This window comes from Xyrauchen texanus, chromosome 29 (genome assembly GCF_025860055.1).
Source record: "Xyrauchen texanus isolate HMW12.3.18 chromosome 29, RBS_HiC_50CHRs, whole genome shotgun sequence".
Taxonomy (NCBI): Eukaryota; Metazoa; Chordata; class Actinopteri; order Cypriniformes; family Catostomidae; genus Xyrauchen; species Xyrauchen texanus.
Window position 1 is genome coordinate 21,727,197 of NC_068304.1, and position 71,734 is coordinate 21,798,930.

Genomic DNA, 71,734 nt, shown 5'->3' on the forward strand with positions numbered 1-71,734 from the left:
TCTGGACTGTTTGACCATGCAGGGACCATTCCCCTGGGGAAATATTGTCTCTGGACAGTCTGTCTGGGCCGTCGTTCAGGTGGCCTGGCACGTGCGTCGCCCTCAGCGAGCGCAGGTGGCACTGGGACCAACTTAGTATGCGTTTTGTCAGATGGAAGAGGTTCCTGGATCTGACACCGCCCTGACGGTTTAGATAGGATACCACCGATCTGTTGTCCGAACGGACCAGGACGTGGTGACCCTGAATGACCGGGAGGAAGCGCACAAGCGCGTACTCGACCGCTATCATTTCCAGACAATTTATGTGAAGGAGCTTTTCCTGAACTGACCATAGGCCAAAAACCGGAGAGCCCTCGCAGACCGCGCCCCAACCCGTGTTGGACGCGTCTGTCGAGATAACTTTTCGATGAGATACAGCTCCCATAGTCACTCCCCACTGATACCATTGTAGGCCATGTAACCTAGCATTCTCTGAAATCTCAAGAATGGCCTGTGACGGGGATTTATCTGAATCTGAAAATAGGCATCTTTCAGATCGAGAGAAATAAACCAGTCCCCCTGGCGCACATGCGCGAGGAGTTTCCTGATTGTAAGCATTTTGAACGGTCTTTTTGCGAGCACCTTGTTCAAAACCCTGAGATCTAATATTGGTCTGAGGCCGCCGTCTTTCTTGGGGACAAGAAAATAACGGCTGTAAAACCCTGACTCGCTCAGAGAAGGTGGCACTCTCTCTATGGCCCTTTTGCACAGAAGGTTTGCTATTTCTGAATGAAGCATGCAGGCTGCTTCCGTGTTCACAGTAGTTTCGAGCCGGGCTCTGAAGCGGGGAGGGCGGCGATCGAACTGTAGCAAATAGCCCTGTTTTATTGTGCTTAACACCCATTTGGATATCCCTGGGATAGCTTTCCACGCTTTGAAGCGTAACGCTAGAGGGTGAATGGCCAAGTCGCCCTGATTGCCGCACACAGCGAGCTGAACAGAATGTGTGAGCGCGCTTAATGTGCTTATGCATGACTGCTCGCAGACAGCAGGGACAGGCTGTTCTGTGAGTGACTTCCCGATTGAGGTAAATGGGGAAAGAGTCACATCTGTGAAGTGATATGCGAGCATAGTCACGGGCATGGGACTTACATACAGAGAGGTGTTTGCTGGCCGTGTGACAGAGCGGGCAGAGAAGGGGCGCGCGCACGGATTCGTGGGCGCGTTTATTGACTCTAACACTCGAGCTGGCTGTGCCTGCTTTATGTGAGTGGGCTCTGATAGGGACACGGGAAGTGTAATGCTTGTGTGTAGGGGTGAACAATGGATTGTGGGCACATTTTCTACACATAAGACATGTTTGCTTTTCACAAAATTTATTTTGTTCGCCGTGAAAACGGCATTTGAGTGCAGGCAAGCGGGCAGTATCACCTGCTTGTTGGCTGCTGAATCCACCACTGCAGTAGCCTGAGAGAAGGGGACTGACAGGGGGCGAAGCTTTGACGGTGGTCCGGCCGCGGCGGGACTGAGCCGTCGTTTCCTTAACAAAGCTAGGAGGAATTCGGTTGCTCAGGTTTCAGCGCAATCTTAGGCCGAGGCCCGCGGGGGGACGGCGGTCTGCGGCAGCTGTCTGAGCGCGTTCTAGGGCGGCCGCCCTGTCGACGCTGAGAAGTCTGGCTTTGCTGAGCTGGGCGCTGTGACGAGGCTCGTGCAGGAGGCTGGTCACGTGGGCGGCCTGCAGAGGAGCTAGCACGACGAGGCAGGAAGAGATTCATGGCTTGGGTGGCTTTCTGGACTTCCGAGAAATGGTCAACAATGCCACTCACCGCGGAACCGAAGAGACCGGACGGAGAGAGCGGCGCGTTGAGGAACGTGGAGTGCTCAGCTTCTCCCATATCGGCTAGCGTTAGCCATAGGTGTCTCTCGGTCACAGTCAGCGCGGCCATGCACTTCCCTAGGGCTTGGGCTGCAGCTTTGGTGGCGCGAAGGCCGAGATCCGTCGCGTTCCTTAGATCTGAAAAAGCCTCTGGGTGCCTGCCTTTCTCATCCCATTCTTGGAGAAGGTCCGCTTGGAGGATCTGTAAAACGGCCATGGAATGCAGAGCAGATGCGGCTTGGCCGGCGGCGGCATAGGCGCGGCCAACACAGGCGGAAGTAGTTCTGCAGGCCTTAGACGGGAGCACTGGCTTAGACCGCCATCTCGCGGAGGGCGGGCAAAGGTGTGCTGCTACCGAATCCTCGACCGGGGGGATGGAAGTGTAGCCCCTCTCGGTGGCGCCGTCCACCGAAGCAAGAGAGGTGGAGACATGGGATCGGTTCCTGGCCGAGAGAGGCGCGTTCCACGATTTAGAGAGCTCGGCGTGGAGTTCCGGCAGGAAGGGAGCGGCCCGGGCCGCGGGCGCCGCGCGGCGACGGCTCTGAAGAAAGCAGCCGTCGATTCTGTTGGGAGCCTGCTCAGAGGGCGGTGACCACTCGAGCCCGAGGCGGTCGACGGCCTGTGTGAGGAGGCGCGTTAGTTCTTCCTCGACTCCGGCGCGGGTCCTGCTGGATTCCCGGGCCGAGGAGGACGCTTGGGAGCCTGACCACTCCTCGCTGTCCGAAGCCATGATGGAACAGCAGCCCTTATCCTCCGCCTCTTGCCGAGATGGCAACAGTGCGGCCGCTCGGCGGCAACTGCGCATCCCGGGGGGGCGGGGAGGGTGAAAGCGAGGCTCGAGGGAGAGGCTCTGGCGAGGTAGTCGCTTCTAACACCGGTTCCGGCAGCCTTTGGGAGCGGCGCTTCTTTCTGCGCGGCGAAACGAAAGGCGGCGCGGCGGCTTCGGTTTTGAGTGCTTCAAGTCGAGCCCGCAGGGTCGACATCGGAAGCTCTTCGCAGAGGTCGCATCCGCCGTCAGCGAGGGCGAGCTCTGCATGTTCCAGTCCCAGGCAGAGAGCGCATATGAGGTGGCGGTCTCCGGCGCTGAGAGGGGCGCGGCATGAGGCGCAGGTGGTGCGAGGCATCTTTAAAAAGACGCTCGTTGCTCTTTTTGTGAAGTTCGCTGAGGAACTAGCTTGCTCTAAAAAGGATACGTCGCCGGATGGCGTAGCTCACAGGACTGCTGAAGGTGGCGAAGATGGCCGGCTTCTTCGAGCGCTGTCCAAGCTTGCTAGATGCCCCTCGAACGGCGACACGGCTTCTGCAGTTCAGAGATGCGAAGAGCTTCGCATCTATAATAATAAATATAATAATAATAAATAGACTAAATTTGATCAAACAGCCAAGACATGCAACACATTAATAAAATGGGTAAAGGCGGCTGTTGATTCTGTCAGCGATCTATATTATTTTACTTATTTACAGTAACAACAATAGGTAGATATCTACCCGATTCATATTACTTTGGATATAGGCTAATGATTAAACACACTCTGTTGTTCTCTGAAGGCAGAGAGAATATATACTGCATATATAATCTTTTTCTTTTTGATTTATTATTTAATACTTCTAGACTACAGATGTTTTTTCTTCAGACTTGCAGTTAAAATTAGGTCGTTTGATTATGTGTTTGCATAATCAATTTACCGTTGGTAAATGTCCTTTGCCCATATGATTATGAAATTATTTTCCTGATGAAACTTGCTGTTAGGTGAAGGATCCAATTTATTTTCCAGATTTTTTCAAATTCAAGTTCTGGTGATATAAAAATGACGCCATAGTAGACCTTTTTCACAGACTGTGATCACGGGTTTCAGCATATTAGCAGCGTAAATTTAGCAAATTGTTTTATATGATCATTTAAAAAAAATATTAAAAGTACATTTATAACATTATTCTGTGTGATATATTAAACTGGAATTAGTAAAAAAAAAAAAAAAGGAATTACCACAGTTGAGCAGGGGGTGGGCAGGGTGTGTTAGTTGTTGTTTTCTGCATATTCTGCGCCGTTTTGTGGTCCGTTCTGCATAATGCAGCGACTTCGGCATTCGGCAGATTTCGCGGCCATCCACCGGCCCACTCGGTTCTCTCGATGGTCCTTCCACCTCTGATTGGCCTAAAAGTGCGGGACCGGGACAATGCTCGGTATGCCAGATTACCAGTCTAGCCCTGTATATTTATATATAAAACCGGATGGTATTGAAACGGATTGGAAGAGTATCTCCTGACTGTCAAAGATACAAAGCAGAGACAGATCCTGAGCGAGTACAGGCTCAGTGAGCACAGTCTCGCCATCGAGAGAAGACAGAAAAACATGGTTACCCAGAGAAGAAAGGGTGTGTGCTCACTGTACGACAGGTGAGGTTGAGACAGAGGTGCACTTTCTCCTTTACTGCCCAAAATTGAAAGATACAAGGGACATTTAGATAACTTAACAAACAGCATAGACAAATTTATAACCATGACAGAACAAGAACAAATGAATATAATACTTGGAGAGGGACACACAGCAGCACTGGCTGCAAGATACGTTTTAACGTGTCAACGCCTGAGAGACAGTGGGTGAATCCCCCTGTGTTTTACCCCAATGTTCACCACAGTGACCCTCAGTGTATATGTGTGTATTAATTTACGTGTAAGTATATGTCAGTTCTCTTCAGCTATTTAAACACTGTGGTCTTCAGCAGTTCTGATCTTGTTTTTGTATTTATTTGTATAATTAATTTTTATATTTGTTAAATTTGTTAAACTAAATTTAATTATAGATTAAGGTGTAGTTCTGTTTTTACGCAACCTCTGCTTTGTCAATATTGTATTGTTTACATTCATACCAATAAAGCCCCTTTGAATTGAATTGAATTGAATTGGTCTCATAAGCATATTAGATATGTTGTATACAGGGTTGGGGAGTAACGGAATACATGTAACAGGATTACAAAATTTAAAATACAAAATACAAGTAACTGTATTCCACTACAGTTACAATTTAAATCATTGGTAATTAGAATACAGTTACATTCAAAAAGTATTTTGATTACTGAAGAGATTACTTTGCATTTTATTGTCATTTGTTTCATTTAATATTTAGTCCTTTCAGATGGAAAACATTTATAAATATAAATGATGTGATCTAAAGTGCATTTGAACAGCGGTGAAACACTTTCATATGATGTGTTACATTCATACGAGCAGACAGAGAAGTAAGTTTGGAACACAAGAAATAGAATTCAAATCTTGAGTAAATTGTCATCTTTACGCTAAGCTAAAATGCTAGCCATGAGTTCCAAATTTCTAAAGAAAATTCACGTTGGATCATACTTCCTTTTTTCTAGTAAGACCTTTGATATGTGTGAAAAAAATAATATTCTTGATAATAATCTTTGTATTGTTTTCCTGTAAAAATATAAGAAGTAATCCAAAGTATTTAGAATATGTTACTGACCTTGAGTAATCTAACGGAATATGTTACAAATGAAATTTTACAGCATGTATTCTGTAATCTGTAGTGGAATACATTTCAAAAGTAACCCTCCCAATCAGAGGGGTCACTAGACCCCTTTTACTAGGGCACGTGCCCCAGTATAAGTCTGCTGTGACCCAGTAAAATCTCAAGTTTGAGTTTTAACAATTAACTTTATTTTTCAGTGCATTAATTTAGATTGATAATCCCAGAAACAATAACTGGATATATCTAAATGCAACGCAGTATCCACCCAAACAACGCTTGTAATAGCAACGCAGTTTAACTGAAAACACAAATCTGATGCATGCACGCAGAAATCCATGTCCATGAGACACGTGCCTTTGCGCTTGCTATAACCAAAGCCACTGTAGCACGTAAAGCTGCACACACAAGGCCATTAAAGAACGTAACCCTACGTATAAACTAAATATTTACGGAAGCCTCCGACCAGGAGTAAAGGTTGGAATAAAAAAGCAGACTCATTTAATGAGCAGACAAGGTTTGAACATCAACCGTAGTGAGATAACATTTTAATTCACTGCTTTTTAACAGTTCTGTGTACAAATTTGAAGGCTGATTATTGGATCAATACAGGCAAACGTCATTATGCGTCTACGCATCACTTTATGGAGAGTTTACGACCTTCTAGTTAAGTCTTGCCTTAAGAACAGTTGGTGCAACCAAATTAAGCACCGACTTTGTTACAAACTAACTAGTAAGCCCTTAGTGTGAACTTTACGTCCTAACTTGAGAACTTACGCACAGCTGTTGCAACCCTACCCAGGAGTCAGCACGCATCAGAATTGAGGTAGGCTACAATAAATAATATTATAATAATATAATAAACTAAAATACGTTTCTAAATAATACTGATGATCTTATTTGGACTCACATTATTGGCTCCTGTAGATAGACATCAGAAGATTCTTTGGATGAAGCAGGGACGGGAAAGCAGAAAGGAGAGATGAGTTTCAGGGGGGGGTAAGACTTGATAAACAAATTACATCCACAGCCATCAGAGTCAGGTTTCAGACATCAGATGAAAAAGCATCAAGTCTCAGGAAAACCTTTGTCAAGTCTATGGAACTGCAGAGAAAATAAACAAATTTTTGTGTTCTGTAGTACTGTATTTGATTGTGTATGATAACAATGAAACAATCTTTTGGATATGTTAATTATTTATTCGTTAGCGCTAGTTTAGGACACTACATAAACTGTTGGTAGAAACTGTGACTGCAGTGTGCTAATTACCTAGTGACTAAAAAGGACTAGCTTGGCTTGTTTTGAGTTGTTGTTGCAAGTAAACTTAATGAGTTTCAAACATCCATTTATTTCTAAAGCATTTCGCCTGAGGCCATTTTGCCTGATGTTGGATAATGCAATTCCACAGACTTACTTGACAGAGGTTTTCCTGATGTGTAATGTGTAATAAAGAAGAATGCAAATGTGCAAGAAAGTTTTCTCCGGTTTTGTTATTTGTTACATATACAGTGTATGCCTTTTTTTTTTTTTTTTTTGTTGGGCTGTAAAACATGTTAAGAATGTCCATGAATGTCCAAGAATGTATGTTGAAGATACTTAAATATTTTCATAAAGATTAATATCTCTACATGTTTGCCTTTCAAAGTAGTTGTTGCAGTGTAGGAATAGTGGGTTAAGCAAGGGAAGTTTGTATAGTGCATTGTGATGCACCCTTCTTGCATGCAGCAGGCTTTCAAGAAAGAAAAAAAGCGATATGAGTAATGGGGGGTCTGTGCCCCAGTAGAGCTTTATGTCGAGCAACGCCCCTGCTCCCAACCCTGGTTGTACATGTAATGCTAAACAAATGATAGCTGTACAAAGCATTAATAGTAATGTGCACTGTTTAGTACAGTCGTGGCTGCGGGTTGAAATGAAGGGGACGTGACTATTTTGTCCAATCAGAGAAAAGAATGGGTGTGTTCAGTTGACGTGAGGTCAAACCCCTTCGAATCAAACAAACTGCGCACGATTAAACGCATCTGCTACAGTGTATTCTTAACAGTCGTGTGGACAGTTACATTCAGCCACTACGGTTTCGTTTTGGCATATTAAATCTGGGTTGATACATTTGTTTAAACAGTTGTAAAATTGCATAGACAGCCTGCAACTCAGTTTATTTACTGCACATTTCGCTTATTTACAGTAATACCAGTAACCTGCAGCAAAGATGAAGACTAAATTCATCAATGGCGTGTCTTCATCGTCGTCAGTGTCTCTGGGTTTATTGGTAAATGAGAATGTCCTTGAAGTCCAGCCAGATAGTGGGACCGACTGCAAAGACATTGTCCGCCCGGATGAGCCCGACCATCAGACGAAGCATAAGGCGTATCAGTGGTGTAAAGAATTTCTACACGGGGGCTGGAAATCCATAGATGAGGATGATTTCCAAATCTCTATCATCAGGTATTCTGCTTTGCTACGTGAGGAGTAGGCGTGTAACTGAGCCAAGAATGTTACTTGTGTCGCAGATGGCACCTAGAATAAAATATGTTAGGATTTAGCTGCTGTTTTCTTTATTGAGAGGAGACCATTGTTTACAATGTACAGTAAGTTGTGCTCATATTGGGAATGAGATAATAAAGGATTACTCAACATTATTGTAATGTGCCTGAGTTTTCACGAACCTGGTTTTGTCTCAAAACCAAGTGAGCTGCCTACCTAAGCAGCATTGGGCATCATAGGTGCTCAGGGCCGTGGGAAGTAGGGGTGCTGCATGTGCTGCAGGAAAATGTAGACATTACAGCACTCTCTGACAGATGCAAAAAATAAATAAATAAACATATTAAAAAATATTTTAAATGCTCCTGGTTGTTATTAACCTAAGAAGTTTTAAGCATGAGGAAGTTTTGAGGAAGTTTTGAGCAAAACTAAACAATTATTAATAATTAAAATAACGCAAAGCATCATTGTCAATGTCAACAGACGTCACGTTGCAACCGTTGCAACAGTGAAGGTATCTAGAGAAGAGACTCACACACTTGTCCCTAATGAATGTCCACACAGACATTTTGAACGCTTTGGACATCCATTCCCTCATGAGAGACTTTATATACTCAACTCCTGAGCGCCAAGCCACATTTGGAGTAATGTAACGGGCTCCCTGCTCAAGTAAAGCGTTTGGTTTATTATGAGCTTACGATGAGCAGTTTAACGTCACATAAATTACGCATTAATTTCACACTGATAATTTTGCTGCAAAAATGTATTTGGTTATATTATTGTGTGCTGTGCAAATTCGGCTTTTGAAAAAGTGAAAATGTGCCTATATTTGGATATTTTCGTGTGCGCTTTCAGCCTGTGGACAGTTTTAATTATGCATAGGCTGAATTATTCTCATTAGCTGTGTTCTGTGAGTGTGTGTCTGCGCACTGACAGAGAGGAAGTTTAAATAATATATATGTGCTGTTAAAAATATAAATATCTGCTTTTGTTGTGAATATGTTCTTGTCCGCTGCCTGTCAGCTGCCTGTGCGCAACAACCTTTTGGACATGTTTAACTGTCTTGGCTATTTGTATGTGTCTGGCTGTGTGCAACGGAGTCTGGTTACAAGATAAATATGTTTGGTTCTTATTGGTGTGAGTTTACTTTATTATTAGACTATTATTAAGAGGTGTCCACCTGACGCAAAAAAAATGCACCTCCCACTACAGCACCCCCAACTTAAAACCTCTTCCCACGGCCATGTAGGTGCTAACATGACCCCCACAATGCTGTCTATGCAGGCAGCTAACTAGGTTTTGAGACAATATTATAAATCATATATTTATTCGAACTGCTACAATAGTACACAATTATTGGATAAAATAAAACATGTTCTTGGATTGTGAGAAATAATGCAGTGATTTTCTTTTCTTTGTTTCTTTTTTATTTCAACCTGTATGTTTTGCTTTCAGGGGAGGTCTCAGTAACAAACTGTTCCTCTGCGCTTTGCCAGAGAAGCAACCAAGCCTTGGAGAAGAACCACGGAATGTGCTCCTTCGCCTTTACGGAGAAATTCTGCAGGTGTTTTGTTAGTTGTTTACTTTGTGAAACATGACAAAAATTTAGTGCCATATTGCATAGTCAAGTCCAATCAGATACAAAGTACCTGTAGCATGCTTAATATAGTATTTTCTGCTTTCCTGAGTCATTAGTTGTTAGATCTGCACCTTCATCCATTAGAAACCTTTCAAAAACCTTAAAACCTCCAGATTATACACACAATATATGTTCAGTGATAAACATATAGGTCAGGTTTTTGTGTTGATACCTAAGAAGCAATGTCAGGAGAATATAATATAGTACATACCTCATGCCAAATGTTGAACTTTGCCAGTTAGAAACTACTGATCTGATGTGTCTTAAGTATTGCATATCTGGCGTATGAGAGAGAGAACATAGGTGTTCACCCTCTAAATGTAAAGAGGCAGTTTTTGTTGAGTGATGTACCTCCATGGCTGTACATGCATGTCTTCTTTGCCGTAGGCTTGCCAAAGGAGCGTGCCTTGAGCACTCTTGTTTCCAGGTGATCCCAGCATACGACTCACGGTACAGTATGCGATCCCTGAAGCCACAGCATTGTCTTCAACCACGTATATGCGCATCTCATTCTTGGAGAATTACGCTCACGCCGTGCATTGCTCTGTCTAAAGTATTCTCTGCCTCGTTCTGCTTACTCTCAATGCTTTAAACCTTGAAAATTATTTTGATGTCGGTCTCATTAGCAAAGGAAAGGAGTGAAACATAATGTCATTCCACTATTGATTGATAGTTTATTTATTATGCCATCACAGTAGCATTATAGGCTAGTAATGGCAGCATTACATGTAAATGTGTGCCTTGTGATAATGGTTCATTCACATAAATAATAGTTTTAGCAAATGAAACACATTTTTGACAATGTGTTTTTTGTTTTCTATCTTTAAAAATAATCGTAACATATTCTAACTGATGTTTCATTTATAATATATATATATCAAATATATACTATATTAGTTAATGTATAATATGATAGATATGCTCATACAGATACTGTATACAGTTGATAAACATGGCTCCAGTATTGAGTGATGGAATGTTCTTCTTGGTTTTTGCCTTTAGTTTTTTTGGTGATTAGTGTTTTGATAAGTTGCTTTTAAGCACTGAATGTTTTGGAAATGTATTTATAGAAAAGGTGGTGACAATGCCTCTGATGTCATAAGTGATGAGGTGTCATAAGGTCCACAGTCCAATCCTATGAAGTCAGTTGTTTATAAATGGAAACTTTAGATAAAGCATTAGTTGAAGCCATATTACAATTTCCAGAGTGTGTGGACTTTGCTTCACAGTGATCCACATATACAACTCTCATTAAAAATTAAACAAAGTTAATTAAGCCATTTAATAAAGTTGATTTACAAACCGTGCACTGATAGAAACCGACATTGAACGTTATTTAACTAGACACGTTTTATCGCTGTCTCTAGCATTCCTGTTTCTCATGATATTTACACAGTGTTCATTACCATGGACACCAAACCCTCTAGACTGAGAAATCTGTTAATTCTATGGAGGATAGCTTTGAGTACTAAATATTTATGCTTGGTCTCAATGGAACTGGGTTTTGATAATTGCTGTTATAAAAGAGTTCGATTTTTTAATTCTCACCTTTGGGCATACAAATAACATTGAGGGTCAGCATCCAGTAGAGTCAAGCCTCTTGTGCAACAGGCCATACATTCCTAGCTCTCTAATGGTTGTTAACTCCTGTTATATCTTGATTATAAAGAAAATGCATTTGTTTTTTAAATGTACTTTCTTACTGTGCTTATCAAAACACAAAGACATGGTCCCATTACTTTATAGTGATTAAATTAGTCTCTGTTTGTATATTGGAAAGACAGCTCTGCCATCTATTGTTTTTGTTTTTATGATGATGATCCAATTGGTCTGTGACTAAATCAACACTGTTCTTATGGATAGTCTTTTGCTTTTTCTTGTATTACTAGATGTCCTGTAATAAAGGGGATTCCAGACAGTCAAATACAGATCACTTTGAAGTAAGTAACAAATTAGCAAAACATATTTTTTGAACACAGGTTTTTGTTGGATGTAAGCTGAATGTATACTACAAGGCAAATGTTTGGACATACCTATTCATTCTTTATTATTCATATTTTACATATTATAGTACAGTCATTAAAGCTATGGAAATCACACTGGAGTATGTATCTTTTACAGTATTTTAGCTTCTTTAAAGTTGGCCCCCTTTGCCTAGATTACACTGGGCGCTTTCTAAATCAACTTCATGAGGTATCCACCTAAGGTACTTTGTAAACAGAATATTAAAGGATTTCCCATGTATGCAGGGGACTAGTTGGCTGCTTTTCCTTCACTATCTGCTTCTACCAGATTTATCTGTTAAAAAAAAAAAAAAGAATAATATTTGGTAAAGACATTAATATTTAGGTGCAATTTATATTTGTCTTGAAAATTAATTTCAAGCATGTAAGCCTAAGCCTTTCAGTCCGAAGGTTAAAGAAAATATTACTTAAGTCAAGTGTGTCCACTTTCTTTTGACAGGTTGTGTATAAATATTACAGCCTCTGAACTCTGAACTGAACTGTAGACACACATGTCCTCTTTATTCCACATCATCAGACTTGTTATTATAGTACCTATTCTAAGAGAACTATATCTACCTAAAAGCTATTTGGGTCATCAGATATGTTTAGCTTGGACCTTTCCTGATTGTGATTTCAAACTTTTAGGTCAAATTCATCCATAAGCACCAATAGTTATAGTTGCTTTCTTGTATTTTAATGGAATGTGTTCAGGAGACATTTTATATATTTCTTTGTCTGATGACCCAGAACTGATAACCCAAAAGACTGAAACCCTTACTCATCTCCCGAGAGTTTAAATTCTCAGAGTTGCACTATTTGCCTGTGAGTCACGTAGGAATAGATCCTATTAGAGGCTTATCCCAGCATTTACCTCACGTCAATGATTCAGCAATAGCGGCCTCCACTGTCAGGTCTTAGCAAACTTTGCTTCATTCTGTTTAGCATATTTAATGATACTGTGTACAACAGTGTCAGAAACAAACAGTATTTGCCCTTATAGTTTGTTTTCAGGTGTATTTTTGTACCCTCATCAGGACACAATATTTCTACATACAACACACATAGACACAAACTTTCAACACATTGACTCTGTTCCAAAAACTAGTGAGCTGTCTATTAAGGCAGAGTTTTATTTATTATTATATGCAGTCTCCTTTCATTCAGTGGTGAAAAGTAATGATAAAAAATGGTTAAATTACCCACTAGTCCACTATGTTTTGGAACAGAGTAATGGTGTACAGTCCATTTATGAAAACAATGCTATCTGTAGATTAAGAAAATAATAAATTAATAAGATAAAATTCACACTGGGACATTTTTGTCACTTTCTGTGGCATTTCTACCCCAAGTCTCAGTTAATTTCTGACCCTGGAGTACATCTACCCAGGAGGCATTGCCTTTTAACAACCTCCTTTAGATGAACTGCACACGGAGTAACACAAAAGGCTATCAGCAGAGCTCAGATAGAATTCTGGACATTGCTAACACCTGCATGTAGATCCTTCAGTAATCCAGTGATTATGCCTGTGTATGAATAAGCATGAAGCACTGGAAAAAACCCAGCAGCTGCTGCACAGCGATCACATGGCCACTGCGTAGTCAGAGGACGGGGTGGGGTTTGCAGACAAGGAGGGAGGGAGAGAGAGCAAAGAGGCAGGTATTGCTAAAAAAAAAACAAATACACTGCCTGGGCCAGAAACAAAAGTTGCTATTTGGATTTAAATAAGCAGATACTTAAGAACCTAAGATTGGAGCATTATTGGAGTGATTATCATGTTTCAGCTGGCAACAATTATTTTAACCCTAACTGATGTAGTGTGCAGCTTCTCATTTCTTTTTTTATTATTATTAAAAAAATGTATTGATTCCATTCACAAATAAAATAATCATAACAGAAAATACGGAATCAAATTATATAAATTAAACCCCTTTTTTAAAAGGATCTCAACACTCCACTCTCATATAGGTCACAGAGCGTATTAACCTCCCTCACAATCCACCCTGACCAGCAGAAAGGGGACTTGCTAATACATAATTATGGGTTCAGCCATATGCTCAAGGCAACGTTTAAATAAATGTCAGAATTAAACACTCTGGACTCTTTTGCCCATACAGAGTGCAAATGCGAGATAACGGGTGTAACTATTCTTCTCTGGTTACTTTGATAGAAAGGCTTTGCAATGGCGAAATAGGGGCAAGAACTTTCTGTTCAATACAAAACCAGGCAGGGGCTCTGTGACCAATGGGCCAAATGTCTGAGACCGAACACATAATAATAAAAGAATCTTGAGTAGGCCTTTGTCAATTGGCCTATGTATCTTATTTAAATGTAATCTGGGATGTCAACCATTCCAAATGAAGGACTTCACTATGCTGTCAAACTGCTTGAAATAAGAGAGAGTGACATCTATATGGAAAGATTGTAGCAAGTAACTGAAATTTGGAATACAATTCATTTGAAGTACATTAACCTTCCTAATCACAGATAAATGCAATGAAGTCCTTCTACCCACATTGCTCAAAAACCTTTTTTATTAAAGGGTCAAAATTAACTAACTAAATCATGCAAATTTGCTTGGAATAAAATACCCAAATACTTAATGCCCTGTTTGGGTCACTGGAAGGTGCCCGGATGCTGTCAGAGCCAAAGATTCAGATTTAGACCAATTCACTCTGTATCCTCCTGAGATCTTAGACAAGGAATGAATAATTCTGTGGAGGCAAGGCATAGATCTAATAGGAGCAGAGACAAATAATAAAATATAATCTGCATAAAGCAAAAGCTTATGCAGCAAGCCACCTTCCACCACCCCTGGAAAATCATCCTCCCTTCTTATCGTGGCTGCTAATAGTTCCAGGGCAAGACAGAACAATAATGTGGGAAGAGGGCAACCCTGCCGGGTGCCCCTATCCAGAGTAAAAAACTCATCCACCCAATAAAAGTATTTCCGAACCTGTACATTTCTGAAATCTTAAAAAGATAATCCCATTCTACCATATCAAACGTCTTTTCAGCGTCTAGTGAGATTCGCCACTGACCACATAAAATTAATGTAATGCCTAATGTTATCAGAAGAGTTACTGCCCCGAATAAACCCCACCTGATATATATGTATAAGAGATGTAATAACTTAATAGGTTAGCCAACATTTTGACAATATTTTTACATCTAGCTGGATCAGGGAAATTGGATGATAGCTCTTACACTTGCTTGGATCTTTGTCCTTTTTAGGAATCAGACTGATCCGGTTTTGTGTCATGGTTGGCGTAAGCTTTCCATTCTTTAATGATTCCGTATAAACTTCTTGCAAAAGTGTAGTCTGTTCTGCAGCATAAGATCGATGGCCTTAATTACCTCGCCAAGCTCCTCCAAGGTTAACTTATAATCAAAAGAATTGTTTTACTCAGTCGTCAGTTTAGGAAGTTCTAATGGTTCCACAAAGTTTCTAATATCCTTTTAAGTAGATGAAGATGTGGAATGAGATCAAGATGTAATACTTTAAAAGCGTTATTAATATCAATGGCTGAGGTAAATATTTCACCACCAGCAGATTTCACTGAGGGAATGGTAGAAAAAGAGACTCTGTTTTATATATCTGGCCAGAAGCTTCCCCGCATTGTCTCCCAGCTCAAAGTATGACTGTCTTGCCCTGAATAGCCAAAACTCCAACTTCTAGAATACTCTAGAATATATACTAGAGTAAATGGACTGATGAAAAAATTTATAGACCCTACAAAATTCAAAAGTCTCCAAAAACCTGTAAGACCAAGATTTTTACACATCCTGTGAATCATCAATGTTGCTCTAGGGGGCTTGCACACTTTTGCTTCACTATGATCAAGGACTGAGTCTCCTCCTAATATTATATCATGCGGGGTGCCAGTGGCTTGCAACATCCCTTCAAGATCTATAAAAAAGCCCTGATCATCAACGTTCGGTGCATAAATATTAGCCAAAATAAAACTTTGCCCCTGAATTTCAGCTAAATCTATAATGACTCTTCCTAATTTATCTTTACCCTGTTTCAGACATTTGAATTGTAGATGTTTACTTATCAGTGTAATGACTCCCCTGCTCTTACTGGAACTATAAAAAAGAAATGCTCACCCCATATCTTTCCCAATTTTTCCACTTCCTGCAGAGAAAGGTAAGTTTCTGTGAAGAAACACTATATCCTATTTCTTACGCTTAAGAAGAAAATAACCTTCCTTCTTTTTATGGGGTGCCCCAACCCTTTCACATTTCACGTGGAGAGAGACAATCTACTCATATTAACATTTTACATTTTGACATATAAAAAAATAGATTGTGTGTAATAGATTAAAAACAAGATTATAAAAGACCACATTCCAACATCGGTGTGACCATTAAAACCCAAACTTCCCCCAGAACCAAACATAAAAGAAGAAGAGAAAAAAGAAAAGGGTGCGCACAACAGCGCCAATTGGTGTCCATCCCTCCAAACTTGAACAGTCCATGTATGCCTACCAGAGCCCCCATGACAAATTTGCCATCGGATTGCTCAAGTCCGGTGTTTCTATACACATTTTGTGAGAAAGAATTATACAGCAAAAGATAATCTATAAAACAAACTCCAGCCAATAGGCAGAACAAACACAAAGAGCGTGTAGATTCATCCACAAAACTTTCCAGAAGGTGTGCCACTCTACAAAATAATCTCCAGCTGCTAGGTGGACCAGCAAAAAAAAACCCTCAGTTTTCTCAAACAGTCAAGTGAATGTTCAGTGAGCCGGTCCACTCGGCTGCAATGTGAGTACCATGATATAACTTTCATTCCATTGACTTTATGAAGAACATCACTTGCTGTGGGCATGTGAATGTTTTATGGCCCTCCTTAGCATCTATTCTCAATATGGACGGGAATATCAGTGCAAAAGTGACCTTCCGTTGATGTAAAAGTTTCTTGCATTCCTTGAATCAATCACGTTTCTCTCCTGTCGAATTCGCAAAGTCTGGGAACAAGAAAATGCTGTGTTTTTTCCAAGAAAGCCTTCCTTTACTCCTTGCATCACTTAACGCAAGATCTTTATCTGATGATCTCAGAAATTTGGCCAGAATTGATCGGGGCCTGTCTCCCTCAGCAACGAGCAGGAACCCTGTGAGCTTGCTCGATTTCCAGCTTATGGCCTGCTTTCAGAAGGAGCACATCTAGGAATTTCATCATATCCTGTCCTTCTTCACCCTCAGGAATTCAGATGAAATGGACGTTATTCCACCAGCTACAGTTCTCCATGTCCTCCAACTTCTCCCAGATAGGCTCCAAATCCACCTTGATCATTAACTGATTAGCAGATAATTCCCTCTCCAATGACTCCCAATAATCAATCAGTTTCTTGACATCCCCCACTCTTGTAACCACCTAAGAGAACTTCGCTTCCATGGCAGTGATCGATCAAAGTATCACAGCAAGATCCTCAAAGTCAGTAACGGCCTTCGTCTGCATTGCTAACATGTTCAACATCTCTCGTCACAAATTTCCTGCATCTCTCCGACCAAAACGACTCCCTGGCTCATGGCCTACTTAGGGGAGGCAGCTTGAGAACGTAAGAGTCTTTTAATGTCTCCAGAGCATGATGATTTTGAATTCTTTGACATATTGTCCTCCTAGAATAGTTATGAAATAGAGTGTATCGAATCTCATCGGTTTATGTCTTTAAAAGTGTTAAAGCTAGCAAAGTGCGTAGAGCTTGCCTTTCACATGTCAAATCCTCGCATGGCATCCTGGCTGACCATCGCTTCTCATTTCTTAAACAGCCATGTCGGAAGACGTATCCGCGTGGGCATGGAAAAGATGTTACTGTGTTTCAGAAGGGGCAAATAATTGGCCTGCTTCAAGCTAAGAAAACAACTAAGGAGATTGCTTAACTCACTGTAATTGGGTTAAATACTGTCCAACGCATTATTAAAATCTGGATGGATAGTGGTGAACCATCAGCTTTGAAGAAGAAATATGGTCAGAAAACATTTTGAATGATTATGATCGGAGATCACTAAAACCTTTGGTGAAGTCACATCGTAAAAAATAGACAGTAGAACTCGGCTATGTTTTACAGTGAAAGTAAGAGCATTTCAACATGCACAACCTGGAGTTAAGTGCCTTGCTCAAGGACACAATGGTGTTGGCCATGGGGATCGAACCAGCGACATTCTGATTAACAGTAATGTGCTTTAGCCCATTATGCCACCATCAATCTATAAACAGCTGTGTGGCCACAAGAAAGCCACTTGTTAGTGAGGCTAATCGGAAAAAACAACTTAAATTTGCTAGGGAGCATAAAGATTGGACTGTGGAGCATTGGAAAAAGGTCATGTGGTCTAATGAGTATAGATTTACCCTATTCCAAAGAGATGGGCATGTAAGGGAAGCGCATGAAGCGATGCAACCGTCATGCATAGTGCCCACTGTACAAGCCTTTGGAGGCAAAGTTATGATCTGGGGTTGCTTCAGTTGATCAGGTCTAGGCTCAGCAATGTTATGTGGCAATAAAAGGAAGTCAGCTGACTACTTTAATGTACGTAATGGCCAGGATAACCCATCAATGGATTTTTTCTTCCCTGATTGCATGGGCATATTCCAGGAAGACAATGCCAAGATTCATCGGGCTCAAATTGTGATTGATCAAGAGTGGTTCAGGGAGCATGAGGAATCGTTTTCACTTCAACAGAATCCTGACCTTAACACCATTGAAAGTCTTTGGGATGTGCTGGAGAAGACTGTACGGAGTGGTTTGATTCACCCATCATCAATACAAGATCTTAGGCAAAAATGTATGGAACTCTGGATGGCATAAGGTTGTTGAAAACATGTCATTGCATGCTGTAATCAAAGCTAAAGGCGGTCCAACAAAATATTATAATATGCACATTTTTTTTTGGCCAGGCAGTGTATAGTTTTCTGTAGTGTCACAGAACACATTTAAATAAAGAGGTTGTAGAATGTGTTATGCTATTCTAAATTTGAAGCCTTTATTGCAACATGTTTGTGTTCATTCATAAGATGAACTAATTTACCTTGGGACCCGATGGTTAAAATATTTGAGCAACCTATGCAATGAAATTCATTCCTTTTTAACTAGTCATTTAGTGGGTTTGTTCATCCAAAAATCTAAATTGTGTTGTCATTTACTCACATGTTGTTCCAAACCTATATGACTTTCTTTCAAAGTGGAACACAAAATGTGAATTCTTCACTGGGGGATTATTTGCCATTTAAAGCAAGTGAATATTGACTGGTCTGTCAAGCTCGAGAAAAATAAATACATTTAAAAAAAAGAAAGCATTTCAGGTTTTAGCAATACTAAGGTGAGTATATAATTGCAGCGTTTTCATTTTAAGGTGAACTATCCCTTTAAGCATCCACAAGTATCCAAATAGCTTTTGGCAATCAACAAATTTGTAATTAAATTTTAATTAATGAATGCATTAAGGAAGGTGTTTGTTTTGAGGAAATGTAATATCCTTCCAGATTTTTTCCATCAGAATTTCACTTCAGTTGGAAGCTCGTAGTGTCGTTGTATTTCTGAGAGGACTTTGGAAGTTTTTTTAAACTGTAGCTCAAATGCTTTTCCCTCAAGGTTAGTTGCGCAGTTGCATGCCATTCTTGTGGCATATAAAACACTGGGACAAAAAGACTAAATGCTTTTATCTTAGTGTTAAAATAAAAGACAAATTAATTATTGCTCAGAAATTATTGATAAATATAGCATTTTTATCTAGAGTATTTTTACATAATTGTTTGGTATTAGTTGATTGGGAAAAAGGTTAGATGCTTAAAAAAGCACAATAACATAGCTGAATATATGTTACAGTTTCTATCTTTTAACAGGTCAAACTGAATTTCAATGATTTTTTTAATGTGCTGTCCCAGCGAGCTGTATAGATACTATGCCAGGACAAATACCATTGCATTGGACGAGATCTTCATCTGTGATGTCATATTGTGTGGTCCAAGCAAGAGCCTTTATTATTTATGTCTTTATTAGTTTCGTGTCAATTTTTGGTTTTAATTTTTTGTCTTCTAGCGTACACACTGGGCATATTCAATTTGACTTACAATACACTTATTACAGGAACATTTGTGCAGTCTGGACTGGAACGACTGTGATCTTTATAACATGTTATAGCTATTATGCCTGTTTTTCATCAAAAATGTTTAAGAACATTTATTTTAATGTCATCTCTGTGGTCAGAGTGAATTTTAAAAGGATTCCCACTCTTATTAATCACTCGTGTTTGTAATTTCAAATCTTTACCCTAACAGGATGTTTTGATGAAGCACTTAGGCATTAGTTCAAAGTACACCACAAAATGACTGGCACCGTGTAAATATGTAATCTCTCTAATAAAATTGTGGCAAACAATTGGAGAAATACTTCTTACAGATAGCAACAAGGCTCTCTGTTCTGCGTATTTACACTTGGCACAGGCATATCCAAAAACAGGTTTAATGTCATTCCAAATTAAGCAGCCACAATTAATGACAGGGATGTTTGGCAAGTCCAGCCTCTCTCAGCACAATTGCCTCACTTGTTTTATTTGTATTTACAGTAACTTGTTTTGCTCCAGCGCTGGCATAGAGTTAGATGGTGACCATTAGCATTATTAAAAAATGGCTGGCTTGTAGACTGAATTGAGTTTTTGTTCAACTTCTTTGTATCTAGGTTCCCTTTTAATCATAACAGTTTTAAAATGAAGTTCTTTAAATTCTGCGGAACTTCTCTTAAAGCGAGTATGGTAATTAAAGATCCAATCGCTCTGATTGGTTTTTAAGGCTAAAACCAAAGCTCTACATTCGGATTACTTTGATTTGAGTTCTGATTTACTTTGAGTTACTGTGTGAATGAGTTAATTGTTAGATGTAAAAGACCCCCAGTTATAATAGACACAGTCATAGATTTAATCTCCAGTATGTTGGATACTGATATGATTTTGTCCCAACCAGTCTACATATCTAGCTTAACCAGCAAGCCTGCCTTGGTTGACAGAATGTTTTTGGTGCTGAACAACATGGTTATGCTTGTACAACAGCTAGATCAGCTCCAAACCAGCACTTGCCATCATAAATCAGCTTAGACCAGTCAATTCATGCTGGTTTAGGCTGGTCTTTTCAGCAGGGCTTAGCAAGTCATTTGGTGGTGGTGGATAGATCTTGGAGATCGATTCTAATGGATGAGTTTCAAAACTATCATTATGAGAGGGTGTTTATTTAGTCATGTTTTATATGTGTTTACAGGGAGCTGATGCCATGGTTTTGGAGAGTGTGATGTTTGCCATCCTGGCCGAGCGGGAGCTTGGGCCAAAGCTATATGGCATCTTTCCGCAGGGGAGACTTGAACAATTTGTCCCAGTGAGTCCTAATGTGCGCACATCATCTTTTTTGACTTTCTTGCAAATTGCATTGCAAAACAAATCACATGCAAGAGTGCAGTCCCACGAGGGGGCAAGTGTGTCACTTGTTCCACTTTTAAAGGTTGCAGATGCTCCAGGCTTTTAAATACACATACAATCTGAAGTCTTAACACACTGTGTTATATATTTTCTGGTTGCACTTTTATATAGAATTTTATTCTTGTTGTCTTTTAATTAGCTTAACACAAAGTGACACTGCAATATGTCTGTTCGCAGAGCCGAAAACTGTCAACCGATGAGCTGAGTGTCCCCGGCATATGTGCTGAAATTGCCGAAAAGATTGCCAAATTTCATGCAATGAGAATGCCTTTCAACAAGGAGCCAAAGTGGCTATTTGGTACCATGGATAAGTGCGTAATCATAAAACATATGTTCCATCAAACTAATTAAAGTTGGACAGTTTGGTTTACAAGTCTTACAAATGTTCATATGACTGGTGGGTGGGGATCTCCATCATTAGTTTCAATGTTTGCAGCATCGAACTTTATTCTGGTTAAATCTCAACATCCATATATGAACTATATTAGATTGCATGAGGAAACTCACAACTCACAAAGAATATGAATACTAATTCCCCGGGGGTAAAATGTAAAAAATTATGAAACCAAGAAAAAGATGATCTTCTAAACATTGTGCTGTCTGGAAAACCCCATTATTTTCAGTATTTCCATTGGGACATAACAAAATATTTACCGCATTTATCATCAGATATGTTAAAATTAATAAGCATTTTTTTACTTGTAACTGTCTGGACTAGTTCTGAACTATTTTTGTGTATGGCTTTATTTTTGGCCAATGCTCTAATGTCGAGTTTTGTCGGTGCTCTTCCATAGGTATATGGATCAAGTGCTTAAGCTCACCTTCACCAAGGAGTCCCATCTGCAAAATTTTTCACATCTTTTGAGCTATAACTTGCCTCAAGAGATGGACAATCTTAAGTAAGATATTATCTGTATTAAAATCCAGATATTCTGTAGTACAATATCTTGTGCGGTAGGGCGGAGTGTGGGGCTGGGCCATAATTCTGCATACCATGCCCTAGGGGTGCAGAATCACGGCCCGGCCCCGCCCTCCGGCCTGCCACATTTTGCATGTCAGTGTTTTCTGGCACATTTTTTACCTGCTTTATCTGAATCCCTGGACACTTTACAATTCAGGACATTGAGAGTGATTGATAACAAGTAAAAAGAAAATCTTAGGTGGCTGGTAACTATTGCTATCATTTTTTGTTTGGTTAATTAAGAGGCTGTTTGTGTACACAGGTGTCTACTTGAATCTACTCCCTCCCCCGTTGTTTTCTGCCACAATGACTTGCAAGAAGGTTAGAAATCTACAGGAATGTCTGTATTCTTTACTGTTTCTAGAAATGGTCCCTTAAGTTTTAAATCAAATAGTTTAGGATTAATATCATGCTCTCCATGTTCTGTTTTAAAAAGGAAACATCTTGCTCCTCAGTGGTCATAAGAATACAGACAGACAGAGACTCATGTTGATTGACTTTGAGTACTGCAGCTACAATTACAGGTATGTAATGTCCATAGTCATATACTTAGATATACATTCCACACATGTAAGTCCCTATAACAGATTACTGTCTCTTTGGCTGCATAACTCCTAAATGGATAGTCAGCTAAAGATACAAATTCTGTCATAATTTACTCACCCTCATTTTGCTCCAAACCCATATGACTTTCTTTATTTTGTGGAACACAAAACGTGTTGTTAGGCAAAATGACAGCCAAAGTAACCATTCACTTTTATTGTGTGGAATAAAGATGCAATGAAAGTCAATGGTGACAGACGACTGATGGGAATTCTGAAGTTCTTCGATCTTTCCCCAAAACATTTTGGCTCCAAATTAAAGTTTCTCTTTGATTCTGTAGGCCACTGAGTGTTTTTCTGATAAGTTTGGAATGCTTAGGGTACCCCATTTCTTGGAAGGGGCCTTCCAGAGGTTGCTGCGCAGTCAAAAACACTGTTTCTAGTGTATTTACATTCTTGCACGTGCTCAGACACAGGCCTCATTGAAGATCTTATTCTCAAGCCCAAACTGTAACAGTGTAACTTCTAGGAACCATAAAGAATAGTTTTCTTAGAAGGGGGTCTTGCCCAATGTCTTTTAATGCAACATTCCAAACGACACACCAACTCTAGAGATCTTGGTTTGAATCAGTGTGATGAATCATTATACTATATATATATATATATATATACACACACACACAGTCAGCAAAGCCAGGAATGAGCAGTAGGAAATTAAGCCTGGCCTTCACAACCACAAAGATATACATTTACTTTTATGCATTTGGCAGATGCTTTTATACAAAGCAATTTACAGTGCATTTATTACTGAGACAATTCCCCCGGAGCAACCTGGAGTTAAATGTCTTGCTCAAGGACACAATGTTGTGGCTGTGGGGATCGAACCAGCAACCTTCTGATTAACAGTTATGTGCTTTAGCCCACTACGCCACACCACTCAAAGATGTATGCTTGGTTTGATTTCCAGAGCAATGTTATTTGCTGGTGGGAAAAAAAAGTTAAACGAGTTAATGCATAGTGATGCACTTTATCTTTATTCAAAAGATGCAGATGCATCTAGCCAAATGTATGGCAATGTCAGTCAACGCTACAGCTTTTATTAAAATTTGGGCAGTGCTTATGTTTAAGGAGCCTTTTGGACATATACAGCATTGCTGCAGTAGTAGGAAATATATCTTGATCTCTCCCCCAAAATCTGAATCTTGTCTCAGATAATCCCAGCACTAACCGAATCCCTTACCAATGATCTCATTTTTGGGATTGGTTGGATCTCATTTTTTCATTCTTGTCTTGTTTTCCAGTAAAATATATAAACATCCTTAAAACAAGACACATTTACTTAAGAAGCAAAATGAAACAAGATATTAAATCTGTAAATTTGCTTTCACATAAAAACAATACAATTTAGTGAGGATTATGCATCAAACAAGGAAAATATATTTGCCCTACCTCATAAGTAAATGTGTCTTGTTTTAAGAATGTTTAGATATTTTTACTAGAAAACAAGCCAAAATAGTAAGAAAAGGTATTTTACTAATATAGCAATATTTTCAGGAATGTGTGTGGCAACCAAAAAGCAATTACTCAATCATGCAAAATCGCAAATATGCTCATGACAAATGTTGATGGGGTATCTTTTTTTTTTTCCACAGAGGATTTGACATTGGAAATTTTTTCTGTGAGTGGATTTACGACTACACCTTTGACAAGATTCCATTTTTCAAGACCAACACCAAAAATTACCCCACCAAAGCTCAGCAGGTTTGTTAAATTAAATGTTTAGGTACTTTTTATACTTTTGTTCTTAATTCAAATCTAATGCAATGTCAGTCATTTTCCCTTTTATTTATTTTTTCCTCAGATGCATTTCTTTCAAAGATATCTGTTGGAATCTGACACTGGATTTGAAACCTTGAGTGAGGAGGACCAGCTGAAACTAAAAGAGGATATGCTAGTTGAAGTTAACAGGTGAAAATACTTAACTCAGCAGGTCAGGCAAACCTCATTGCAGCAATGTTGAGTATTTTTGTATTAATGCTAAAATAGTATAACACAAAGATTAATGTTATACATTGACACATTGTTTTTCTAGATTTACACAGCTAAATAAGGCAGAAACGTGTCACCACAGTCTGTGAAATGGATCCATTATAATTTTAGAGATGATTACTCAACATATGTACGAAATGTTCTTTTTCTAATATACTTTCTTGTATATACTTGCTTGTTGATTTTGAAATGAGGCCCATAGAGCCAAAATAAAAAACAGGTTTGTGTTATCCCTTTGAGACTTACTGTACTACTATAGATAGAGTAAAACAGGTCTGTGGACTTCATCCAACAGTGATTCATATTTCCAGGAGCTGGAGCAGAGTCTCTGTTAGTTCACCAAACTTTGTTTCCATCTGTACTCAAAGTGAACTCAGTGCTCTCTCATTTAGGTTTGCATTGGCCTCCCATTTCTTCTGGGGATTGTGGTCCATGATCCAGGCCAAAATATCAACTATTGAGTTTGGGTACATGGTGAGTTATTGCAGCGTAGCTGTCATGTCTTTGTGTTCCCATGTGTTGAGCTAATGCTTTTGAACAAGGCAGAATAGTTCACTTTTACACTGTGCGCCTCTTGTGTAAGTCAAGCATTTTATCAATGGAGATCAGCCGTGTAAAGATAATGTCACTGCAATATTTGCACTGCTTGACAACCCTTTGATATGTACACAACTAGTTGTGAGGTCAGAGTAACATGACTGTAAAAATATTGAGTTTGCTCAACAGCTAATGGTTTTGAGGTAAACGTTGTAAAATTTGTGCTTCATTATAGTTTCTTTGATGATCCAGATTTACTGACCTGTTCTTATTTCACACAGGAGTATGCCATGGCCAGGTTTGATGCTTACTTTGAGCTGAAGAGGAAGCTCGGGCTTTAAAGAAAAAGTGCATGAATTCCCAATGGACAGAGTGGATAGAGAACAATTGCTCATATGTTGACAGGAAAAGAGTGGAGTAAAGTTTGAATGTTCTTAAAAGAGGATGCTCTGCCTCTGCAATGATTATCCCATGCTGCATGGACCAATGCATTGAGTGTCCCACGTGTTTACAAAGTTAACCTTCATACATTTAACACACCTGCCTGAACTTCTGGACAAATTGAGAAAAACTACATTACATAGAGAGAATAATAAGGTCACAAACTTTGGAAATGATAGTATTGGTGGTGCAGTTAGACAATATTTCATGCAGCTAGACAGATTCATAAAGTCACATGATGGTGTGGTGATACGTTTGTCATACTATTCTGTACCTTGTGGTCTCTTATCTCCTGGTCATCTACCTGTTATCTATACAACTGGTGAAATTAGACATACTGTGAAAGAGTAAGGTTCAACTGCACCTGTTACCACAAAATGGTACAACAGACCAAACGATGTTCACACTGCGGTTCTAATTATGTTCAGTATTGTTGAAGTTTTCTGTTTCCATTTCATTGGGACATGTTTTTTTGTTCTTTATACCGGATGATTTACCTCTATGCCAAGTTCTGCTTTAAAGCTGAGAAGTGGTCCAGTAGATCCATATGATGTGAAATGAAATACCTGTGGGACCATGCCATCTGAGAACTCCTTAAGAGAGAGATGGTATGAAATATCCAATCTCAAACAGTATATAATTGTATGGCTTTGACCATAGTGCTCTCTTTCACCTCCTATTTGAGGTGCTTCATGTACATTTCTTTCTATTTGAAACAGAAATGACTGTGATACAATGAACCCTATTATACAGTATATAATAGTGATACACAATCTAAAGCTTAATATCAGTCTATTCTTAAAATAAAATCTTTTTTGTCTTATGACACTTCATTTAATTAGTTTAGCTTTAAACACAGAATCTAATGTTTATGAATGTTTATTCTTGTTTTAGAAAATGTTTTACAACTGAACCATATTTACTTAATTTCCTTGAGTTAATATATATATATTTTTTAATTCTGTACAACCTAAATTGCAGTAAAGGTATTTTTATGTATTTTTTCGTTAACCTGTTTTCATATTTTGAAATGTAGGTATTTTGTGATGTCAAAGGCACTTTCTAAAGCAGCTCTGTGAAAATGTTTAGTATTTGCAAGTGTAAGTTTTCTATTATATTTCTGCAATGGAAGATGTATTTTTCTTAATAAGAAAGTGTTCTCTGTTCTTAGTGAAATAATGTTTGATGGTTCTCTTTGCCATTTTTACTGTACTACACTTGTGATTGAATTAATTCTGATTTCACATATCACACATATTTCACTGGATCTTAATGTAAAATCTGAATATTTTGAATATTTATTTACCTTACTGGTCTCTAAAAATTTGTACCGATTTTTGGAACATAATTGGACAAAAAGGAAAAATTGGAAGCTGTTTGAATGTTTTAAGAAAAATTAAATTTAATATGTGTATTAAAATTCAGTGTTACTCTAGACCAGCTTACTAGCCTTAGTCATGCATCTCTGCATTAATATTAAGCATTTGGGAGGCTTGTGTATAAATATACAATCGTTTTTTAAATAAAATGAACACACTTCTGATACCAAAAGATGCAGAAAGTGAAACTATTCTGCAGAACAGAATATCATTGTAATGTACTAATTCATGCTTTACACATTTATTATGAATAAAAGTTTGCTAAATGATTTTGTTGTCTGAATCTCTTGCTTTACCACCGCCCTGAAGTCATCAAAAGATTTAATTAACTGTCATATTGTGTTATCCTATTTATTTATTTATTTATTTTCTAGAAATGAAAAAGATTTCAAGTATCAATGTTCTGAACGAATCAAAGGATAGTAAGGTAAAGAATTAGGGCAAGACTTTTAATCATTCTGCTTTTTTATCCTTGGTGCCACACCAAAGAACAGGTACACAACAACAACAAAACAAAAAACTCAGAGGGTTGGGAATATTTTCTTTGTTTGTTAGTTTGTTTCCAAAGCAACACCTTTAAGACAGTTGTTGGCACCATTATTTATAATTTATTGTGTATTTATTATGTAGACAAATCTGTGATCAGGATTAACTGGATATATACTGTCAAGAAAAAGTATGTAAACCTTTGGAATTTGCTGGTTTTCTGCATAAATAGGTCATAAAATGTGAAATCTTCTTCAAAGACAAACACCATGTGCTTAAGCTAACAAAATACAAACAATTATAATATTTCATTTCTTTACTGAACACATCCAATAAACATTCACAATGCTGTGGGAAAAGTAATTGAACCCTTGGATGTAATAACTGGTCAATCCTCCTATGGCAGCAATCCTCAACCAAGCATTTCCAGTATCTGTGGATTGGACCTGCACAATGTTCAGAAGGAATTTTGGACCATTCTTCTTACAGAATTGCTTCAGCTCAGCCATATTAATAGGATGTCTGGTGTGACTGGCTCTCTTGAGGTCATTCCACAGCATCTCTATTGGGTTAAGGTCTGGGCTCTGACTTTTTTGCCACTCCAAAAGGTGGATCTATATATATATATATATTGTTTTTTTAATGAATGAATGAATAACACATTCATTTTCTGACACTACACTCAAATCCTTCACATAGTGAAGAGGGGACTCTCTTCAACCACCACCAGTGTGCAGCATCCACCTGGATGTTGCCACAGCAGCCATAGTGTGCCAGAAAACTCAGAACACACCAGCTATTGATGGAGAGGAGAGAGTGGAGTGATAGAGTCAATTCATATATGGGGATTATAAGGAGGCCATGATCGATAAGGGCCATGGGGGGAATTTGGCCAGAACACCAGGATTGCACCCCAACTCTTTATGAGAAGTGTGCTGGAAAGATTAATTACCACTAATTACCACTGAGAGTCAGGTCGAAAAGACAGTGCCAGTGTCCCATCACTACACTAGAGTATTAGAACCCACACAGACCACAAGATGAACACTCCCTGCTGGCCTCCCTAAAACCTCTTTCAGCAGCAACCTTAGTTTTCCACAGTAGGTCTCCCATCCAGGAACTGACAAGGCCCAACCATGCTTAGCTTCAGTGGCCAACTGGACTAGAGCTACAGGGTGATATGGTTGCTTTTAAGTCATTCTGTAATGATTTAAATAAATGTAAAATCAGATTTCACAATTCCTGATATTTAATCGTAGAAAACATTCCTGATCTTTACTCAGTTAGGATCACTACTTTATTTTAAGAATGTGAAATGTCAAAATAATAGTAAAGAGAATTATTTATTTCAGCTTTTATTTCTTTCATCGCATTCCCAGTGGGTCAGAAGTTTACATACACTTTGTTAGTATTTGGAACCATTGCTTTTAAATTGTTTAACATATGTAAATATTTTGGGTAGCCTTCCAAAGGTTCTCACAATAAATTGTCTGAATTTTTTGCCCATTCCTCCAGACAGACCTGGTGTAATGGAGTCAGGACTGCAAGCCATTTTGCCATTAATTTTGGAGGTATGCTTGGGGTCATTGTCCATTTGGAAGACCCATTTGCTGACTGAGCTATAACTTTTTGGCTGACGTCTTGAGATGTTGCTTCAATATGTTCACATAATTTTCCCTTCCTCATGATGCCATCTATTTTGTGAAGTGCACCAGTCCCTCCTGCAGCAAAGCACCCCCACAACATGATTCTGCCACCCCCATGGTTTATGGTTGGGATGGTGTTCTTTGGCTTGCGAGTCTCACCCTTTTTCCTTCAAACATAAAGATGGTCATCATGGCCAAACAGCTTAACTTTTGTTTATTAGAACAGAGGACATTTCTGCAAAAAGTAAGATCTTTGTCCCATGTGCACTTGCAAACCGTAGTCTGGCATTTTTTATGATGATTTTGGAGCAGTGGTTTCTTCCTTGCGGAGCAGCCTTTCAGGACTCGATTTAATGAGGATATAGATACATGTCTACCTGTTTCCTCCAGCATCTTCACAAGGTCCTTGCTGATGTTCTGGGATAGATTTGCATTTTCGCACAAAACTACGTTCATCATTAGGAGACAGAATGCGTCTCCTTCCTGAGCGGTATGATGGCTGAGTGGTCCCATGATGATTATACTTGCATACTATTGTTTGTAAAGATGAACGTGGTACCTTCAGCCAGTTGGAAATTGCTCCTAAAGATGATCCAGACTTGCGAAGGTCCACAATTTTTTTTTCTGAGGACTTGGCTGATTTCTTTTGATTTGCCCATGATGTCAAGCAAAGAGGCACTGAGTTTGAAGGCAGGCCTTAAAGTACACCTCCAATTCAGTACACCTCCTATAAGCAGCTAATTGGCTAATTGTCTAAAGGCTTGACATAATTTTCTGCTGCTTAAAGGCACAGTTGTGCATAGTGTATGCAAACGTGTGACCCTCTGGAATTGTGATATAGTCAAATAAATGTGAAACAATCTGCCTGAAAACAATTGTTGGAAAAATAACTTGTGACATGTTTTAATGACTACAACCTAAGTGTATGTAAACTTCTGACTTCAACTGTAGATGTTTAGGGTCATTGTCCTACTGCATCACCTAGCTTCTACCTAGCTTCAGCTGGTACACAGACACCCTGATATATCCTGTAGGATATCTTGATAAATTTAGGAATTCATTTTCCCCCTCAGTGATGGCAAGCGTTTCAGGCCCTGAAGCAGCAAAGAAGCAGAAAATCATTATGCTCCCACCACTGCACTTCACCGTTTGGATGTTTTCTGAAGTTTTCATGTTGATATGCAGTGCTCTTTTCATGCCATACGTAGTGCTGTGTGTTCTTCCCAAACAATTCAACCTTAGTGTTATCAGTCCACAAAACCTTTTCCCAGTAGTGTTGTGGAGTATCAAGCTGATATTTGGCAAACTTCAGGCACACAGTAATGTTTTTGCTGGAGGGCAGCGGCTTCCTTCGTGGTGTCATGCCATGGTCCTTGCACTCGCACACACAGAGACACATACAGAGACAAAGTGCCCAGAATGTAATCAGGAGGAAAATAGGCACATCATCCGATCACACCTCTGTTGAAATATCCTGATGTGTGTAGAATGTTTTGGGACAGTGAATGGAACATGAAATTTGACAGGCTGAAAAGCAGGATTCCTTTTCAAGCTTTGTTTGGATTTTCTGCACTGTGAAGCCTTTTGGTGTCTTGGCGGCTCAGTTAGATCTCCCCAGTACATTTTTTATGTTCATGGTTCACATGAACTCACACTTATTTTTATCTCTAGTTGCTCTAAAAGAAAAATCTGAATGCTTAACATGTTTTTTATTTCCCCTTTCATTTTCTCCAGCTATTTGACATATTACACTTTGACACACTATTCCAGTTATGTTGTGACATCCTGTTTCACTTAATGGTAGACAGAGTTGTATTTGTACAGGTAAAGAAAATTCAATCCATAATTTTATATTTTGGTTTTGAATGGAAACTGTAATGGTCCTTGTGGGTCTCTATTGCTAATGTGTTGGTATCTATTGGTGCCATGTTTTGTCTAATTAATGCCATTAGTGACTAATACATATCTGTAATGGAAACCAATACGAACCATTAAATCCTTATGGAAAAATACCCAAACGCTCTACACTTGTAATTTTCACTGGAAACCATTCTATTGTTTTGTTTTTTTCAGCAGGGTCTACATTTTCTCTCAGGCTGCTCTTTATGTCTCTATTATTTATTTATTTTTATTATATTTTATTTTTAAGAAAACTGGGGCCTTCTGAACTTCTAGCTATCTAAGAAAGATTTTACTGAAGCCTTCCGAGGACCTTAAGACAGTACTTTTTGTAACAGACTGTTACAAACTATCTATCCCTCATAAGCTTGTTATCATACACAAAAAATGATTTATGACATATAAGGTATATTACAAGAATATGGTTATTTTACATACTGTACTGACTATAAGGGATGACTGCATTCTTCCTTTCCAAGGCCCCAGATTTCTCACTTTTACCCTTTTTTTCTCGAATCCCATCGTGACTTTCATTAACAGATTGTGGGAGGAACAGTTTTTCAAATAGTCTTGCCTGGGAATGGCCTTGATGTAATGCCTGGGAATGGCCTTGAGCTGTAAAGTTGCCATAACATCTGTTCAGCCCTGCTTATTTTGAGTCCAATTTTTTAAATCAACCTTCATCCACTAGGCTATCTACTGTCCAAGACTGGAAAGTGCCTCAGTAGCATCTTCAAACAACAGGGGGGTCTGTTGTACTCCTACCAATCTTTGTTAAACTTGCAGAGCACAAATGATACAGCAGTTATAGAGCTGAGGCTGGCTTTGTGATTAGCATTGGGCTAGTGCTGCAGTGGGCTGGAACTGACAGGTGATGTGTGCTATTAGATGCAACTTTTGCCAAAGAAATCCATCTGTGGTAAGTCTTTCATTATGAGCACATTCATAAAGATAATCTTTCACTTGCTTTTTGCATTCAGTCCAAAACTGTAAGACTGGGGACATTACTGTCATTTACAATAGGTTTGTTGAGTCACATTTATTTGGATGTCCTGGCTTGTTTGTATTTCAGTAGCTGAAATGACACTGAATTCTGAAATGATAAGCTGTGGAGCATAATAATATCATAATCATAATGATAATCTAACCTAGCCTTATTCAGACGTGTTGTATATATGTATATGTGTGTATATATATATATATATATATATATATATATATATATATATATATATAAGCTATATGATTTAGAACATTAAGCCTACAAATGTTAGAGAGCCATCTTGTGGAAACATTTGGAAACGTGCCTTTGGAGCGGGATACAACCGATTAATTCAATTACCGCTCGATGCAGACTGTAGCGCGATGACGTAGTGGATTTAATCCTCTGCGTAGTGAGTGACATCTTGCATGTTTTAAAGCTTGTTTTAAGGTTTCGTTCTGATTGCAGATCGCTAACAGATACTGAACCAATCAGCTGTGAGTAAAATGACATCTCTGACGCAATAGAGTCACGCCCCCGTGTCTCTTAAAGTGCACTTTACAAATAAAATCTGAGAAATCCACAAAATTTACCCTTCATGATAAATTATTTATTTGAGAATCTAAATGTAGATTTGCAGCAGATAGTGTTGTATTTTATTTAAAACGTAATTGCTTTTCATTTACCCTCTTTAGCCAAAGCAACAACAACAACAATAAACCTTTGAAAATATAAACATTATATATTAGGCTATCTATAAAACAACCAGTAAAATGGATTTATATGATATCTGCAAAAAATAATAGTTTTTAAAATATTAAAAGGTCAAGATTGCTATGGAAAGGGGTGAATGCCACCCAACTCCATTCTTTCTTTCATGGACTGGAGATGAAGAACATACAGTATTTTACTTGTTAAGGTTTTTTTTAATAAAATGAATCAAATACATCGTATATTGCATACCAATTTTTTGCATACAGTATTCTAAGTGCTCACTTTTTAATTAATCAGTAGTAGCCTTTTTTATACTTTTTATTTTTTGCCTTGTTTTTATTTACTAAATACAATATACAAATTGTACATCAAGAAAGAGAAATAAAAAAACAATACATGATGTTATTTTAACCATATTAAAGAACCATTTGCAACAAATTTGATAAATAACATGTGTAATTCATTCATTTACATATATATATTTTTTTCAAATTAAGTGGAAAGAAAGTTAAGGCATTTTTTTTATATTAAATGAGATAAGACATCATACTTCATATTTTAAATAATTTTGTTTAAAAATCAAGAATCTGAAGGAAACAATCTATCTAAATTAATTTATAATATTTTTAAGCAAATCCCATTTATGTTCACATTCCAGACTTTTATTATTAATTAATTATTAAATAAATAAATGTTATTTGGTATATTTCCAAAATCGTTTCTCTTCATCTTTGAAATTGTGGGGGTTCTGGTTAAAATCTGGTTGAATTTTTTGTCATCTGTTTCAAAGCTGCTATTCTGATTACACCAAATATATTTTGTTCAGTTTTATTTCTTAAGGACAATGGCATTTTACCCAAAATAAGGTTTTCTGAATATATTTCTATTGTGCTGTTAAATAATAAATTAATCTGTCTAATCACTTCATTCCAATAAGTTTTCAATTTAGAGCAATCATGTAGAATTTGACTGTAATAAGCATTTTTTTTCTCTCCACAATTTCTCCAACAATCCCCTTTTACCATGCTATTGTAATTACTTTGAATAGCAGGTGTTGTAAAAAATCAGATTTTTATCTTCCGAGCATATTCCCTCCAAACACTGGATTGAGTAGTAATGTATTATATGATATTTCTTCCCAGTCTTGCTGATTCATTTTTATTTTTAATTCCTCCTCCACCACCTACATAATTGTGCACTCTTTCAAAAAAAAAAAAAAAAAAAAAAAAATATATATATATATATATTTGGAATGTCAAATTCCCAATGAACTCTAAGCCCTTGTGGTGATGTAGTGACTCAATTTGGGTGGTAAGAGGACGAGACTCAGTTGCCTCTGCGTCTGAGACCGTCAATCTGCACATCTTATCACGTGGTGTGTTACACGTTGAGCGTGTTACAACGGAGACCTAGTGCATGTGGAGGCTTCACGCTATTCTCTGTGGCATCCATGTACAAATCACCATGCACCACACTGAGAGTGAGAACTACATTATAGTGACCACAATGATGTTTTTAACTGGTATGATCTTACTTTCTTTGATACATCCAGAGTCCAAGAGAACTGATCTCCAAACACAGGACTACAGGTCTTCTTCTCTAGGCATGTCTGCCACATGCAACACACAATAGTGAACTCTGCACCTTATCCACTCTCTCTCTGCCCAGAGAAGTCACACCCAGACGAAGGGGTCCACACTGTTACTGAGGTCTCGCAATGTCAGATCCTGGGCATCCAGAACAGTCACCACCAGTCTGGACTGCAGATGATTATAGAACAGCAAAAAACACAGAGATCCCTTCTTCTGGATCAGGTACGCTGGCCAGGTCTTGACTGCTGACCAGGTTCGAGTAGGAGGAGCAAGAAGACAGGTGGCTTAAATGGTCCAGTTCCTCGTAATGGACCATCTGATGGAGAGATTGTATGACTGCTCTTAATTTGTATTATTGTAATGCAGTCTTTCCAGATTTTGTTAGTCTTATGTAACCCCACAGCCCCATCATTCTTGAGTACATCTTCATCGGCATAATACCTAAAATGTGTTCCTTTTCATTCTTAAGCTATCTTAACAATTCAATACTGAACACAAAGTTTAAAAAATATATATATCTCAGCTCTGTTGGTCTATTCAGTGCAAGTGAATAGTGGCCAGAACTTTGTAGCGCCAAAAAGCACATAAAGGCGCATAAAAGTAATCCAAAATACTCTCAAAAAATCTGACATAAACAAATACACAAAAGGAAAACACACGTACTACCAATGGAATCTTTAATATCTAAAACTTTTCTACAACATGTTTTATACATTACTCAACACATATAAGAAGTGAATCTTAAATAGGCAGCATGATTGTGTCATGTAAAGTGTCATATAAACAGAGGAAAACTCTATTTGTGAATAACATTAAGAATCATGTCTATTTTGTTCAGCACAATAAAAGTTTTCAGACAAGATTTAAATGTGACTAAAGACACAATAACACTCATATGATCCACTCTGATTGCTGTCACATTTAAAACGTTTATTTCCCAAAATATCAAAGGAATATTATGCAAGGAAGCATTTTTTAGCATACAACACAAATATTTTAATAAATAAATAAATAAATAGCTAAAGGAACAATAAAGCTTCTATAGTATCTGCAGCATCACCAGGGCAATTGTTCACCAGTATAATGGAGAAAAGAGCCATGATCCGTTTCAGTCAAACCACCAATCACAGACAACACAGAAGAAATGCTCTCCTCTGTGCTCAATGGTGCCTGTATGTAAAGTAATACTCAAGCCAATCACTTTTTAGCTATAATTGTGCAGCTGCAGTAATACTTCTGTTACAATTTCTTATGGCACAATAACAAACACAGTAAAGAAGGACCAATAGCAGAACAAGGCTCACCTCTGGTCCACCCATATCAGTGCGTACCCAGCCTGGATGCAGAGCCATACAGAGGATCCCATCTGCCTTTAGGTCTACTGCCAAGCATCTGGTGACCATGTTTAATGCACTCTGTAACAAGACGAATGCAACTCCGTATCTAAACCGATAAGTTCAGCATGTGCAATAAGAATCAAATGTTCCTTTTTTAGAGTGTTTGCCAGCTCACCAAAGTGGGCTAGACACACTAACCTTTGATGTTCTGTAGGGATACCATTTGAAAGTGTTGGCTCGATCACCCCAGTACAGTTCCACTGAACCCAGCAGGGACGACATGTTGATGACTGCTGCTCTGTGGATGCCCATGCCTGTTCCTTTTGTGGCTGCTCGCTTCAGCAGTGGAAACATGGCCTGCATGACATTGAACCAATCATTTGTCAAAGGGACATGCTAAGAAAGTTTATTTGTGTGACATGATGATGTGCAATAAATAAACTGTAAGTTGTAGGCTAAATTGAAGCATAAAAATATTATTCATATTGCATTCTACCGCATGCATTTAGATTGTGTATTTGTGTCCAGATCATTGAACTGAGAACTGAAACCTTGGTGATCATCAATGGGGCAACAGAGTTGGTATGGAAGTTTTCCAACATTTTCTCTGCTGTGACTGTCTCAAAGTCGGCTATAATGTTAATGCCAGCGTTATTGATGAGACAGTTCAGACCCTCCTCTTGAACGAGCTGTTCCACCTCAGATGCGGCTCTGTCTATACTCGCCTGACTGATAACATCTAGTAACAGAAAAGTCCACGATTAACATTTCAGAGTGAGGTAAACTTGAACTAATTTTAAATAAAAGCTACCTCCAGACAAGAGAGTGCTTCTAATGTACTTACCAAGTTTTACAATGTGTATGATTTGATGCTCTGCTGCAAGCTTTTGCAGTTCCTATGAAGCAAAAAGGTATTTCTCAATCAAATCAAATGGTAGGCTATATGACGGGTTTTCAAAAGGTGATCCTTGTCCCCTAAGGGGTCCATGGCATTACTGAAGGGGTTCCTCCAATTATTGTTCGATCTTCAACAAACTTTTGTTAGTTACATGTTAAATAACGAAAATTACGTTAACTTCAACTACCAGGGTCGGATTAACCATATGTGCAATTAGACATGTGCCCAGGGGCACCACGTCCAGGTGGGCACCACACAACAGTATTTCTTAAATTCCCTAAAGTCCTTTTTATTTCAGCGGTTATTAAAGGTTTCCAGGATTAATCAGGTGTAAATTATAGTCCGGTGTTCTGGACCGCTACCGTAGCAACTATAGTGTTAATCTATAAAATATGGAATGTATCACATGAGTCAAATGGCGTTTGGAATGAAGGTGAGTAAACAATCTCAGAATAGTTGGTGAGCCATCCCTGTTCATATTTTATTGCATATTTTATTATTTAACAAAAAGATGATTATACTATTGTTGTATATTATTTGTAACAATTAGTACTTTATTTATAACTCCAATAGCATTCAGGCTGCACACTAGCAGTGTGTTCTTATGATCATTATAGAGTCTTTGCCATTTAAGCGTCATAAAGTATGAAAATAAATACATTCATATATACACATGTTATTATATTCCAGGATTGACAGGGGTTCTTCTTCAATTTCTTTATTAATCGACAGGTCCATGGCCTGGAAAAGGTCGCAAACCCTTGGTGTATGAAAAGAAGTTTGCCATCCATGCACAGTGGACAGTATTAGACTAAGTAAAGCTTATTACTGTATGTGCACCTGGTATAGGCCTACTGCAAACGAGATCTTTCAAATTGTTCTATAATATTTCAATAGCACACTAAAGTCTTTTCACGCTTTACTTCTACATTGTCTGACATTACCTTGGCTCCTTCAGGATTCTGAGCGGTAGCGATTATCTTCCCGGGAGAAAAGCCTCCAGTTGCCAGGCTCTTAACTATTTGCAGACCAAGACCTCGGCTAGCACCGGTAACCATTACATTAGGGCAGTTTTTAAATGCATGAGCCATTTTGTGATTACTCGAGATAGGTTTTGAATTCTGGATGGGGTAACACAAGTTAAATGACACACTACTGATGACAGTATCGTCTTTCACAAGAGCCACGTGATCCGAGAATCAGCGGTCTATTGCGTCACATGATCCTCAAATGAAAAACTCCCCTGTGTATGCGCTTCATTTCTTTGTATTAAACGGTATAGTTCACCCAAAATGAAAATGCTCTCATAATTTACTCATCCTCATGCCATCCATTTCTTCTGCTGAACACAAATGAAGATTTTTTGAAAAACATCTCAGCTCTTTTGGTCCATTCAATGCAAGTGAATATAAGCAATTTTTGAAGCTCCAAAAAGTACATCAATGTAGCATAAAAGTAATCAATTCTCTAGTAAGATCTTTGATATTAGGGCAAGAATCATACTCTTGATCTGAATTTTTGTATTATTTTTCTGTAAAAATATCCAAAAATCCTTAATTTTCCAAATTTGTTTTAGAAACAAATAAGATATTTAGGATTTTTTTAAGAGAATATATTTTAAATGTGGTTTGTTTTTTGTCCTACTGTACAGGCAGATTTTTAAAGTCAAAACAATTGAAGAAATCTACCATTGCTGAAAAAGTAATTCAAAGTATTTAGATAACATTTCTGATCTTGAGTAATCTAATGAAAAACATTACAAATGACATGCTACACCAACAATTCTATAATCTGTAGCAATTTTCCTGGCTTGTATATCTAATGCGTATTCTCGAGTTGACAGACGATGTCTGTTTCTAAAAGGCGATTGGCTCTTTTACCTGTAAGGCGGGACTTCCTTTCTACATCCATTGACCGTTGGCCGCAGGAGGTCCATGGTTGGCCATTCCAATTTCTCCCATTCATTTTAAAAGAAGTGGCCAATCTCTCATAAATAAATAGTCTCTGCTTAAACCAAGTTACCAGATTGAATGTAGTGGTTTAATTTTTGTAAGGGATTCTGTAGTAAGATCATATGATCCACATAATTTTTAAATGTTTAGCACACAAGCTTCACAAAAGGATCACAAACATGTGAGGTTTCATTGAGCTCACCTTTATTCATTCGTTTATTGTTTAAGTTGCAGGAGGTATACCACATGTGACATTTTATAATTAAATTGTTTTTGGCAAATGGCAATTCTGAAAAACTTGGAAAATTGTATTAACATCTTGATTTAATTTAGGAATTAAATAATCTGTAATACAAATATATATATCTTTAACAGTGTTTCAATAGACAGTGAACTTGATCACACAGTTTTTTTTTGTGCAATTCAAAACATAGTGCCCATAACCAGTTCATGACACTCTTAGGCAGAGCCAGTTCAGAAAGGAGACTGAATCACTGGATCCATACACAAAACAAACAGCACTAAACATGCAAAGCTTTTCTTAAAGCATTGATTAACTACTGAAATATCAGTTACAATACATGTTCAAGGAGGTTTTAATTCCAAAATGAATCCTAATTATACTTTGCCCATATATGAAAATGACTGTTAATCCACATCATTATATAACATTTAACAGATCAGGTTAAATTTCAAGAGCCAGGACAAAATTGCAGAACATTCCTCTTGGTCCTCAAAATTAGTGTGTATGCTGTTTATAACATGATTTGTGTGTGACCTTATTGATTGGGCAGTCACACAGCAAGATAACTACAATAAATTACACAAGAACACATCTAGAGCACACACTGTGTGTAATCATTCATCACTACTAGTGTGTACATATCAACTTACAACTCAGGATGGATCAAGTGCCTTGTTGTCATAAATATAGCCAAGAACAATATTTCCCTACTCAAGAAGACCTTTGATGTTAAATCATTAGATGGATAAGAGTGTAATAACTCTGGCACCTCTGGGTTAAATTACATTATAAATCCATTACAGTCCTTCAAGGACTTTACAATTGGTATATAAACGAAATCTGATTGATTCATTTTAGTCATTTCTTTATTTGGGTTTAAATAGTTTAGTCTGACTATTGTTTTAGAGAGTTTCTAAATAAAAGCAAAAACTTGATTTATGCATGCCGTCAATATGCATATTTAGGACCATAAAATTGTTCTTATCGGTTTTACCTCAGGAAATACATAAGTCATATTTAAAGCTTGTTATTATTTTGGAATTTCAAAGCAAGAATCCTGTCTTAGTTCCTTAAGTGGCTTTAATTTACAGTCACATGTCAGCCTTATAATGCCAAATCAAGTGAACTGGAAGACTACATATTAGCCCTATTTCACATCTGGTCCTAAAAGAGCGCCAGAACTTCAAATCATGTAAATTACTTTTTGCTTGTGCAACTCTAATTACCCCTGTACCTGCTGCAACTACACTCACGGGACCTCTACTTTATTTGGTGACAGCATGGATGGCATGTGCTAAATAGCCCACATTTCCAGAGGTCACACCAGCCATGGAGATCCGACCGTCTTTCGTCATATATATAGAGAATTCTTTAATCAAACGCTCCACCTGACAAAGAGACATAAAGAAGACAAGTGAGTAATAGGTTATAGTGCAACAAAGATATGATGTAGAGACCTCAACAGAGTATGGGCTTATCAGTAATATTAAGAAAACACTTTCACTTGACTTGCCTGCTCTGGTTTGAGCCCTGTGAAACAGAACATGCCAATCTGGTCTGTGACATGCTGCCAGTTTTGAGTGGAGCCCTCCTTTTTCAGATTAGATGCAAGCATTTCCCTCATCTTGATGATGCGGTTTGCCATGTCTTTCACCTCTATAAGCCTACCAGATAAACAGTCAAGCAACATTCTGTAGAACTCATCACAGGCTAGCTGGAAACAGTGTCATGTATTTTTGAGATCAGGAAATGACCCGAGCTGGATTCAAACTAATGTCACCTGCATACAAGTGCTACTGCCTGCCCATTTTTTTGCATTACCTTTATTAAAAATACGATATATTTTTGTCTCATATCAATGGAAAAATTTTCCTGTTTTTTCCTTGCTTAATTGTGACAAAAAGGTCACGGGTCACAAGATGACTGCCAATTTCTACCTGCATTTGGTGCATGGCGAGTGTTAATCTTAAACCCTGGTAACAGGTCTTACTCTTGGCACTCACCACTCTTTGTAGAGATCAGGTGTGCTGAGAATAGCGGAAGCGATACGTGCTCCATTCATGGGGGGGTTGGAGTAGATGGGCCTTATGAGAATTTTCAGCTGGGACTCCACACGCTTTGCCTCTTCAGCATCCTTACAGACCACAGTGAACCCTCCTACACGCTCACCTGATCACAAAATGCAAAGATACAGAGCATTGATATAGCTAACGCCATACGAGTAGCATTTGAACATACAGTACTTCATGAAATAAACATTTCACACTTATTTTAGATAAGTTTATTACTTGGATAACATAATTGTATTGTGATACTTACTTATTTATAACAATATTATGGTATTGTAAAGTAATATAGGTAACTTTGACACGTCTCTTTGAAATACTTGATTCTGATTGGTTAATTACAGCATACTGTGGTCAAATAAATTTGTACAACAATCAACAGTAAAATTGCCTGCCTAATATTGTGTATATCCCCGTCGTGCCGCCAAAACAGCACCAACCCCTTACAGAGCGGTTATCTGAGTTACTGTAGACTTTGTACATTTGAACCAGTCTGGCCATTCTCTGTTGACCTCTCTCATCAACAAGGCATTTCTGTCCGCATAACTGCCGCTCACTGGATGTTTTTTTGTTTTTGGCACCATTCGGATTATTTATCTAGAGACTGTTGTGTGTGAAAATCCCAGGAGATCAGCAGTTACAGAAATACTTAAAACCAGCCTGTCTGACACCAACAATCATCCATGTGATTATCTAATCAGCCAAACTTGTGGCAGCAGTGCATAAAATCAAGCAGATACAGGTCATGAGCTTCAGTTAATGTTCACATCAACCATCAGAATGGGGAAAAACGTGATCTCAGTGATTTAGACTGTGGCATGATTTTTGGAGCCAGATGGGCTGGTTTGAGTATTTCTGTAACTGCTGATCTCCTGTGATTTTCATACACAACAGTCTCTAGAATTTACTCAGAATGGTTCCAAAAACAAAAAACATCCAGTGAGCAGCAGTTCTGCGGACAGAAATGCCTTGTTGATGAGAGAGGTCAACAGAGAATAGCCAGATTGGTTCAAACTGACAAAGTCTACGATAACTCAGATAATCGCTCAGCGCAACTGTGGTGAGAAGAATGATATTCTGAGATGCGGGTTGGCACTGTTTTGGCGGCACGAGGGGGACGTACACAATATTTGGCACGTGGTTTTAATGTTGTGGCAGATTGGTGTATAATGACTGCTAAACTACAAATTATTGTCATAGGCAACCATTATTTTCTACATAACTGTGCTAGTTCTAGGTCTCCCAAATCAACATTTCATGTTCACTTTTATTTACTTATTTAATAAGTAGCTGTTTATTAAGTGGAATAATGTACAATTAGCCAGTCATTATTCTGTGACTTGTAAAATAGTTTTTTCTCTGAGAATGACTGGCTGACTGTACATTATCCCTTTTAAAAAAATACCACTACACAAATTTTATGCTCACCGTACAGCCCCATGTTCTTAGCAAAAGACTGGGACAGTAGAATGTTATGGCCCTGCTCAATGAAATAACGCACAGCCCAAGCATCACGATCAATGTCGCCACTGGCAAATCCCTGGTAAGCCATGTCAAAAAACACCAGGAGATTCCTTTTCTGTTGAGAAATGAGAGCGGAGAAACTTATTATTGCTTAAAATTAATTCTTTTGAGACAGTCCTTCTTTTTTCTGTCCAAATGATTACAAACAGAGAGAAGTCACAGAAAGACTTCCCAAATATATGCCACTTCACCCAAGTAACTTTTCTTAGGTCTGCGTTCAGCAGGCTCAAAGACTTGAATTTAATGTCAAAACCAGTTACCTTGATCAGACCAGCCATTTCCTTCCACTGCTCAGGCTTTGGGTCCACTCCTGTGGGATTGTGGGCACACGCATGCAGAACCATCACACTCTTCTCAGGGATTTTCTGATAAAGATTGGAACACCATAATCATTCAACAAAATATTTGAGGACAATGATCAATAAAACAGTATGCAAGAGACCTACATTCACTACTTAAACAAAAAACAAAAGCACAAAAAAAAAAAATTCATGATCTTACTGAAATATCGTCCAGGGCTCCTTTGAAGTCAAAGCCACAGGTTTTTGGGTCATAGTAGGTGTAAGCCTTTAGCTGCATGCCTGCATCTCTGAAGATAGGGGTGTGGTTTCCCCAGGAGGGTTTGGGCAGGTACACATCCCGGGTCACATTGTGGAATCGGGACTGGTCAAGAGGACATGTGAGAGTGAGGGTACTTGGTGAGTAATATTTCTTCCTTAACCAGACAACAATTACAGCCACATAAAATCCAAACGGTGTTGTGAATTATTTGCATTCAACAGCTTTTAATGGCATACCAAAAAGTTAGCACCAACACGTAGAGATCCAGTTCCTGAAATAGTCTGGACAGTAATGCTCTGTGTGCAAAGAGAACTGGCAATTAATAACACAATCTCTGGAAAAGACTTCCAAAAAGTTTAGCTTTGAAGTACTTACTCTTCCACTCTTTAAGACCTCATTATCAGGACCAAGAGCCAGCTGAGCACAGGCCTTTGAAAAGTCTGCCAAACCTCCAATAGGAAGGTACTCTTTATCCAGCATCTTAGCAGCAATCTGGGCCTCAGCCTGAGAATACCAAAATCTGTCATTTGATTTATGCAAGGATTAGATGCTTCAAATGTTATTTGGATGACTAGAAATGGATATCATTTTGGACAATTGCTCTTTTAAATGTAGGTCAGCTATAAAGCTAGAAAATAAAATAGTATGCCCAGTGTGACTAAGGGTTTCAAGGAAATCTATCTACCAGGAAATGTTTGTCATATCATAACAAAAGGTTCGTCCATTGTTAAATTGTAAGGTAGAAGGATAAGCTATTTAAGGTGGCACCTTGCGGACACTGTTGAGGACATATGGCTTGCCCTGGTCATCTCGATAAGCTCCCACTCCGAGGTTCATCTTCTTAGGGTTGGTGTCACGTTTGAAAGCCTCTGTGACCCCAAGGATGGGATCAGGGGGTCCCATCTGCACCTCTGTCCACCATGAGCTATGTAAAAAAAATTATGCTCTCAATAGTTCATTTAAAAGCAAGGGTAAGTAAAAGTAAGCTGCCTAAAATAGCTAGCTATAAATGCACATTGCCATAGCACTGACCAGGACAGTGGAGAGGTTGAATGTTCACAACTTTCATTGTTACATATGCCTTTTAAGCATCTGAGCTCAAACCCTTCCGTACCAGATTTCAATAGCTGTGATGCCAAAGGAATTTGTAACAGTTCAGGATTTTTGATATTAGTAATAAACTGATATAGCAGATAAAATAGCAGACTAATATAGATCAGATAACCGGTACTTGGCCACTGTGAGATTATCAGCATAGGACAACAACTGTGCCCACTTTGCAAGTTGGACGACAATTAACAAATTGGTCATTCGCCTAGTCAATTAAAAAATCTAGGCAGTACACATTTTCAGTTTTCATAAATTTAGGTGAATTTGGAGTAAATAGTGTGTAAAATAAAAGTTCAAGCATTTAAAGGAATGGATCACTCAAATTTACCTCAAAAATTCCATTCCAGACGTGTAAGACTTACTTTCTTCTACAAAACACAACATTTCTTAGAAGAAATAGCTCTGTAGATCCATACAATGCAAGTGAATGGTGACTCCAGTGGTTTAATCTGTGTCTTCCACTCTGTTTTGGGTGAGAACAGACCAAAATATAACTCCTTTTTCACTACACATCTTGACATCAGCAGTCTCTTTAGCGATCATGATTTCAAGCTCAATTACACTTCCTAGTGCTATCTAGAGGTAAGCGTATGCACCAAACACTAGGAAGTGTAATCGAGCCTGACAGCATGATCCTGCCTAGAGACTGCAATAGCAAGATATACAGTGAAAAGGAGTTATATTTTGGTCTGTTCAGTTCAGTTCATACCCAAAATCGATTGGATTGCTTCTAAATCTTGAGTTCTGCAGAACAAAGTAAGTCAAACACATCTGCGATGGCATGAGGGCAAGTAAATGATGAGAGAATTTTCATTTTTGGTTAACTTTCCCTTTAAATTTAGCGACAGTGGGCACATCTTATTTGCTTTTGTATTATACAGTATATATCGGCAATCAGCCACCCTGCACTCTAGATATTGGTATCAATATGCGCTATTGATAAACCCAATTCGGTTGATCAATAATATCCAGTATAAAAACAGAGCTCATCCTTAATCTGGTACCAATACTAATTTTTGTTTATCAGTCTACATAAAAAAAAAAAATCTTTGGACAACTCATTAAAATATCTTCAAGTTGGAGTTTAGTACATTATACGGTGATTACTATCACAAAGCTTGCATTCTTTAAATGTGAAGGAATGTCATTAAAAGCTTAAAAACTTAACTGATCAACTTACTCTACCATCATTGAAAGAGATTTAAAGTCATGTGTGAAAAAGCATGTCACAAGGCTGTAATTGTCCTGATGGATGCTTGGTGCATGCTTTTAACCATCTGCGTTCATCTAGATAGCCTACACACAGGAAAACTGTAGGCGGTCTGCTCTGTAAAACACATTCAAACCTCACCCACATAAGGTAGTGCAGTTATCCAATGAAATGAGGTGTACACCATTCCACCCTCTGAATCTCAACCAATCCTGTGTCATGTTCACACACTGCCCATTTCAAACTGAGCTCTAAGTCTCAAACACCTTTTCTTGTAGGTACCAGACATTATTAACAGCAACCAGAACTTAAGTAAAAACCTTGGTGATGTGTTATTGTATTTATCAAATACACACTACTTTAAAGACCTTGTTTTTTTTCCTCAATGACAGGCATAACCTGAAGTGCAAAACATTATAGTTCACCCAAAAATGAAAGTTCTCTCATTATTTACTCACCCTCATGCCATCCAAGATGTGTATACACAAACAAAGATTTTATGAAGAATAGCTTAGCTGTTAAACTTAAGCCAACAGGGTCAAAATATTTGAAGCTCCAAAAAGCACATAAAGGCAGCATAAAAGTAACCCATACAAATCCAGTGGTTAAATCAATGTCTTCATAAGCAATGTGATAGGTTTGGGTGAGAAACAGTAATAAATATTTAAGCCCCTTTTTTTTTTTAAATAAATGTCAAATTTCACTTTCTTCTTTTGTTTTAGGCGTTTCACATATTCGTCCATATCACCACCTACTTGGCAGGGAGGACAGTTTATAGGAAAAAAGGCCTTAAATATCGATCTTTTTCCTCACCCACACCTATCATATCGCTTCCGAAAGACATGGATTAAATCACTGGAATTGCACGGACTACTTTTATGCTGCCTTTATGGGCTTTTTGAGCTTTAAAGTCCTGGTCACCATTCACTTCACTGTAATTCATAATAATAGCTTAATGTGGCATTTGGGGTTGTACATACACATGCGTCACTTTATCCAGCTGAGCACGGGCTGCAGTGATTGGCTGAATTTAAGGATAGGCGCGATGAGCTGCAACCAGAGCAAGTGCTTTTTACAAGTAACCAATACGATTATTTTTTTGTATAATAAGGTGCTTTTGAAGTAAAACAAACAGCTTGATGCCAGTTCAGAGTCCTGCACGGTGCCTGGTAATCTGCAGCAACAGTGATAAATAACGTAATACTTTAACAGAGAGACAGCAGCAACAGGTTAAACTCCTAACAAAAGTTTTTTGTTCCAGTTATCTCCTCTTAATCATACTACAATGCTATTATAGAGGAAATCAAAAATATATGAACAACCTTGGAACAGACACCAACCAACCAGGCCTTGCTATATGGCTAATGAAATTGCTAATATGATACTCAACACTAGACGTGAAAACAAATCTTTTCTACTAGCCTGCTAATAACCAGGTGAACCCTGGTCTGGTCTGTGATTAAAGCGATATTAATTATTTTCGATGACTTCTGATGTTGACAGCGGTCATTAAAAAGTCATTCTAAAAGATAAAACCACTGGTCAAACATCAGAAACATTAGTGTATTCCAAATTAAGTTATATTCTAAGCCCAAGACTAATGTATTGTGCATTACAGCTGAGTGACACGGTAACATTTAACTGCGCTCTGTCTGCTAACTGGCTAACACAAGCCAACATGTCAGATGAGCGAGTGCGTGCACGAGAAAATAAAAACACAAATTACCTTGCACGGAGCTGTAAAACTACCATGGCAGGGGCCTGGGCCCCAACTCTTGTCAAAATCTTGCTGGACTTCAGTAGTGCCATTGCTCGCAATGCAGATGACTTACTGGAAGACAAATACACTGCAAAGGGACTTGCTTTCGCCTGCTGTATGTGCTGTAGAGCCAATGGTTTATAGCGCCCCCAAGGACATTGCATTGCATAGCGTCTGGAGAAAAGGGGTAGTACAGTAGACGTGGCTGGACTTGTGACTAGGGGGCTTTCACACTGGGCACGTTTGCTGTGGCCCGATTCCGGGTGCGATTGTTCCCGGTGCCCTCCGCAGCGTTGGTATGGTTTCACACTCTCTTCTTCGATTCTTTTGAACCCCGGGCCATTTGCTGTCATCTTACGTCATCACAAAGCATGGAGAACACAACGCGACTCATCATACTTTTTTTTTGTGTGCCATTATGCACAGCAGAGTGAAGGCAACTGCGTATATGTGCGCTTCATGGAGTAACTCATCAGATGACCAGGGGAAGGCAGCTTGCTGCTGCTCGCAAACGGCGTTTTTTGAGGAGACGATTGCAAGGAATTAATTTGCATCTTTGTTTACACTGCACGCATACTCACCCTCGTGTCCAAGGTTAAGTTATCGCCACTATCATCTCCTATTATACCCTGTATTTATAACCTATAATAGTATTTATATATAGTATTTATTGTGTTGATTGTACTTGTATGTCATTGTGGTGTCATTACTTTTTTGGGACTTTCAGGAATGAAGAACGCATGCGCAGATTACTTCCTGAACGAGCGCGCACCCAAGTCCGAGTTGCTTTCACATTCACGCGAATCGTGCTACAGCTCCATTGCAACCGAACTCTGACCACCTACTGGTAGTCTCGGTTCGGTACCGCGGTGCGCTCCCCGGTCCGCATGACAGCTTTCATAATACCAATTTTTCATGCAAACCTTTTGAACTAAACTGCTGCCAGTGTGAATGCACCCTGAGATTGAACCGGCCATTTACATACGTGACCAGAGAACTAGCTACAACAAGGAGCAGGTGATGCAAGTTATGGTGAAACTACACTGTCTGATGTGGCAAAATTTTCCTCATCCACGACAGCAGTGTGTGCAATGATTTTGAGGCAAGTTTATAAAGCACGTAATAATTGTTAAAATGTTGCAGATTTACGTAGCTAATAGGGATTGATTATCGACCGGACCAGTGACCAGGGGCCCTTCACTCCAGGGGCCCTTGACTGCCCAGGGTTGCGTGATCCAGTTTTGTGATCCCCCTGCTCGAAAACCCATCAACAATGAAAACGAACCCCACCCTGCTAATATGTGAGTTCCTAATATTATCACATATATTTTATGACAAAAGCTAGTTTCTGATTATCTGTTTCTCTGAAGGTTATTAAAGGTGCACTCCTCAAGTCTTAAAGAAATTAATGGCAATTAATAATCATTATGACTCACATGAGATTAAGCTACCAGTCATATCAGTAACCTGTTTTTCTACCCTCAGGGCTATATTACAGTCTAAATTTCACTGGGTTATTTATTTATTTATTTTAACCCAGAATGCTGGATTGAGTCTGCTGGGTCATTTAGTTAGGTTATTTTCAGTGTTGGGGAGTTTTTAACCTAACTCTCTGGGGTTAGTGGGGTTTTTTTAAACTGTAAATCTCCACTTTTCATGTCACCACCTACTGGGCAGGGAGGAGAATTTATAGAAAAAAGGACTTAAATATTGATCTGTTTGTCAATCAAACCTATCATACTTCTTAAGATATGGATAAAACCACTGGAGTCATGCGGATTCATTTTTTACATCTATATTGTCATTAGGGCTGCATGATTTGGACAAAAAGTCATATTGCGATTATTTTGAAAAATATTGCGATTACGATTTGAACTGTGATTATGATGGTAATGTTTTCCACATGTTCAACTGCAGAAAGGCTACTGGGGATTTCACACTTGAGCCCTCTTAAAAAGAACCAAACTGAGACTTTTTTTCAGTTCAACCACAAACAAATAAATATGTAAACAGTGAAACAAAGTCTTCTTCATATCCAAATGTTACCATCCATCGTGTACCTCTTTTTGTCCATTTTGTGACAGGATCTCAGCTCACTAATCATCATCATTAGTTTTAGAAACACAGTCAACTTGAATATTAGGGATGCTCCAATCAGGATTTTAACATCCGATACCGATCTCCAGTTCTCTTTTCATCTCATCAATCGATGCTGATCATTTAACTTTTATCAGCAGCTCTGTCAAAACTGGTTATATGTAAACTTTCTGCTCAATGTCACTGTTAACTAAATTTCCCTGTTGGTAAAACCATAGTTGTTGCCTAGTTTTTGCTGTCAAATATAATGTTGGTTGATTGAATAATTAAGTACACAAAATATAATTTTAAAATATAAATGTTACTCTTTATTCTAGGCCTTAAAAACTAGTAGGCTTATACAAACTTTTCTTTACTGTATATACGATGGTCCTAAAGAATGAGGCTTCATGTCAAACTGAAGTTGAACTGATAACCCATTAGTGTAATTACATTTAAAGTGAAAATATTGGTTAGCTTGTCACCATTTAATTTAATTATTTGTACTCATTATTTTATTATATTTAATTTAGCAATGCATTATAGTATAGTAACTAAATATTTAATATAGATTTATTATATGTACGTTCCTTCCTTTTCATTTTGTTGGATGTTGGTAATATTTGTTTCCACTTTCTCTTGTTTCCGCGGGGAGTGTATAAGGATAAACATGCTCTCTCGTGAGGTAAACAAATGACGGGAGACTGGAGTAAGAGAAGTTTCTGGACTCTACAGGTGTTGCTGTTAATGTTGTTTGCTCAGAAATCATTTAATAAAGATGTTTGAATTATACCCCATCTTGTATTCTGCATTATTGTGATACCAGTGCCTTGCGGAGACTGAGATGCTGCTACCGCTGATAATAATAAAAACGCTCTAAGCATTGAGTTGTGGAGCACAGAACTGCTCTGAAAACACTCTAACAATGCTCAACTTAATATAGACTGGACAGAGCAGTGCAAATAAACTTTTAAGGGAGCAGAATATTTATTTATTTAAATCGCAGCCATTTAAAATTTAATAATCGCACAAGGTCATCGCGGTTTCAATTTTATTCAGATTAATTCTGCAGCCCTAATTGTTATGTACTTTTTGGAGCTTCAAAGTTCTGTCCACCATTCACTTGTGTTGAATATACCTACAGTGCTGAAATATTCTTCTAAAAATCTTCATTGGTGTTAAGCAGAAGGAAGAGAGTCATACCCATCTGTGATGACAAGAGGGTGAGTAAATGATGAGAGAATTTTCTTTTTGGGTGAAATATCCCTTTAAATCAAAAAGCGTGGGATGAAAGAAAAAAAAAACCTGCCTTGGCTGCATTTTGCATCATTTATAATTTCCTTTCACACATATTGTGCTGTTCCAATCAGTCAATATTTGATTTTGATCACCACACATTACCACATTTATATATGGCCTACCCTACCCTGGTATTTACATGGTACTCCAAGGAACTAAAGAATACAAATTGTGATTGTAATACTATGCAACTTTTTTGTCAATGGAGTCATTTTTATGCCAGTCTTTTTCTATAAGGCATGTTGTTCTCAATCCTGCTCTAAGAAAATGACACATTACAAGCAATTTGAGACATTTGTGATATCTTGTCATATGAAGCAATATGCATGTTGACATACTGCACTTATAAGCAGTGGCCACTTGGAGACAATGTTGCTCCACACATTTCAGCACCCCAAACACACACACACACACACAAACACTATTAATAGAACTCAAGTACCACCCCCAGCAACTTGTCTCAGGATATAAAAGCTGTCATTTACACCAAACTATTGTTTACTGCTAAATCTTAAAATCGTTCTGTGAATATAGGCTAAACATTTCTTAAATCGCAAAGTTACTTGTGAACACATGTACTGCCAGAAATGTATTTCAAGTATTTTGTGCACAAATAAAAAAATAAGACATGTGCTTCAGCTGTTTAGGATATATTAGATAATTTTTTTTTAAAGATGACAGATAGCCTATTAAAGTGGTAGCATTTTAGTGGTAGCATCCTTGTCTACCTTGCAGGAGATTCAGGGAACGGTTGGGTTAGACTTTTAAATCCTTGCTATTAGTTGTGCTTTGGCTTGATGTTTGAGACATTTCGCCATAGCTTAAAAAACATTGTGTATTCTTGCTCATCCTTAACTGCTGTTAACGTGAGTTGTGCACTTTAGTGAAAGTCACTTTGGTACGATATCATCTGCAAAAAACATTCTATTGAATGAGATCAGTTGAAGTTGGTTTACAATACAGCGTAGCTATAAAATGATAATACCTTAATAATGTCATGTAGCAGGAATACTTCCACACAGCTGCTGAAAAGGTAGTGAATTGCAATCAAATGCCTTGGGTACTACAGGTCATTTTATTTTTAGATTTCACTTGTGAAACAGCAGTAACCAAACTTAAATAAATTATGGTAAAAGGAATACATTTCTAAGCCAAGAAAAGGTGTAGCAGCTGTTGATGGATACCTTATGATGTGAATTGCTTTGTACTGAGACCAGCTTCATAAGGTCTCAAGTATTTAGATGCCAATGTTATTATTAAAGTAGCTCTTAAGATATTTCAAGGCCATTTTAAGCCTCTAAAGTATACAAAGGCTTTGTAGTTTAACTAGCTTGTATTAACTTTAACAAAATGTTTATATCATTTTGAACCCCACAGTCTTTTTCCCCTTTTGCAGTGCAGGAATGGCTTAAAAGAATATCTGAATAAATGTACTGTCTATTTGCTTTGGACTTGGTTTCTCTTATCAGCACTTGCTTAGAAACAATCAGCATTTTGTCAATATACTAAATTGAGTCATGTTGCTTTGGGTTACTTTTTCTATTAAAGTTTTATATATATATACTACTGGTCAAAATCTTTGAAACACTTGACTGAAATGTTTCTCATGATCTTAAAAATCGTTTGATCTGAAGGCGTATGCTTAAATGTTTGAAATTAGTTTTGTAGACAAAAGTATAATTGTGCCACCATATTAATTTATTTCATTATAAAACAAAAATGTTATAAAAAAAAAAGTGTTTGAAATTGATGACTTTCACCAAATAATAAAGAAAATCAGCTAATAAGTGCCCAACATAGATGGGAACTCCTTCAATGTTTAAAAAGCATCCCAGTGTGATACCTCAAGAAGTTGGTTGAGAAAATGTATATGTCTGCAAATTTAGGCAAAGTGTGAATAATGTAAAGATGATAAAATATAACACAGTTTTGATTTATTTTGGATTTTGTTTAGTCACAACATAATTCCCAGAGTTCCATTTCTGTTATTCCATAGTTTTGATGACTTTACTATTATTCTAAAATGTGATTTTTTACAGATAGTGTTTCAAAACGTTTGACTAGTGTATGTGTATGTATATATATATATATATATATATATATATATATATATATATATATATAATATAGGTTATATATAATTTATATAGGTTAGAATTTGTCAAATTAGAAGCAACCGTTTTTGCCATTGTTAAATGTCATTAGTGTATATGTATATGTATGTGTGTGTGTGTGTGTGTGTGTGTGTGTGTGTGTGAGCGTGTATTTATCACTTTGTGGGGCCCAAATGTCCCCATAAGGATAGTAAAACCCGAAATTTTTGACCTTGTGGGGACATTTTGTCGGTCCCCATGAGGAAATCATACTAAATTATGTTTTTTGAAAATGTAAAAATGCAGAAAGTTTTCTGTGAGGGTTAGGTTTAGGGGTAGGGTTAGGTTTAGGGGATAGAATATAAAGTTTGTATAGTATAAAAACCATTATGTCTATGGAAAGTCCCCATAAAACATGGAAACACAACTGTGTGTGTGTGTGTGTGTGTGTGTGTGTGTGTGTGTGTGTGTGTGTGTATGTGTGTGTATGTAAAATGTGAATGTAATGGTGTATCAGTGTACATTAGGGCAACACGATCAGTCAATGCAAACAAAGTTTTTTTTACTTGCCTATGTAAAGAGAATCCCCTTTTATAAAACCAAGACTGCATTTGGATTAATTATTCATCATCTAATGTTTAATGAATTGGAATTTCTACAAACTCTGCTATGTAAGAGGAAATTCTGACTGATTAATTATTTAGTGTGTTTTAAATGGATCTGGACGAAACAATTTTTTTTTTTTACCCAGACGTGATGTCTCATTTCAGCAAGTCACAGCGAAGTTACATCTGACTGAGAGTATTATTCTCAATACACAGAAAGTGTGAACGTAGTTCTGTTCCGTAGAATGAGATTTCAGCATTTGGATTAGCAAATACAAATATGTATACTTTTAATAGTTTTTCCTCTACAATGGACAAAATATCTGAAAAATGAAACTTATATCTTATCACATAACCTTTATTTATGCTCTCCGTTACATCCTTAACAGTATCAGCCAAAAACGCACCACAAACCCAAACATAATTGGGCAGGAATTAAATGATAAATGAAGACAAAAACAAACTGTAGAGGAAACAGATGGGAAGAAAGCTAGAAGAAGAAGTGGAAGCCAAGACCTCCAAATAAATATATCACACCCCTTATTGTACATTATACCATTTGTCTGCTGCTCTTTCAATAGGAGTCTTCTTTAAATATATAGTTTAAAAATTTAGCAGAGGGCACCATAGTAGCTGGGTTAGTTTGTAGGCAAAGGAAAGCAGTGGCGATCAGGTTGTGTGAAGGAAAAGGAAGGGAGAGGAGAGATTTTGTGCTTTTTCTGTGCACACTCATTCAGAAGTCATATAGAGAGGAAGACGGGAGGGGGAGGGTGGTGCCTGGCACATGCACACAGTAACAGTAGTCAGGCAGCTGGAACAGAGCTGAGATGAAGGTCAGGAAGCCTTGATTCACAGCATTGGCTCCCGACAAAGAACAATCTCCAGCTCTGTGCGGTACAGTTTTCCCCCATCTGACAGTGCCATGATGCTTTGCTTATAACCAGTCAGGCTCTTAGAGTCCACCTCCTGAGGTTACACATAATCACAGCGCAACAGTCACATGGGATTGCCTCCGTTATCTGTCATTGTGAAGTGATAGAATTATTCTGAGCTCTCTAATCTCACCTTATTGTTCTTCTCATAGAGGTCTTTTAGGAGAGCATCCAGCTCTTGCTCATCAATATAGCCGTTCCCATCCTTAAGAGCAGGAAATAAACCTGTTAAATTCTGTTTGATACAATATATAAAACTTTTTGCAAAGTCAGAGCACGAAGCTTAGAATTCTTACATATGTGTTCACTGTATCATAAAGTTATTTCCCTCAAGTTGTTCCTAACTTGTGTGACTTTGTTTCCTCTGTGTAACACACATTGAGATGTTAAGTAAGCCTCAGTCACCTTTCAGTTTCAGTTGGGCCAAAAAAAAAATATATATATATATATTACATTCCCATGTTTATTTAATTTTATATAAGCTAAGGGTTAAATTATTTTGCTACACTAAAAGTTACAAGGCATGTCTGTGTAAGTTAGCTGGAGGAAGATGATAACAGCTTTGCAAACATAAAACAAAGTTGTGGTTGTACACTAGCCAGTTTTTTCTTGCACCAATTTTAATTTGGGATTCTGTAATTACTGGTGGTTGGCAGTTAAAGTGTTGTAAATATGCCTTCAGTTTTGCATTTTAAATCGGGTTCCTCATAAAAGCAGTGCTAAACAAATGATGATACCACTAAGCTGGAAGAGGTGGGCAGAAAAAACACATGCAGGTGCCACTGCCATTTGCCTGCACAACGAGGACACTGTTTTGCATTTAGAAGGCAAGGCAGGTAAAATCACAGCAACATTAAAGCGTTCCATACAAATCTGTATAATATCCTGAAGCCCTAAGCCTATTCACTCTATATTACCACTGGATTATAAACTACCTTGTCATAGTATGTAAAGATGGCGTTGAATTGGTCTGCAGTCAACCTGACACCCTGTTGAAAACAACAACAAAAAAAAATTCTGTACCAAATATTATTTGACCTCAGAAATCTTGTGAGGCCTAAAAACAGCGTAAATGCATTTTTATTCATGTAAAAATATATGTTATCCCACCTGAAACTTCAACAAGAAATTTTCCTGAACAGGCAGAAGTCTTAAAATAAACAGAAAAAAATTATTGGTTGGATTTATCTAAATAGTCCAATATCTTTGTGGACAAACTTTCCCAAAACATTTCCCACCTTGCCATTTCTGACAGACCCAGCTTCCCATCACCATTCAGATCAAACATCTTGAGCTAAAAAGGGATTGAGAGGGAGCAGATGGCTTAGATTAAACTTTTAACAACAATTATAACAAACCACACATACAAAACCTGCAGCAAATTTCTTTATGAATTCAAAATGTTCCAATTTCAGCACAGAATATATTATATTGTTCTTCACAATTGATAGAGGACAGCTAAGATCCCAATTATCCAGCTGGCTTGGCTTGGTAAAAATCAAGTTTGAGTCTCTGGCCTTAAGGAGCAGGCATATGTCAGCACAGCTTGAGTACAGACACAACCCGTGGGTCAGTGCATGCACAGCTCATTCAACCAAGCTGCAGTCACCAGCATGGTGGCAAACAGCTCAAGGATCTCAAAGTAAAATACCAGATTTTAAAGTTTTATATTTGTGCTAATCTGTGTTATCTAAAACTTTTAATTTGTTGTAATTGGGTAAATGTTTTTTTGCTGAGTAAGGAGGAGGTAAGAAAATGACTATTGCTCACCGCTTTGACTTACTACTTACTATTGTTTGTGTGTATTCCATCAATTTCGGGTCATCATAGTGTCTGTTTGCCTTTTTCAGCAGGTCAGAGAGAAAGCCCTGTTTGAGAGAATAAAGTCAAAGCATCTGAAGACTTCATTTACATACATTTCAATAAGTGATTTAGAGATGACATAAGTGTGTTTGTAAAAAGCTAATGTAGCTTATTGGTTTAAGCCAGAGTTTTAACCTTTTTTCAGCTCAAGCACATTGACTTACTTAATATACTTGAAGTACCCCATGCAATTTTAAAGGAATTGTTCACCCAAAAATACAATTTGAATTGTGACAGCCTTAGTCACCATTCACTTTCATTGCATCTTTTTTCCATGCTGTGAAAGTAAATGGTGATTAAACCTTGGTTGGGAAACCCTGTTCTAAGCATTTTTGCCTGATTTTCTGTTAGTCGCAATAACTTTTACTTTACTTGAGGTCATAGCCTCCTCAGTGATTAGTGCTTTATTTGCTTTCTTTACAAATGTAATGATTTGTATACTCTCCTCGGAAGGCAGGCACCCAATGCAAGGAGATTTGCATAGTTTCCATCTGCCTCATTGGCAGCATTCTGTATTCAGTATTCTGATATATTCGATTTGGAAAGTAGAGCCACTAAGAGGACTAATCACATTAGTGGCTTTGGAGGCATTCTTTAGGATTACTTTGAAGTCCCCAGTGGGAAAAATAATAGAAATCTTACCTTTAGTTCATTAGCCTCAATGAAGCCACTGCGGTCTGTATCATACTTCCGCCAGGCCTACAGATTCAAACGAACATATAAAGATATTGTATGCATTAGTCTTTACTACATGCAGTATATTTTACAAGTCAAACTGCATTGAAGATATACATGCAAATTCTTTCTCTCTCCTTTTCCCTCTATTTCTCTCCCTACTCATAAAATTCATATATAATATGAGATGTTAACGTGTATAGAGTGGGAGCAAAAAATGGTCAAGTTATTACATGAATTACACTGACTTTTTAATTATACCCTTTGTATTTCCAGTTCGAAGCTGCTGTGCATTCTAAGAACAAGGAGCAAGAAATGCCATTTAATGCATGTTTTAATCTTACAGCTGTCCTTGTTTCCATCAAGGGTTCTTATCAAAGATAGATGCCTCCCTCTACAGGTCTACAGAGAATTACAGCAGCACATCTATAATATATTACTCTGAAAATAGTGTTTGTGCTTACTCATTCTATCCATTTAAATACTTGCCTACCACACTGGATGATTAAAAAGCACTCATTTCCCTTAGTTATACTCTCTCTTCAACTTAACATATGCACCATTAAGGCAGTCAATTTCCTTCAGTTATAGCTGATGATCAAACTCTCTGAAATGTTGTTTGTGTTACACATATTATATAATGAGAAATGGGGTAGACAAGATATTTGTATGGTGCCCAAAATGTAAGCTGTTACTATGTGTGTATACGTACATGCTCTTTTTTTTTTTTACACCAAGTTATATATACATAATAGACCATGCACCTGAAATGTAACACTTACTGCCATGAATTCAGTGCTGGTTCCCACAAACTGTCTGAAGCAGAGGAGGAAGTTCTCTTCTGTGGGCAAGATCTGTGCCAACTGATAAAAAAGTAAAGATGAGTGGATTAGACACCCATAGAACCAGGGAACAAAAGTAATTGAAACCTGGGACTTTTTAGGCAGCTAGGTCAATAAGTTGCATGTTTATTAAAGCTATAAGTGGCATTAGAGTTGCCCTCGTCTCAGAAAGCAAATATAGAGCATTATGGCATGCACTCTCTCAGAGACTAAGTATTGAACAGCAGAGTTTTGGTGATGTGTTAGGTGATGTGTTCCCTTACTTCTGACATCTCAATTCGCCCGTCTTTGTTCTGGTCGAATTTCTGCATGAACTCTGTCATCTTCTCTTTAAAGGCTGCATTTGAGGGGTCCTGCATTATGAACGCACAACAAGATAAATCTATTTCTAATTCATGAGTTATTGGAAAAGTTTTTTCCAATTTAGCCTCTCATGTTAGGAAATAGCTATCACCATAGAAGTTGTTTACATTGTGCTGTGCAATACAGAGTGTTATGCATAGATAGCAGAGTCATATGCACTGCCATTTGTAAAGTATATGGTATTTCTTACTTTATGAGACTACAGTGCAAACAGATTTTAAGTGATTTCCGGGGTTCTCCCATTTTATTGTTGAGTGTACATAACAATAAAATAGACATAAAGATAAAATCTCCATTGCTTACTTTCCTGCCATCTGCCTGGTCATCGGTCATTTCATTTGGATGTGGTTACAAAAACGAATACCATTCTAAAGCAATATGTAAATATGCAAGTAGTATGTGATTTCTGTGCCACTAGGGGCACAAAACATAAAAATGACTGTTTTAAACAAGTTTCAAATGCTTCCCGTTTTCCATTTTTCACCCAAACAGGCAGTCTTGCCGCAAACACATGCCATTGGTTGAGCCATTTTTGTTATTTTGGGCCACTTGAACAAACAGATTGCAGTTCCGTTTGGTGCAACACAAAAATAACACTGTTTCTATCAATATTTTAATATTGTTTGATTTTATACGTAGTTCAGCATTTGGGTTACTATAACATCTGAAAGATTTGCAAATTATATATTTTTAATCTTGAGTTGATCTCATTGTTTTAATGTGATCACAATGAGTACGTCATTGCTGGTTTGTATTTAACAGGTTTACTCATGACTTTTGGATTATAATGATGATATTGTGCATAAAATGTACTTCTTAAAATGATTCCTCTCTTGTCTGCATACTTACCACACCCGCCCCTCTCCGTGCAATCTCCAGCTGACTAAAGAAGTTCTCAAGCTCCTTTCCCTCAATGTAGCCATTTCCTGAAATATAAGGACGTAGGGTTGAGTACTTGGCATTGTCCATTGGCATTGTCCATTATAATATTTCTCATTATATGACTTGATAAATACTATCTTGATATCTTTTTATTGAAATGCTAAGTAATGAGTTTGGCTGGATGGCTGCTTTGAAGCTGGTTAACTCTAGATTGGTTTGTTGGCTGGCACCCAAATCCAAGTAACACAGATCTTAATTAAAAACTTTTGATGGCAAGTCTCCCAGCTAAACTTTGAAGACTCTCTCTTTTTCATTTTTCCTCTAATTGGGGGCCTTTACAGTATGAGCCTATTAAGGCCATTTATTTGAAAAGATGAAATGCAGAGTCTTCTTGATGCTTCTGAGTATACTGCTGAAATTTTAAATTGCCTCCACAAATAAATGTAATATTACCATCTGGGGTAATTTCCCATGCCAGGAAACTGGCCTTCATACAAATGTGTGTGTGCACGTACACATTTGAATCGAGGGTATGTGTAGATGGCCTAATACATCAGAACATAAAGTGATTTTAACTTATGTGAAGTGAGGACTATAGTGGGGGTAGTGGATCCATAAATATATTATTATTTGTGCTTCTCCCAATGGCATTGGGTTTGAACTGTCTTATTGTTAACTACTATTATTGGTTATTAATTTGCCTGTGGATAATATTGGTATTTGTAGACAGCTGGACACAGGACTCATGGGAAATCTATATTTTGGTTGTTTATAATTCATTTGAATTTCCATCACTTCTTAGCATGGCTACAGAGGAAAAACAATGAGTTGTATAAGACATGCTGTGTATATACAATTTATTTGGCCATCTCATTGAAAGTCAGAACCCTGAACATACATCGATTATAGCCAAGGATCTATGCAGAATAATTAATCTACTAATTTGCTTTGTACAATACATGCTCATTACAGTTTGCACATGCATTGATCCTGCTGAGTAATGGAGTAAAATATTTACTATGTTGCTATCTTTTGTCAAAATACGATACCTCTGATATTTGAATAAATAATATGACTATTCATTCTCTTTACATTGAATACAATTTTTCCATACATATCGAACTCACTGTATTATGCTTTAATATGCATTTGACCCAAGAATTAATTACATACTGAACATTTAATGTTATATTTGAGCTCTATGCCCATTGGCTCTGCTTTCCTATATGCTATTATCATCTCAGTTCTGGCACATCTGCATGCTTTTTGCACATGCCATCTTGGAACTAGAGTTGATGTATTGTAGCCATTTTGGACCACAACACATCAAAATGTGTCACACATTGAACTTTACGTTCCATTGTTGCAATAGCTATGCCCTTTACTGATAATGAAATGGAACAGCATGCTATACTTGGATGAGTGGCAAACCATTTTAACTGGAAAACAACTATAGAGTAACTGAGAATCTTCATTGACATAATTAATTTGACAAGTTAACTTAATAGCATTCTCTATCTAACCCAGCTTTGAAGCAATTAGATTAATTATTGATTGCATTTTAACCATATAGCTCATATTTCATGCCTCACAGACTGGACAGCCTGTGCAACCTTCTCAGCTTCAAATATTAGTCATATTATTTTATCCTGCGATTTTGATAAACATAACCTATTTGTGAATTATGCAACGTCAGCCCACTAAGTGTAGGCTACTTCAAAAACAGCTTTAAATCAGGTTTGCGAATGTGTTTAGTGCAAACAAAGGGTTTTAAGTGTTTCAATTTTCTGTGACCTGAAAGAGATCCTAAAATCAATTAATTTCTCACTTTTGTCTTTAAGATATTTTATGATTAGATATTTCAGTAAGGTCAATAAATCGTATTAATTCAAGTGGCATTGCTATTATTCTGTATTTCAGGAGCGCGCATTAAGTGAAGGGGGAAACCATCAGGAACGAAACCCGAACCGAACTGTCAAAAATTACAGCTGCTCAGTGATGCGACCATAAGGATATGTCGCTTGTACATACATAATTAAAGCGCTTCAGTTTAAATAGCTTCAATGTTTGAATAAGATATTTCGGCTTTGCAGGATGCAAGAAAAACTCCTGTCTCTCCTATCCAACTAGCTTCCTGTAAGTGATCTTCAGAGGACGTCTGGGGAACTTGAACACATGAACACAAGCCCATCTTCCTGGCAGAGCGATGCAGCGAGAGATGTGAGCAAGGTGCGCAAAAACACTTGGGAATAGACAATAAATGAGAAAGTGAACGTTTGGGCTGTCTCAAAACCACAGACAGCGCGCGCTTTTGCCAATTATCAAAATTCAAAACGTTTAGAGACAATGACAAATGTGAGACGATGCATTTGACTTTGCCATCAGAGATAGAGTTTAGAGATCGTGAAGAACTGATTTGTGCAAAGAGGCATTTTACATTGTATGTGTATGATTACACTCCAGCATCCCATCCCCGATAAATAATAAATATAAGAAAAAATAAAGAAAAGAAAATCTGTGACAGCCTTTGGTTCATTAAATACAAATGCACAATAATAAGGTGTGAACTCTGATATGAAACGGGACTTTATATTTATATCAAATTCAAATAAATAATTGAATGGCATGAATGTCATTTTTGCAGATTTTGTACGATTTCCTAAGTTATCAAGTTTAACAAGAACAGTGCCAAGTGAAAATCTCATTCATTGCAAACATGGATCATGGTGAGACACAATGGAAAGTAAAACAACTATTTTGCTTTATTTTGTTTTTGAGTTTTAGTTGTAAGCTTCACATTTGTTTTTTGTTTTTTTGCTGCTATTTTTATTGAAAATATATCACTTAAATTTGTACTTTGTCATAATGTGTATTCCTTGGAATAATCAGCACATGTGGACTCACCGTCTGCATCAAAATGTTTCCAAATATCCAGGAACTGCGATGCTGTCATCTCTGCCAGGTGAAGGTACGGAGGCTGCTGTCCTTTGTTTGCCATGTTTTCGTGTATCTGTCCTACTGTCCACAAGAAAATCCCGGGGCGAACTTTTACTCAGTCAGAGTCAAATTCGCACTGGAACTCCCCCTGCTTTGCAATGGGTTTTAAACTCGCAGAGTGCTTGCAATCCTTGGATGGTCATGCGGGTGGCGCAGTAGTTCCAGTATCGTCGCTTCAAGGTTCATCAGCGCGCGCGCACGTGCTGGAGATCTCAGCTCTCTCCACGAGATGCTTAGCTCTACAAATGCTTTCACAGAGTTATGTAGATGGGCCAGAATCCCTGTTGGGCAGTCTGACGGATGCATGCAACACTTTTTGCATTCCTCTCATGTAGGCCTACTCAGGCTATTTGGACTAGGCCTACTAGACCAACCGAATGTTTTATATTAAACTTACATCTGTCTGCTTTACCCATACCATTTAAAGATTATTACATATTACATATTGTTCACAATATTAATTTGAATTGAAGAAGTCAAATGTCGCAACTGACCTAAACACTGGGGACAGTTGCAATTATTAATTATTTAGTAATATTGATCAAATAGCAGTTATTGAGTTTTGTCTGTTTATGAATATAGGCCTACCTTGAGTCAATGTGCAGTGCAACAAACTGTTAGTTTTTATTGTACAACACTGCAACTGTTAATTGAGGAGAACCCCTCATTTAGTAAACCTCTTCCTCACTCTTACTGAAAACAAACAGAATACAATTTCTACTTTTAGATGATTTATTCACTGTATGACAAACAATAATGGCTTACTATTTGGTAATGGATTATTACAATAATAAGATTACGTTAATACAATTAATGAAATGATCGAGTTATTACATTATTAACTCCATTGATTATGTACCTCAACAATGACTTGTATAAATAAACTTGACTTGACTTGTAAACGTAATCGTAATTCGATTTTTTGTAATGGCATCAATACATCACCGTAGAAGACAACAGTTGACAATTTTATATATTTGGGTGAACTATCCTTTTATACACCACACAATTCATTGTGCTTGAATAAATGTATACATTGTAATGTAATCTTTTTTTTAAGCGATACAATTAATTTTTATTTGGGTGACTTATCCTGTTATGTACCCCACAATGACTTGTTTATGATGAAAAATACTGTTGTGTGGTCTGTATTGACATGGCTGCTAATTGTGGGGGCAACCCTATCAGCCATGACAGAACATCATGTGCTAGCTAGACACACTGACCCTGACACATGCTAACCATGTCACTTAGAAGTCAACTAAACAATTATTCAAACTAAGTAAGTTTTGATTAATTAATGAAAAATATCAGGACAGTATGACAAAAATACAGCTCATGAAAAAAATTACTTTCATAGCACCAAAACCATTTTTTCAATAAATGCTGAATGTGTCTTTCTGGTGGGGGGAGGGTCCAAATGAGCATGTGCAGTATGAATGTCATCCCTCTAGCATGTTTCTAATTGGAGGAAACGGTCCCCTGTTGCAACCGTCCCCAGTCTCCTATGCATGCTATTAGACTCTCTGCTCTGCTAAACTGATATACAGCCTTAGTGGAAGCTATGTAAATTATAGAATGATGAAAAAGATGATGAGAGGCAGGGCATTGACATTTAAAAAAGAATAAAAAATGTATACAAATTCCATAGCTCTTTCTTATTTTTTGCATTTTATTCCATTACAGCCTTGTATGTTGCGTGCATTTGTTTGGTATTTATTTGGATCCAATGCATGCAAAGTAAACTATTGTGGACATTCCAAGTATTTTTGGTTGAAATGTTTATTTGAACTGTTAATGTAGGCTAATTTTGTTTGTGTTGTTAAAGGGATAGTTCACCACAAAATGAAAATGATCTCATCATCTACTCACCCACCCTCATGATATCCCAGGTGTGTATGACTTTCTGTCTTCAGCAGAACAGATTTGAATAAAAATAGAAATATATCTCTGCTCAGTAGTTCCTTAAAATGCAAGTGGATGGTGATCAGACTTTTGAAGTTCCAAAAAAAATTCCCTACCCCCCCAAATACCTTATTGAGACTATTGGTATTGATTTTAGACAGGAATGAAAACAAGGCTGTGAGGGATAGACTTCACAAATTCATTTTTTTTCTGGAGTTTTTTGTAAATAAATGTTTTTGTTAAGATGTTTTTTCAATGTGTTGTCAGCTGAACGATCAACACTGATTTAAACCAGAGTACAACCCATTGAACTGACAGTAGGCTACTTTTATCCCTCGTTGCCTCGTTATCATTCCAGTCCAAAATTCAATATGTCGCTACTCTGAATAATGTCTATATGATCAAATGTGTCAAGGTGTTTGTGAATATCAGTTTGTGTTGTCTTGCAAGTGCAGTGAATGATAAAAGACCCATCCCCATGGAGTCCACAGCATCAAAGGCTGATTATCCCACCTCATTCATCCATGCACACTGCTGCCTGCATCATAGGAACAGGGAACGGGACTTACCGCAGGGATCCCGGTAGTTTAGCAATGATTACTGCATCCTCACTGCCATGTGTAAGTGCCCAGCCATGCTCAACTCCCCAAAAGCTTTCATGCCAATTACAAACATTTCCCGAAATGGCTCAACCAGGGCAAGATTAATTAAAAAGCCATACACTTAATCACATTTCACACATCCCAGAGAGCTGGTGGCTTATATGGAAGGCCCTCTTCATGATCAAGGCATCCGAACACTAATCTCAATTATATGTGGGCCTATAAACAGGCCCTCAAGTTAATTCAATGTTGAGTCAGGTCAGAGGTGATGACTGATATGTCTGACTCTGAGAGCTTCCAAAATGACATTGTCCAATAAAACTAGTAGACTTAGCAAAAGCTTCTTTGCAACTTGCATTGAGAGGCTATAGAATATGCTCTCTAATTTAAAAAGTACAATTATAGCATAGTGATTACAAAGCCGTACCCCTCCCCCATGCTGAATATGAGTGGAGGAGATATGTATAGCCTATACTTACTTGCAAGTCTTATGTAATTCTGTAAGTACTAGCATGCCAAGTTTAAGGCATAAAGCATTTTTTAACATGCATATATTTATTGACATAGCTCTTTTCAAATCAATGGCAAAATTAACAAATTTAATTGCGCTTTATGTGCTATTAATGTGTAATAAGGCATTTATGACATATGGATTATTCACCAAACAATTTTTGTTTTTTAAATAATTAATTCCCAAATAATTCCATTGTGATTCCAGAGAGTAACAGTCCAGGCAACTATTTTCATCCCTGCAATGTCTTGCCAGTACTGTCCTTTTTAAGAGTGGATAGGCTTTTACCACTCGCTTTCAAGGTTGCTGTGCATTAGACGTACCTTTATCCCCAGTGAATGCTTAGTTGTTAATGTGAAGTGAAATATGAGAAACTACCTCCAGTAAGAGCGGTGTCACACATTGGATTGTCATTTCCTTTTGTTCACTTGAGAGAAGCCAAATGTGACTTATAATATGTACTGGCTTACTTCATATGTCTTACCCCAGGCTGTAGCTACAGTTAGGTTAAAGGGAACATGAATTTGAACTATAGCTCATTGAATTTGCAAATGTTTTGGAGACATATAGAACACTGTTAAGATAAAATAGTTTGATTAAACTCATCAGTTTTATCAGTCATATACTATAAGTCTTAAAAGAATATTCTGGGTTTAAAACAAAATAAGCTCAATGAAAAGCTTTTGTGGCATAATGTTGATTACCACTAAAATTATTTTGACTCATCTCTTCTTTAAAAACATCAAAAATCTGGGTAACAGTGAGACACTTACAATGGAAGTGAATTTTTTGAGCTGTAAAGTTGCTTAAATGGTCATTGACCAGGATTACAGGGTTTAAGGCATGACAACAAAGTTGTAAAACTGGAAATAACTTCACATACAAAAGGTTAGTAAGTGATTTTATTACACTAATATCATGTTAAGACACATATAGTTTGTCTTGTCACTATACTTTTGAACTTGAATATTTAAACGTTTACGGATTGACACCATTCACTTCCATTATGCCTTACTGTAACTCACATTGTGTATTATTATTTTTTTTTTTAAAGAAAATGAGTGAAAAGTTTAAAATAATTTTTGTGGTAGTCAACAGAATGCTGTAGATTAAACGTAGCTTCTAATGAAACCAGAATAGTCCTTTAAACAACCACACAAAAAAAAAATTCACAATAAAACTTGTAAGAGAACCAAAAAAGTAGACTGACCATTTTCAGCATTATTTTTCTAAGAAATACAAGCAAACTTACAAACTTATCTCATCCTTTTAATAGCTTGGTGCTGAGTTTGAGGGGCTTGGTAGTGATTGGAAAGGTTATTAATCCATGCCTTTACTCCGTCTAGACGGTGCTGCCAGGAGGCGGAGTGTTTCAGTCTGATCCTGAGTAATAATCAGTTTCCGTTCCTCATGAGCGGGAGGAAGCACGTAAATCACCAGCTTCCTTTGAAGAAGCCTGACCCAGCAGCATCTACACCCGTTGAATGTATTTAACACAGCTCTCTTCACAGGCTGCCTTTTTTATGGTCTCCTGGTGGCATGCAGTAGACAATTCCTAGTGTCTGCAAAACTCAAGGGCCTAACTACATAACAAGTTATTTGAATGCTTATTGAATTTTAAATACTTTGTGCCTGTAGTCTATTCTACTTCTGAGAAGCTAAACAAAACTGAAATTTGAATGATTTAAACATGTTGGGCGAATTCCAATCGAAAGCGATCATCCCTATGCCCTACTTACTCCAAAGAACAGAGCTCTTGATGTGGGCACGCTGAAGGGAGCATTGTAATACTGTATGATTGTACCCTTCGCTAACAGTCTTGCGGTAGGGCCCTTTTTCTTACCTTACTTTGGAATGACCATTTGAGTGATGTCCCCTTCCCACAGTGCCCTTCAAGGTACACAAAAATGCAGTTTGGAAATTGTGAACAATAAACCTATTGTAACACACTATTTGTGTACACAAGAGATTCTTTGACATAATCCCTCATTGTCAGATGCTGTTGTCCTAAGCAGACAAGCTTTCATAGAGGTTATGGAAGGACTGGGTATCTAATATGATCAACAGGGCAAAAACGTCAATCAATATGTTCTGAAAGTGCCAGTGAACTAATATGATCATTGAGAAATAGTCGATACTATCTGCCTGGCTGTACTCCAGTGAGTTTGCTGCTGACGGGTGAGTTTAAGAGTGTGGAAAGTCTTTATTCAGCAGAGATGTCTCAGTCTATTCTCTCTATATCCTCAGCTGCACCTTCACTTTTTCATTGATCAACTTCCTTCATATATGTATATATATGTGAGACAAGAGATTATAACTTTAGGAGAGAGATGTCACAAATGCAGATATGATAAAGGCATTGACTTTTAAACAGTGTTCTGTGTTACCTCCCTACTCTCTCTCTCCCTCTTTCTCTCTCTCAACTGTGGCCTGTACATGGATAAATGAGAAATCTATTTCTAATATGTACCCTGTGCCTCAGTGGATTCCTGTTTTCCAAGAATGTGTATAAATGGTTACTGTCGATGTGTCCCTTGGGTGTTCTCTCACTCTTTCTGTCTTCCTTGCAACAAACATGATTTGAGAGAGATGGTGAGAGAAATAAAGAGTAGCTCTCCACCAGCACAGAATTGCAGTGGGTTGATTAAAGTGAAATGAAAAAGAGAAATCATCAGAGTGAATAATGGTATGCACTAGGAGGGCAGTTTGAAATATCAAGCTTCTGATTTAAAGGCAGTTTACCCAAACTGCAAATGTTGTCATGTTGTTCCAACTTTCTTTTTCTTTCTCTCTTTCAATTCAAGGAAAGTGGATGGTGATTTAAACTGACAAGCTCCTAAAAGTAAAATCATAAAAGCAGTCCATGTGTAATATATTCAATAGACTTAAGCAATATATTCCAGGTTTTCTGAAGTCATATGATTGCTTTATATGAGAAACAAACCAAAATGTAATCACTGAACTTTTTGTTTTTCATGGTAGAAAGAAAAAAATATGAGGTCGGAACAGCACGATGGTGAGTACATTATGACAAAATTGTAATTTTTTTGCTGACCACCACCCAACCATCATAGCAATGATTGTTTTCCTCATGACTGACTTTAATATCGCAGGTTTATAGAGTCTTTGCTAGCACAATCTGGATCTCAAGAAGAGACCAAAATGGAGAACACTGAGCACAATGTTCAGAGGAAAACAGCTAAAGAAGAAAACAGAGGAATTACAAATGAAATAAAATGTTGGAGAGTGCAGAACACAATCTTCAGATCATTATATTTCCTGACATGAAAAACTGTTCCTCTTGAAACCATCACGTGGAAGTAGTCACTGCTGCAGACACTTTGTGCACAAACCCTTGAATATTTTATGGAATGGCCGTCACTAATTACATAACAGTAACCCACTCACTAATGGCACACAGGGACTGTGATGAAAACTGCTACTCTGGGCAGACTTGGCACAGCTGGGTTTGCATAAATATGTTGTGAAAGTCTGAGCTATACTATCTGAATAACAGATTGATCTAAATGTTCTGTCATCATTGGGCAACGGAAGATTGCCTTGCTTTTTCTAAAATAACTTTTCTTCCCAAACCTTATGTGTGTTTCACAAACAAGCAGATGTTCTCTTTCAAATAGTTGTATGGCTGAGCCATAGAGTGATCATAAATCATTTTGAAATGCTTGCTGTTCTTTAGTAGTGCTATGCGAAATGCCACAGCATGCGGGGTATGTAGTATGACATTTTGCAGATTGCAAAACATGTTTCCCCTTACATTAAGTTTTTGCTAGGTGAGAGATTTGCTGCAAGCTTGATATTGCTAAATATTTCATTTAATCCCTACTTCAGAGGTGGGTCATGAAGATATATCAATAATGTAGTGATCAAGAATATGTGTATTCTAGTGTGTGTGTGTGTGTGTGTGTGTGTGTGTGTGTGTGTGCCTGTTTCTACCTCTCTCTCTTTCATGCACTGACCTACACACAGCGTATGGATTGCAGGAAACTTGATCATAGACCACTGACCACGATTAATATTGATCATCACAATGGCACTCTCTAGTCACAAGATCAAATCTTATATTCAATGCTGTCTGGTTCTCATAGCTCTCAAATAACAACAACAAATGGTCTTAAAATGGGAAAAGGAAAGGAGAGAACGCCAAGGTAAAGAAAATTAAAAATATTCAGAAACCAAATAATTTATATTTAATTTATTTGTTGTTTTGTATGCCTTACTATAATATTAATAATAAAATGCATCAAATTAATGTTAATACTAAAATGCCTCCAAAGACAAGATTATAAGTCTATAAAGTATCTTTAAACTTTATCTTTAAAGATACTTTTCACTTATAATTGCAGACATTTTTTTTTTGTATATTTATTCAGAAACATTTAGACAAATATTAGTGTTGATAGAACTAAAAAGATAAAACATTTACTTACATCCAGTACTGTATTTAACTGTCCACCTAATTTAGTCTTTGATGCAAAATCAGTTAATAATACATTCCCTTTAAAACAGTGGAGGATACTATTACTGTTTGATAGTGTAAAATCTGTATACAGTATATTTTTTGATATACTGTATACTTGTGCTTCAACTCTTTAAATTAGACACAGTCACAAGAACTGACTGTTGAACAATGCTGCTTAATTTCAGTTGTATTTACATTTAGTTTCAGTATCTTTGTGAGTGCATCAGGTACATGTTGACCAGAAAAGCACATTTATATTTCATTAATATATTAGGATTAATAACTAGTTTCCGTCCCACAGTGATGTTCGAGTAAGCACCACAATACATGCTGTGCTTTGGATATTATCAGACCCTGCAAAAAAATCCAGCTTAACCAGTATGCAATTACCATGCTGGTCTAAACTGGTTAATGCTGGTTAGTGGTGGTTTGGTCTGGGTCCAGCTGGTGGACCAGCATAGCCATGCTTTTCACCAGCAAAACCTAGCTGTTGAAGTTGTTTGACCAGCATGTTCTTTCAGGTAAAGCTGGTTTAGCTAATTAAAAAGCCTGGTAAGGTCACCAGCATGCCATACTGGGGGACCAGCACACAAAACACAACTTAAGCTGGTGACCAGCAATGCTGGATATTTTAGCAGGGGATGCACTTGATAGAGGTAAACTAAATGAACCTAGTCTAAAGTTAGACTCTGGAGAGTCTTGAGGCACTGGAAAGTCCATAAAGTTACTCTTACCCTGAATAAGAGACATGAGGATTAGGTTACATTGTCATTTTACATTGTTAAGATGCCTGTGTCAAAATATAAAATTGTGCGAAAGCCTCAAGATTTTGTTTTACTGCATGTAGTAAATGGTTGCACTACATGTTTGTCACTAAATGGCTGACAAGACTTTGCAGGGCTTCTGTTTGCATACGGGTGGTTTCCAGCACCTCTTTATGATTAGCCCTCTCCTTGCTGTCATAGTCAGTCACTACCTTATTGGTAATAAGGGAGAGTCCAAACACACGCAATCCACAGTGTCGAGCGACCACCACCTCTGGAACAGTGCTCATACCTAGAGTGCAGTCACAAATGAACCGTCAAATAGCCAAATTTTTTAATTAATTAGTTATCATTTTTCGGTTGTTTTAAAGTGTTTTATAGTACATACCCACAGCATCCGCTCCAAGCATCTGTAGAACTCTACATTCAGCAATCGTCTCATAGGAGGGTCCAGCCAACATGCAGTAAACGCCCTCCTGGAGGAAGGAGGCACAGCCCAGTTGATCAGCAATCTTCCTGACCAGTTGCGCCAAGTCTCTATCATATGCATCAGACATGCAGGGAAAGCGCACTCCAAATCTATAGAAACATATTACAAATGTGAACAGTGATTTGGATTTACATATCTTTGAATAGATATTAAGATTAAATTCAAAGGCTGATAGCAGAACCACTACTTTTCCCCTATACCAGTAAAAAATACATTTATTTTTCAAATGAATTACATAAAAGTGTAATCCTTTCCTGCCATTTTCTGCCCACATCTTCACATTCTGGCATTAGGCCATTCAGACATGCTTTTTTATTAACATAATGGTAGCAACAACAAACAATGATGCATCAATACAATTACATGTTTAAATAATATATTTAACCTTTTAATACACTTAATAGTAATTCACCTGTCCTCATTTCGACCACAAAGGGGATTTTGACCTGCAAAGCCTGGCATGTTGATATGGTCTTTGATCAACATGATGTCACCCACTTTGAATTTGGGATTTAGTCCCCCAGCAGCATTAGTCACAATCAGAGTCTCAATCCCAAGAAGGAAGAACACTCTTACTGGATATGTGACCTAAAACAGAAGGAGAATACATAATAAGTTTTATTTCTGGTTTGAAATTTTTTTTAGATTATCTTTATGAATAATATATTGAAGATTGAAATATGAACTGACATACCATGTTAATGCATGGTTTTTAATATGCAACTAAGCCAAAAAGGTGCTTTATACTGTAGTTTTTAACTTCCTTTGTCTAAACTGTATTTTCAGGTAAATGTTTTCACATGGTAGATTTTAAAAGTCTTTGAACATTTACAGCAATGCCATTGGTCAACAGATTGTTTCACCCAAAACTCAGGTCATTTGTTTAGCTATTGTTGCTGTGTTTGGTTGGTTGGAATGCTCAAACAAACAGAGCAATGTTTTGATAGTATCACAGAGCCTCAGTTTTTACACTTTTTGGGTGAATCAACCTATATGAATACTACTGATTGTTGTTTCTGAATATTAAACTACTACAGGAGAAAGTATTTAAATATTAAAATAATTACACAGTACACTTTTATGAAAATATGAGTTACTAAACGTGTTAGGAAATCGTTTTTGCCCTCGCTGGCCCTGAATTTAGAAATGACACACATGACAACTTTTCTACAATACAGTCAAGAATGTGAAAAGCAATTTCAGTTACATATAAACTCAAAGAAACCCATATTTTACTTGGCTTCTGTATCAAAGAACAAGTGCTATATTATGTGTCTGTGCATTTCTGAACATTGTTTAACCACTGATCATCTGATCAGGCAACACATATGTTGGAAAGTTGTGTTGTAAACGTTTAAATAAGGTGTTACTAGATGACAAAGTTGTTAAATTTGAACTGTGCTCCTCTCTGTTACACTTAAATTACTGATAGCAGTGCTGAGTAACACTGAGAGGTCAATGGTTAAATACAGAATAACCATTCTTGCTAAAAGAAAATAAAACAGATCATTCTTTGACTTTGATATATTAGGTTT

At 37.7% G+C, this 71,734-nt stretch overlaps 5 protein-coding genes across 6 annotated transcripts in view; 1 reads left to right on the plus strand and 4 right to left on the minus strand.

Moving 5' to 3' along the window:
• The first annotated feature begins 7,376 nt into the window (after positions 1-7,376).
• LOC127623288 (choline kinase alpha-like) lies at positions 7,377-27,099 on the plus strand. 2 transcript variants are annotated; one of them, XM_052097679.1, is made up of 12 exons: positions 7,377-7,781; positions 9,273-9,381; positions 11,346-11,396; positions 20,717-20,830; positions 21,109-21,242; positions 21,726-21,830; positions 22,155-22,213; positions 22,329-22,416; positions 24,087-24,195; positions 24,296-24,402; positions 24,876-24,957; positions 25,302-27,099. In XM_052097679.1, exons 1-12 carry the CDS (start codon positions 7,546-7,548, stop codon positions 25,359-25,361), a joined length of 1,254 nt encoding a protein of 417 aa, XP_051953639.1. In that variant the 5' UTR covers positions 7,377-7,545; the 3' UTR covers positions 25,362-27,099. The 2 variants fall into 2 exon arrangements, with proteins under 2 accessions (XP_051953639.1, XP_051953640.1); XM_052097680.1 differs by lacking the exon at positions 11,346-11,396.
• Positions 27,100-34,834: 7,735 nt separating this feature from the next.
• On the minus strand, positions 34,835-37,557 carry LOC127623281 (C-factor-like). The gene is made up of 6 exons (XM_052097668.1): positions 37,339-37,557; positions 36,341-36,392; positions 36,048-36,235; positions 35,695-35,853; positions 35,464-35,574; positions 34,835-35,329 (listed from the first exon to the last, which is right to left on the minus strand). Exons 1-6 carry the CDS (start codon positions 37,483-37,485, stop codon positions 35,216-35,218), a joined length of 771 nt encoding a protein of 256 aa, XP_051953628.1. The 5' UTR covers positions 37,486-37,557; the 3' UTR covers positions 34,835-35,215.
• A 976-nt stretch (positions 37,558-38,533) lies between these two features.
• LOC127623190 (aspartate aminotransferase, mitochondrial) lies at positions 38,534-47,188 on the minus strand. The gene is made up of 10 exons (XM_052097511.1): positions 46,788-47,188; positions 43,510-43,666; positions 43,117-43,245; positions 42,978-43,037; positions 42,682-42,843; positions 42,441-42,545; positions 42,085-42,235; positions 40,594-40,759; positions 40,104-40,254; positions 38,534-39,978 (listed from the first exon to the last, which is right to left on the minus strand). Exons 1-10 carry the CDS (start codon positions 47,171-47,173, stop codon positions 39,856-39,858), a joined length of 1,590 nt encoding a protein of 529 aa, XP_051953471.1. The 5' UTR covers positions 47,174-47,188; the 3' UTR covers positions 38,534-39,855.
• Positions 47,189-53,093: 5,905 nt separating this feature from the next.
• LOC127623185 (calretinin-like) lies at positions 53,094-61,534 on the minus strand. Its single transcript, XM_052097503.1, has 11 exons — positions 61,355-61,534; positions 58,418-58,494; positions 57,469-57,558; positions 57,146-57,226; positions 56,331-56,387; positions 55,616-55,693; positions 55,064-55,119; positions 54,936-54,975; positions 54,761-54,814; positions 53,959-54,030; positions 53,094-53,859 (listed from the first exon to the last, which is right to left on the minus strand). The coding sequence occupies exons 1-11, from the start codon at positions 61,446-61,448 to the stop codon at positions 53,743-53,745; spliced, it is 816 nt and encodes a 271-aa protein (XP_051953463.1). The 5' UTR covers positions 61,449-61,534; the 3' UTR covers positions 53,094-53,742.
• A 7,156-nt stretch (positions 61,535-68,690) lies between these two features.
• LOC127623218 (purine nucleoside phosphorylase-like) overlaps positions 68,691-71,734 on the minus strand; it is a 7,516-nt gene continuing 4,472 nt past the window's right edge. The window contains exons 4-6 of the mRNA XM_052097552.1: positions 70,612-70,787; positions 70,098-70,288; positions 68,691-70,001 (exon numbers count right to left, since the gene is read on the minus strand). Of these exons, the coding sequence (XP_051953512.1) occupies positions 69,805-70,001; positions 70,098-70,288; positions 70,612-70,787 (564 nt within the window). The 3' untranslated portion in view covers positions 68,691-69,804. The remainder of the gene's footprint in view (positions 70,002-70,097; positions 70,289-70,611; positions 70,788-71,734) is intronic.

Bases quoted from the DNA above. Each gene is read 5' to 3' on its own strand.
- LOC127623288 (XM_052097679.1), top strand. From the start codon at position 7,546: ATGAAGACTAAATTCATCAATGGCGTGTCTTCATCGTCGTCAGTGTCT. The intron at 22,214-22,328 runs GTTAGAAATCTA...TGTTTTAAAAAG, and splicing joins CCACAATGACTTGCAAGAAG to GAAACATCTTGCTCCTCAGT. The intron at 24,958-25,301 runs GTGAGTTATTGC...TATTTCACACAG, and splicing joins CTATTGAGTTTGGGTACATG to GAGTATGCCATGGCCAGGTT.
- LOC127623281 (XM_052097668.1), bottom strand. From the start codon at position 37,485: ATGGCTCATGCATTTAAAAACTGCCCTAATGTAATGGTTACCGGTGCT. The intron at 35,854-36,047 runs GTTTCAGTTCTC...AATGTCATGCAG, and splicing joins CCCCATTGATGATCACCAAG to GCCATGTTTCCACTGCTGAA. The intron at 35,575-35,694 runs GTTAGTGTGTCT...GTCTTGTTACAG, and splicing joins ATCCCTACAGAACATCAAAG to AGTGCATTAAACATGGTCAC.
- LOC127623190 (XM_052097511.1), bottom strand. From the start codon at position 47,173: ATGACAGCAAATGGCCCGGGGTTCAAAAGAATCGAAGAAGAGAGTGTG. The intron at 42,546-42,681 runs GTAAGATCATGA...AATCTTTATCAG, and splicing joins GAGCCCTGGACGATATTTCA to AAAATCCCTGAGAAGAGTGT. The intron at 39,979-40,103 runs GCAAGTCAAGTG...TCTCTTTGTCAG, and splicing joins CAGGGCTCAAACCAGAGCAG to GTGGAGCGTTTGATTAAAGA.
- LOC127623185 (XM_052097503.1), bottom strand. From the start codon at position 61,448: ATGGCAAACAAAGGACAGCAGCCTCCGTACCTTCACCTGGCAGAGATG. The intron at 57,559-58,417 runs GTAAGTATGCAG...TTCATAATGCAG, and splicing joins CACGGAGAGGGGCGGGTGTG to GACCCCTCAAATGCAGCCTT. The intron at 57,227-57,468 runs GTAAGGGAACAC...CTTTTTTATCAG, and splicing joins GGCGAATTGAGATGTCAGAA to TTGGCACAGATCTTGCCCAC.